The sequence below is a fragment of the Perognathus longimembris genome, chromosome 8, assembly GCF_023159225.1.
Source record: "Perognathus longimembris pacificus isolate PPM17 chromosome 8, ASM2315922v1, whole genome shotgun sequence".
Taxonomy (NCBI): domain Eukaryota; kingdom Metazoa; phylum Chordata; class Mammalia; order Rodentia; family Heteromyidae; genus Perognathus; species Perognathus longimembris.
In genome coordinates this window covers 74,127,656-74,199,744 of record NC_063168.1, presented here as the reverse complement: position 1 = coordinate 74,199,744, position 72,089 = coordinate 74,127,656, and positions in this window count along the sequence as shown.

Genomic DNA, 72,089 nt, shown 5'->3' with positions numbered 1-72,089 from the left:
GAATGGTAGCCATACTGACGGAAGATCTTCACCTCACACCTTACAACAGAGGTTAGTGTATTTTTTGCATTAAATAAATGCTTCCTATATTTCTTCCTCGCCTCCTTTCTTCCTTCTTTCCTCTCCTCCTTCCTTCCTTTCCTCTCCTCCTTCCTTCCTTTCCTCTCCTCCTTCCTTCCTTTCCTCCTTTCTTCTTTTCTTGTTTTGAGTACTGGGATTGATTAGGACCTAGTCCTGGCTAAGCAGGTGCTGTGCCGTTGAGCCATGGCTGCAGTCCACTTTTGCTTTAGTTCTCTTTCAGGCATGATCTCATGCACATGCCTCTTATTTGTATTTCCAGATTCTTTTTGATGGGTTGAGATGAATCTCCCTAGTTCTTTGCCTGGGGTTGCCATGAGCCAGGATTCTCCTCATTTCTGCCTTCAAGAAACTGGATTACAGGCTTGAGCCATCACACCCAGTCGAGAGGGATAAATATTTGCAAATACTACATAAGAAGGAAAATGTCAGTGAGTCTGTCATGGATCTTTCTAGAATGGATGCCCTATGCATTGAAATGATAGACAACAAAACCAAAGCAACTATTGGAAAGTTTGAATGGTGCAACAAATGATATAATACCACATAATAAGGCAGATTACACAAAATCATAATGCATAAAAACTGCTAAACACTTTTCTTAAGGAGATGGGAAAGAGTCGACAGAGAATGCACAGGATCATCACAAATGCTAACACATTTGAAGAGAGGTTCCACCTCCCCGGCAGGGAAGAGGAGGCAGTGTTTTAGCAAGGAGCAGTGTATGATACAAGCAGCACCCATGTGCTTGCCCTCAGGAGAAAATATGGGGGAAATTCATCAAGAATCTTGCAATGGGCCGACTCCTACTCACATACAGATTCCACCTTCGTGATGCCCATACTGAATGAAGTGCCGTCTTCAACACTTATGGCAAGAAACGAGGCATTGCTTAATATTTCTGAGCCTCAATTTCTCAGCTGACAACTAGGATTAAATCATACTTAGTGTATAAATTATATGCAGAGAACATATGTAATAAGACGGAGCACAAAGTACACACTTACTGCAAAGTTGTCTCACACCACCCCCTCCTTACATCTGGAAGATTCTGTGAACAACTTCTCGCTGTTATTTGTGCTGGGCTGCCTGCCGAGAACACCTGCTGTCCATGGGACTTGTATCTACCAGCAACCACCCCAAAGCAACTCTCACTCCAGGGCTGACAACTGCGGACGTTTGAGTGTATGCGCAACATTTCTCCACTTGGGCCTGTTTTCAACATGATTGAGGAAGGCTACTTTTTACCATGGATATTTATGGCCATAATTGCTCATGCCTAGTTCCCAGTACACATGGTAAATAATTTTGTGAATGATATAAGCACAAGAATGAGAAGTGTAAAGATTCAGAATATGTATGTGTATATATGCATAAACATGTAATATATATTTGGTTTCTCCAGTGGAAGAGAAAAAAATGCAATATATTATAGATTATGACAAATGCTCTACCTTTTAAGCCATGTCACCAACTCCTCTCTCTCTCTCTCTCTTTCTCTCGCTTTAGTTATTTTTCAAGTTCTTTTGTTTTTTTGCCAGAGCTAACCTCAAACTACCATCTTTCTCCTCTGCTTCCCAAGTAGCTAAAACCACAGCTGTCCTATCCTAGCCTGCTGATTGGCTGTGATGGAGTCTCACTGACTTTTAGCCCAGGCTGGCCTCCAATTGTGATCCTTTGAATTTCTACCACCCAAGTAGCTGGGAGGTAGAACATGGTTCCTGGACAATAGTACATGCTTTATATTCATTATAAGTTTATAGAGAATTAATATGGCATAACAAATGCATATGAAGAGATAAGGAGATATGAGGAAATAGGGACTCCTTGTAGTTGGATTCTCAACTTCATGATAAGGCATTGCAAAGTATAATTTGCATTGCAGGGGTGCATATATTTCTTCACATGAAGCAAATGTGGAAAATAGTTTGTACTTACCTACATTTGACAATCCTAGTTATTAATGCCTTCTAATCTTCCAATATAAATTCTGAAATATCAGTACACATTGGGAAATGTCTTTGAAAATGTGAACACAAAGAATATGCCCATAGGTAGATTACTATAGGGAAATTCACTTTTTAATTCATTCACTTATTAGAATCTTAAACGTTAAGCATTCACATTTTCAAAGTCCTTAAAAAAACACCAACACAAGAATGACTCAGACAATAGACACACACACAAAAAAAGAAAATGTGACTTTAACGCGCTGGCCACTTACAAAGGAATTTGGAAAGAATTGAAGCAAAGATGTGTAAAATAAAACAAATGATCATCAGCTGACAATGCTTTGCTCAGATCTTTTCTGTGTTTTGTTTTTTTTTTACTTCCCAAACCTCACGTGAACCACTGCATTTTCCCTGATTCCCGGAACCGTTTATCAGTGCATTCACCTAATAGAGGAAATTTCGCTCCCCACGGCAGCATTTTTGTTAACCTTCTCCTGTCCACACAATTGTTCTTTCTTCCAGAAGATTCCTATTTAGAGGAAAGAAATTATCATCCCTGAACATGTCAGCATAACCACAACACTGAATTATCTCACCCCCGATGCCCCTAAAACTCAAGCCAAGATGTCCAAATGGTTCAGTCCAGGTCAACACGTTTGGCCTCTTCCCTCGGAACCTAGTTTAGAGACAGTATTCATCTTGGTTTTCTCCTCAGCCTCTTTTCAACATCCGTCTCCCAGGCTGCTCAGTGATGGGAGGAGGTGAGGTAAGCCACTCCTCTTCCCAATTAGAGACCTGGCTGCAGGGAAGGAAATAAGCTCACTCTAAAATAAGCACGGAGGCAAACACTCTTTGCTCCCAGCGTTGGCCCACAGTAAACACACGCTCTGCGACGTTTCTCCTTTGTAGATTCTGAACAAGTTTCATGAGCCAGTATCTCACAAACATCTGCCTTCATTATAATTATATTTCTATTTCAGCTGCACCAAGCTATTTACAGAGGAGCCTGTTCATAAAGAGCTTTATAATTAAGCAAACAGAAATATCTTTTTATAGGATGCAGATCTAGGGGTGATAATCACACAGAAAATACACAGCAACAGTTGCAAATAGAGTGTTTAACGCTAGTTATATAGTTAGTGATGTGCTCAATAAAGCCTGACATGTCTTTGTTCCTAAATACGAGAAAATATGGTCTTTGCTACATAGCAGTGTAAACTGTCTTCTTCTCTTATTTTTTTAAGCAAAGGCCATATTCTTCAGGATGGGCTCTTAAAACATGTGTATGGGTGTGCTTTGTAGAAAACGGGGTGACTCTGGTTTAATGGGGTTTGAAACCTGCCTGGCATTGGAAGAAGAGAGACCTGACTCTAAATATAAGCACAATGTACGGTGGCACAAATCGTGGCATATTAAATTAGGAAATAGCAGAAGTTTTCTGGCGATGTTTTGGAAGGAGCTTCTAGACAAAGGACATGTAAAATGCTAATGGCGGCAAAAGAAGAACTGTTTGTGTTCCACTTTCAATCTACCCAAGCACTTGGCTTCCTTATGGAGAAAGCCCGTCTTCAATAACCTGCTTGTTTGGGTTTTGTTTTGTTTCGTTTTTGGTCAGATCTGGGGCTTGGACTTAGCCTGAGCACTGTCACTGAGCTTCTTTTACTCAAGGCTAGCACTCTACCACTTGATCCACAGCACCATTCCTGGATTTTTCTGAATAGTCTTTTGGAGATAAGAGTCTCACTGTCTTTCCTGCCTGGGCTGGCTTCAAACCACGATCCTCAGATCTCAGCCTCCTGAGCAGCTAGGATTATAGTGTCAGCCACTGGCGCCTGGCTTAAAGAAGCTCTTTTTCTAAAGTTTCAAGCCGGTTTTATTTTTCTAACTTTTTATCATGTTCCTTATTGTTTCTTTCTTTCTTTTCTTTAAGTCCTTGTACAAAGGGGTTTCAATTCAACATTACCATCTCTGGGTATAATGCATCTTGCCTAGAAGCACCTCCTCCATCACTCCGTCTCTCCCGGTACCTCCCATCACCTCACGTGATCTCTGCACCTCCTGCAAGCCCTCGGCCACCTGTGTACTGTGCTTAGAAGCTGTTACTCTCTGAAACCGTCTGCTTTATCATTTCCCTGAGCTCCTTGGCCATCCAGAACTTGCATGACCCCACAGGCACCAGGTGGAAAAATAACCCTTGTTTGCTGTGAATCTACATCAAACAGCATCTAAAGACATATGGCCAACTCGTAGACTACTTCTGAGAGTGAGCAGTGAGGCAAAGCTTGAGAAAATGATTTCATACATACACACATGCACATATACCCACAGACAGACACACACGCGCACACACTTAGACATACACTCATGCATGTGGGAATGAGAGGAAAGACAATGTGCAAGTCTTAAAATACTAACTCCTGGTAATTCCAATTTTTAGGAATTTATAATGACCAAACCAAAATTCAAGAGTATAATAAAGTATCTTTTACACAAAAAGTTCTTCTATTATTCTTTGTTGTCACAAAATAGAAATGAAATATCCTCAGATATCAGCTGCAGGACAGTAATGAAATAATCTATATCTACACATTCAATGGAATATCTGCAACCATAATTAGTGGCCTCAAAATAGACAACTGCTGGGCTGGGGATATAGCCTAGTGGCAAGAGTGCCTGCCTCGGATACATGAGGCCCTAGGTTCGATTCCCCAGCACCACATATACAGAAAAAACGGCCAGAAGCGGCGCTGTGGCTCACGTGGCAGAGTGCTAGCCTTGAGCGGGAAGAAGCCAGGGACAGTGCTCAGGCCCTGAGTCCAAGGCCCAGGACGGCCAAAAAAAAAAAAAAAAAAAAACAAAATAGACAACTGCTGAAGAGGATGTTCACTATGCACTGTGAAAGGACAAAAGAAGGATAACATACAATATAATCCCAACTATGTACAATGAAAGTATCAACGATGGAAGGAAATACATGTAGATGTTAACAGATATTAAATCAGGGAGATGGGTACAGATGAATCTTATTCCAGTATATTTTCTGTAAGAATATACTCACTTCAGATGCAACTGGCAGCTAATTTTTAAATTACGACCCAAATCGATACCTATAAGAACAATAATGGATGGCTGTTTAGCAGTTTTGGAACACTGAAACATCATTGCAGAGTCCTGACTGGACTGCCCAGGCCCGGTCCTTGGCACTGAGCAATGATCACGATGAAGTCACCTTCTAGAATAGGCACCACCAGGTCTCCCGGGCACACAACCCAGACAGCGATGCTTCTGTTTTGGGGGAATGACACCAGTGTTGACAAAGCCACAGGCCCGGGTTCCCGAATGGCATTTCTCCATGTATCTTGTCTGCTCTCCTTTGCTTGTGTTTCTCTCCTGATTGGTTCTTGTATGTATTTCTTTTATATATACATATATATGTATATATATAATTATTTATTGTCAAAGTGATGTACAGAGAGGTTACAGTTTCATACGTAAGGACATGGGTACATTTCTTGTACTATTTGTTACCTCCTCCTTGCTTTCTTCTACCTGTCCTCAAAACCTCTGCATTTCCTTGATCACCTGAATCTACTCTTCAGATGTTTTCCTCTCCCTTGATCTGACTAGAGGAAGAAGAGGGAGCCTCTACTGAGTTTATACAGTGCATGGTGACATTTGAATTTCATGACGCGCCTTCATTTTTCACCCATCCATGACAAATATCTCTACTTTAGTCCCCATTGCTGGGACTGACGTGCAAATTCGGGTTTCTGTTCTGTCTGCCTGCCTGAAATTGGAATCGTTTTTTTTCTTCCATGTTTCCTTTGCTCTTGCTTTGATTTTGGTGCCCAAATACCTCCTTTGGGGGACCCTGAGAAAGGCTTTCCTAGCTTCCAAGTGTAGAGCTTGAGTCTGTGGAAATCAGTGACAGAGTTCACTCAACAAATTACCCCACCCACCTGGCCTACACCTACCAACAGCTTTGACAACTTGAAAACATCAAGTAGGAACAAATAAAAGGATACCAAAGCAATTTACAAGAATCCATTAATCGATGCTACTTGACATCTGATTGCCCAAGGGTGAGTCTTTCTTAAGACTTCTAGCCACTGTGTGAAGAGGTACTTTGGGTTTTATTGCACTTGTTGGCTTTGATTGGTGAAATGTCTTAACAGCAGCAGGTTTATCTGGAGCTGATGGGTATAACTAAGGATGGATTGATATTAACTTGAGAACGGAACTGTAGGAAAACTTCCGAAAACTATACTGAAATATGGGTCCCACATGAAATGACAGTTCCATTGACCAAAGAAAGAAGTTCAGTGAAGGGGTCAGGCAGGATGGGAAGGCCCATTGAGGTTGCTGTCACACTTGTGAGTTTGAGTTTGTAGGGAGAATTTCAAGTTACAGCAAGCCAGGGCCTGAAATTGAGGGTTGAAGTAGAAGATTGCATCATAGGAAACAGGGGGTTTTTAGTTCAATCGTGTAAAGGATAGAAGGAACTTTAGGAGTCATGTAAACTGTAAAACTAGCTGAACAAAATCAAGGCCGGTACAGAAGCACAAGGATTGCCCATTGTGAGAAGCTAGACAGAGCAAAAAGAAGGCTTGACAGCAGCTGGCCCAGGGGTTAGAGGAGAGGAACAGAAAAGACCAAATGACGGCCAGGAAGCCACCACGGCAAGGACACAGGGAGAGAGAGGTTCCAGCACTTTCAGAAATGCCCAAGAGAGGGTCTCTGGGCAGGAATCATAACTTGCTATCACATAGGTGTTTCGCCCAAAGGCGGGCTTATTACCTTCACAGGGAAGAGATATTCTTGATAGGGGTTACGGCTTCTACTGCCTGGAGTTAGTAAGGGCTCGGAGGCTCTCTCCTCACAATCCAGACCACCTATCATAATGAAGACAAGTCTTGGACAAATTCTGGCACAACATCTACATATGAAGTGGCCCACAAAGCAATGCAACCGTCTGTTGGGCTGAAGTGATGACGTCCAGGGTCCAACACTATTCCGTGTGCACTCGCCCTTGACGCTGGCATGATTGTCCTGTGGCGGAGAATTTCAGCCGACTTTCTTATTCAAGTCAAGTGGCAAAAGCTCGTCGGGCGTGAGCTGAGCGCATCGAGGTTCTAGAATGAGCTGAGCACAGTCAGTCAAGGAGAGCTTGGGAGTCTCTTCCAAAGGCTGCTGGACTTTTTTCTTTATCCACACAAAGGCGAAGTAAAAGGGCTCTCCCTGTCCTGATTCCAATTACCACAAGGTTCAAATAGGTACTAGCTACTGAAACGATTCGTTTTTCACGCCTTTTTTTTTAAAGCTAGGTTCATAAAGATTTGAAGGAATTTTTATGCAGGTCTACATCTCTTAAACACCATCCGTTTCAACAGTGAGGCATTCCCATCTTTTAATATTATCCGTCCTTTTCTTTAGCAATGCACCTGATTATTACAGGCCTTAGGGTAGTAGAAGGGCTCGGGGTAGCCCTCATCAGCACAGTGCCTCCCACGCTCGCCCCCCCAATCGGGGTGTATTGAGTGTTAGAAGGGGCGTGATGTATGTTGACACACCTATGGACGCATGCACACGGACAGGACACACAGTCCCCAACCAAGGCCAGAGACGCACTGGCCTTTTCTTGTGCCGCAGACAGCACCTGCTGCCCTTCGCCAAGGCGCCCACGGAGGTTGCGAGACGAGCTCCTTTCTGCTCCTCACTGCGGCCCTCACGGGGCCCCGGCGTCCCAGCGCAGGGAGGATTCCTTGCCTGGCTTCCAGCCCCCCCCCACCCCCGACCCGCCTGGCCCCCTGCATGCTTGCTCCCACTTTCTCTGGAGCCTCGGGGCCTGACCTCCGGGGCGCCACCTCCACCGGCACCCAGACCTGGCGCTGGGGAGCAGCTGGGGAGCTCGCTCGAGTTCATCGTCCCCTCTGGTGACAGTTCAGTGTCTTCCGTCGCACGAGAGGAGACACAGGGGTGGGTTCAGACACAGGGGTCGGCGTTAGGATGGAGTGAGGTAATGCTTTTGCAACATTCGGATCAATATTTACATAATAACAGGAGAGACGTGGTTATGAAATAATAGCTATTTGTGGCATTCCAGAAATAGATACGTATTTGTGGCTTCACGTGTCTGTGATTGTCACGTTATTATTATACTGCAGCCAGTCTGTGCGTGCCGCTATTCTCCGAGAGAGTGGGGTTCGCTCTCCCACTCGTTCTCAGCATCCCCGTGCAGATGTCCTCCTCGACTGTGCGCGTGATACCATACGCAGCCGTCGGAGCCTCTAAGGTCTTTGCAAACACTTCTTCTTGCTCTTGGGCCTAGCAGTGTCTGATGCAAACACATTTGTATCTCTATTTTTTGTGTACTGTACAGCAATGACTACTACATTAACCAATCCCCCCCCCCCCCACCCCAGGATTCAGGGCCAGGAAGGCTGAGAATAAAGCAGGTGGTCAAGAAAACGTATGCTGTTTGGATATCTTCCTCCTCTATTTTTTTCTTACCCCTTTTTAATTTTTTTTTAAAAAGGGCCATATTAAAATTTCGTGCAGGACAGTTCTTTGTACCTGTAACCCCTCTCAAAACATCACTACGGATGTCCAGTCTAAGAACATTACAGTGCAAAGGAGGAATGCAACCCAAATGATATCTCCCATTGTCTCAAGTGCACAGTTTCCCACAGTTCTCACTGAGTTTCTTTTCCCTCTCACTGTCTAAGCTCCTGAGTATCAGGGACATTTTCATTCTCCTTATCAGTGCCATGCCAGGCGTGGCCTTCCGTCTCACTGGCCCCCGCCAGGAATAGTCGTCTTAGCCTTTGGCTTCCTTCTCCCTCCCCTCCTCAGTACACTGCGACCCTGGCCTCTGTCTTCTACTTGCCCTGGGTGCAGACTCCCTGATTCTGCCTGGGTGCTCTCCTAAGAAGCTGGGAAGGAGACACATTTCAATGCTGTGGTCAAGGTTGGGATGGGGAAGGAAGAGAGGCCCATGACGATGCACTAGCATCCTTTTCTACAGCATCACACATTCAGATGATGCCCGGGGATAGACCATACTCATAGACGCAAACTATTATTAAATCTAAATTTAACTTCGTTAAGTACGACTTTTCCATTATTCCTTTCCCTCCTGAGACAAGTCAAGTGCCACAAGCTGTCATGTTCTGTCTATGTTACTCACAATCCACAGGTTCCGGAGCTGGTTTCATAACTGGAAAGAGTCAGTTCCATGGGCTGTGATTATGTCCTGGGTTCTGGAGCCCACACACACCTGCAGGGGGGGTGTCGTGTTGCGAAGAGCAGAGAGAGGTGCGGGTCTCGGAGGTCCAAGCGCAGGGCTGCATGTACGCGGACATCCCAAAGGACCCATTGTGGAGAGGAAAGAAACCAGACATCATCTATTCCATGTGGAAACTAGTATGTGAAAGAAGGAGGATGGTGGAAAGCTGGTACTATATACTGTGATTGGGTGCCTAATAATCTCCTTAAGCCTATTATTTAAGAGCTCCAGTGTAGTTCTCCTCTGTGATTGTGAAAGGTTACGAAGTGACATAAGGCAGTGTTCCCAAGTCATTAGGACACACACAAAAAAAGTTTCATACAGGGAATTGGGTGCTTAGGAAGTCACCAGAGAGACGAGAGGTGCAGAAACAAAGAACTGCAGCTGAGCTTTCGGCACAGTTAAGGCGGGGTGGGGGGTGGGGGGGAGTGATGCCTGTTACCCCCAGAGTTGCCTTCCAAATCTCACACAAGGCTTTCTGACTGTGGGGAAAAAAAATTTTTTATTCAATATTATAACTGTTCACAAGTAGCGGGGTTGGTAGATTCCAAGATTTGCTTCAGCTACTTACACCGGCCCAGAGGGCCCTCTGCCCCGCTCTCCTCCTCCCCTCACTTCCCGTCGCATCCCAGCAGGGAGTCGCGCTGAGCCATCTGAAATCCCGACAGCGCTCCTGCATTCAGCGCCATTCAGCGCCATGGTCCCTGTCTTGTCACCGTCCCATCTCCTCCTTCTGTGCTTAGGGTTGTCTCTCCTGTGCTTCAAGCTTCTTCCATTCAACTCAAACATCACTTCTTTGGGAAAGCATTCTCAGAGACGCATCAGCACCTGCCTTCTAAGAACCACAGATACTATCCGGGGCCATCCTGAGAGTCCTCCTGACAGATGTGGCCTCCCCTCTAGGAGCAGAAACTATCACTGACCTGCGAGTCTTCAGTGGAGCCCGATCCCTGACACAGTGAACGGCCACCAGATGCCTAGAGAATGAAACACGGGTACGTGAATGATTCGGACAAAGCAAGAGCAACTCCAAACTGAGTAGCAGGCTAGGACAATCTTCTGTAGGTGAGTGTAATTTCTGTGACGTAGACACAGTGATCGGGAGCGATTGCGTCTGGCCTGCATTCCTCTGGGCAGTTTCATCCTCTTCCCTAACTTCCCTCCATCCTCTGGGCCTCCGCCCTCTCACCTCCACATCAGATAGTGACCACCTGAGTTTCGTTCTTGAATATGTGACTTCTTAGTAAGATCTCCACATGGCTGAGACACCTAAAATTCAGAATATGTCACACTCAGGATAACTGTTCTAAAATCCAATTATTTGTGCCCCTCCTCAATGAAAAGAATAATTCCTATAAGTGTAGCTTTTTTGCCAGAGCCTATAGCTCAGGCTTCTCTTAATTTGTGAATCTCACATCTCAGCCTCTAAGGTCTGAGATGAGAGTCACGGGACATGGCTGGCTTATCCATGTAATAATCCTGTCTCCCCTAACTTTCGATGTCTAATCATATCTCAACTATGCTAGCTTCCTCCAATCCCACTGGCACTGTCCTTGGCCAGGAAGTAGCTGTATCTCTCCTGATTTATCCCAATAGTCTCCCGGTCTCCCTGTCTTCATATGCCCCGCTCAGATCTGTTCTCCACACATCACGCAGGATGCTATTTTACAAGCAGATCACACCCATGTGTGATTTTCTCGTGCCTTTGTCTAAACACTTAAAAATGTACAGTTCTGGGCTGGGGATATAGCCTAGTGGCAAGAGCGCCTGCCTCGGATACACGAGGCCCTAGGTTCGATTCCCCAGCACCACATATACAGAAAAACGGCCAGAAGCGGCGCTGTGGCTCAAGAGGCGGAGTGCTAGCCTTGAGCGGGAAGAAGCCAGGGACAGTGCTCAGGCCCTGAGTCCAAGGCCCAGGACTGGCCAAAAAAAAAAAAATGTACAGTTCTCTTCCTTATCCCTCTCCTCTTCAGCTTTCAACAAGACAAAGCTCCTTCCTACCTGTGGAACCTCCAATTCTGTAAAACACGCTACATGGAGCTGCGCGTGTGTCCCGGCCTTGTGTCCATCAGATAACTCCACTCGCATTGCCCTGGAACAGCCTGCAAGACTCCGAGCTCCCGGGAAGAAGTCTTTTCTGGCCTCTGAGCTGGGGCCATTCCTATCTGCCTACCACAACTCACTTCCACCAGACCACAGATCATGGCTTTCTAGCAACAGGAACAATGGCGAGCCACTGGGACAATTCATTCACAGAATATCCACCCGAGTGATGTGTTGCTGGTGTTTCTCCTGACTTGGGAGGTTTGTCCCAACAAAGCCAATGGGCGAAGACTTAGTAAGCACTCCACACCATGAACTCGTGGAGCCTGTCCTACGATCTGCTTCAGTTCTGAAAATGTTTCTACCGTTCTCCTAATATAGAGTTCTTTTTTCCTCCCTTAGAATGTGTAGCTATGGTTTCGTAAGCTAAATCATGCCAGTCAATGCTTTCACATATTGCTAGTAGGAGTATAAAGAGATTCAGCCATCATGGAAAGCAATTTGGAAATATGTATCAGAAAACCTAAAAAAAAAAAAATGTCCCCTTGGTGCCATAATGCAACTTCTTTATTCTGAGAAAATTACCTAAGAGAGATAGAGAGCAAATATCTTTATAGCAGAGCTATTCATCATGGTGCTATTTATAAGAAACATCATAAATGGTCAATAAAAAGTTATACCCAAATGGCAATTTTTATTTTGATGATCGTGTGATGACAAAATCAGGTAACTTGTATACTGGTAAATGAGAAGAAAAGGATATAAAGTTGTACAGATGATGACAGCTGTGAAAAGTAAATGTTCCATGGGGAAGATTTAATTAAACTACATCACAATGTCATTGTGTTGGAATGATATAATTAATAATAGATGTTTTCCATATCCCTAAGGTTAAAATATTTTCAACAATGACCATGTTTGCTTTTGAGAATCAGGAAAAACAAGCTATCCTTGTTGATATTATAGGCAAGAAAGTTGTAGCAATTGGGAGACATTACTTTTTAAATAAGCAAGACAAAGACTTCATAGCATATTTCAAACAAGCATGGATATAAGAAAGCTTAGTAGCATGTAAACAGGGTATGGTCAAACTTTGAAAAAATATAGAACAACTTCCAGACACTCTTGCAGGTGCCGGGAAAGAAGATTCCAGATAGTAAACTAGATAGTAGTCTAGACTCCCACAGAATTTATGAATGGTAATTTCCAAAAGGATGTCTCACAACCAGATCATTTGAATCTTCTGAGGAAAGGGAGAAATGTGACATTCACTGCTCACTTGAAAAATAATGATGTCTAGTAACTCTGTAACCATTGAAATAACCACGAGGGTCTTTAAATCCCGAATAGCTCAGAGCCACAGGAGAATAGGGGGAAGCTTGGCGGCCATGGTTGACGGGTAAATACCCAGTGAGAGGCGGACGAGGGATGATTTGGTAAATCCGTGTTTCACGCATCTTCCTGGGCGCGTCTCCGCACCGTCTGCCCAGTGTGAATTCAGGGCTGCGGGGTGTGCAGAGCTGGGAGTCAGCCCTGCAGACGTGAGCTCCCTCCCGCGTCTGCCGGGGGCCAGGGTGCTGCCACTCCGGGGTGCGCCCAGGGCCCTGGGCAGCCGCAGTGCGGGAGGCAAAAGTCCGAATCTAGCTGCTCACGAATCAGTGAGTAACACTTTTTAAACTGCCGTCCATGTCACAAGCGCGGTCCAAGATCATCAGAGGAAGTGCTAACCCCACCCAGTTCTTAATAAAGCTGAGGCTTCTGTTTCTATATTGAGCCTGGCTACTATTCATGCATTCACCTCAGCTAGCTAGAGACAAGCCAGAGGATTTCATGAGGAAATCATAAATGATACTAGGCAGATGGAGATAAGGGAAAAAAACGAAATCAGATAGTTGGATCAGGTGTTAGAAGATTCTGGCACATTGGAAATATCGGGTCAAAACTGATCAGATGAAAAGGTGCATTATAAAAACTCAGGCTCACATCGGAGCCTGCCAGAGCCATCCCCAAAGATGAAAGCACGTGACAGAGCCGGCGAGCAAGGCTGGCGTGTGCAGCGAGCTCCCTGGAAAGTGGAAGGGTTGAGAGAGGCACGAATTAGAGGGATTATAGGAGTGAACCCTCATACTCAGCTAAACTTGCTACTTCTTAAAGAAAAAGTAACCGCACCATACAGCACCATAACAGCACATGAAGCCAAAGCTCCAAGCAACTTCCCTGAGATCTTAATCTTAGTGTTTAAGCAATTAGGCACTATTTTATTGGAAAATATCCAGTGTGCCAGGTAAGTTTTTAAACATCATTAGAAGCTTGAAAGCAAATCTACATTCAAGTATTTAGATGGCAGTATAAATTACCTGATAAATGATTAATAATAATATCCCCAAATAACCTGCAAATTACACCACCAGGATATCCTGGAGTAAAAACTCTGAGACAAGAAAATGCATCCCTATTCCTCCAGCCACGGAGATTTCCTGCATGAAGAAATACTTATGTATAAGAGTAATAAAACCACCGGGTGCCAGTAATTCACACTTGTAATCCCAGCTACGAAAGAGGCTGAGATCTTAGGATCCCAGTTCAAGGGCAATGGGCAGGAAAGTCCTTGAGGCTCTTACCATCAATTAACCACCAAACAGCTGGAAGTGGAGCTGTAGCTAAAATGGTAGAGTGCCAGCCTTGAGAGAGAAAAAACCCAAAACCCCAAACTCAAGAACAGCACCCAGGCCCCTGAGTTCAAGCCCCAAGACTGGCGCGCGCGTGCGCACACACACACACACACACACACACACACACACACACAGAGTAGGAAAACCAATGGAGGAAAGAGCGCTGCTTCCATTCTCCTCTCCGGGATGACAGGACTGGAGCTAGCTGGGATGGAGGCCTGAACATCAAGCCACACACATTGCAGAGGAAGAGATGGATCTACCGTGAAGCGCTTCCTCCGCGGAGGCAAACTAGCCCCAGAACGGAGCCCAGCTCAGCTCAGACCTCTGCCTCCTCACCGCCCATGGCTCTCAGACCGGCTCAGGCATCGGAGAGACGCACTTGCCAAGCCTGGCTGCAAGGGGGGAATGCAGGCTGTGGCTACCTGGGGTGAGTTGGGAGCCGAGGAATAACAGCAGCCTCACCACTCAGTATTTCCCTGAATTTCCTACGGTTGCCCAGGAGCAAGGGCTCTGTGCAGAGGCCTCCATGCCTGGGGCTGTTGCTTCGTTTCTGTGGGGCACAAACATTTCTCCAGGGCTGTGGGTCCCCCGTGCATGCTGTGCTCGCTGGGCCCCGCATACCACACGGCGTAGCCGGCCTTGTGCGGGCTCCTCTGCCATCTACCCGGCCTCTTCCGTCCTGACTGTGTTTTGAGGGAAGGCTACAAGGCCTCCCAGGAGTCAAAGCCACAGTGAGGAATCCCCTACTCCCCTGTGAAAAGCCCTTGTTCCCCTTACTTTCTGGATCTCCAGCGATCTGCACGCACCATGGACATCATGGAAGGGCCCCTGGCGTGCCCCGGGGCACCTCAACATCTCCCTCGGGGCAAAGGCTCTGGGCCTAGCCCGTAAACATTTCCCGGGCATTGTCTGTGTCCTATGATATGCACACAAGGCACACCAGGGGTCTGGAGCCAGCTCCTGTCTTGTACATGGTAAAGATGTGCGTTGCTTTTTCCCGAAGGCTTTCCATCAGCCTCGAGATTAGGGGTGCTCAGGGTGAGTTTGTGACTGGGCTAGTTCTCAGCATCGGGGGAGCGGGGCCTTCCTAGCCACACCCTGCAATATGGAATGCCTGAGCTCAAGTGCTGAGCACAGTGCTGTCTACCACCAGCTCTGACTCCAGCATGTCGGAACCCCATCCAGCTCTAGGACTCATACAATGGTCACGGCTTTACAAGTAAAGCTCTCAGGTGAGATTGCTGAACAAAAGTGTTAAATTTATGTCCAGAAAGTCAGAACAAGAGTAGGCCAGCTGGCAACCCTAAAAGAATGCCAAAAAGACATGTACTCTTTACCTGACTTATGTAACTGTAACCCCTCTATCCGTCACCTTTATAATAACAATTTTTTTAATTTAAAGAAAGAATTCCTTCTCTGTGGATTCCATTGAACGAGTGTTTGTTTGAAATCTGCTTTATCTCAGGTCAGATTGCGTGCTTCACAAGGACAACATAAAACTGAAGGAAGGGGGTTGGCAGTGTGGTCCAGATGGATGGTGGAACACCTGTATCGAACACCAAGTGTCACGTGACTAGGTCCAGCTCCAGTCTCTGACGGCAGGGGCTCAGGGAGAAAAATGGAGGAAAATGTAATTGAGCCCGCAGTTCAGCAGACAAAACCACACGGTTTCGGGTGGCTGGGTGGGCGTCCTCAGGACTGTACGCACAGAAGCCGGGCCACCTCTCCTGGGAAAGGCTTCACAGAACCGAGGGCATGGGTGCAAATGGGAAATGGAAAACCATTCTTGGTCTTTACCCTGCACTCCCTCAATAGTAATTCAGTAGCTCCCCAAACCAGCGGCCATACGCAGTAAACTCTCAGAACAACCAGGAAGCTCTGGGTTGTGGAAGTGAACATGGTTCCTTCTGTGCAAGGAAACAAGGGGAGATTTTCGAATCTTCTCCTGGTTCTTTCAGGCCTCATAGACTAAAATGTCCATCAAACATGTATGCTCCAGCACTTCATATGTATATATGGAATTAGAATAAGGAGACCCATTAGAGATTGTGCAAAAAGGGAGTAAGAAAATGCAATAGAAGTAGATTTGATCAAAGTAAATTATCTGCATGGTTAAAACCATTACAATGAATCTTCTTTGTGCAATTTTTAACCACTAATAAAGAAAGAGGAGGCAAAAGGAAAGAAGATATATAATACCCTCTTACTTATTCACATAATATTTCCAGAATTTATTAAATCTTGAACACATTCTCAGCTAAATTATCAGTAGCTCTGCTTTTGAGAATAGAGATAGTCTCTTTTATTAAGTTTTCAATTATAATTGCTTATGAGTTGAAAGTCGTATTGATTTTATTGATCATGTCCCTGGACACCTTGTTATAGACCCATTATTGGTTTCAATAGTTGTTTGATTCTTGTGTTGTTTTTCTAAGTCTACAACACACCAACTACAATGACACTTTCCTAATGGGTCTTTTTCCTCACCTAATACCATGGGCTACCACCTCGAGTGATAAGCCACAGAGACAAGAAATACATCCCTTGTGTTCTTTCATTTGTGTGGGGGGGGAGACAGAGAGAGAGAGAGAGAGAGAGACAGACAGACAGAGAGACAGAGAGACAGAGAGACAGAGAGAGACAGAGACAGAGAGAGACAGAGAGATAAAGAGAGAGAGAATCCCTCACGTTCGTATTTCCTATTTAGTTCTATAGTTTACTCCAAATTGACATTTAAGGAAGTTGCCAGACGCCTATTGGGCACAAGAACTTGACGCCTCCCCTTGCTCTTTGATTCTTTACATAGACCTCTTTCCAGCTTTTGCAAGTTCCCGTTCATTAACTGCATGCTGGGTTTCTTCTTTAGCTTCCAGAACTCATCTTAAGGGCCACACCCTTCTAGAAGCCTTCCCTGCCAGCTGCATGCCACATTTAGCTCTCTCCAGCACACGGTGCTCCTGCAGAGCAGTTGTATTCGCTTCAATTTGGTGATCATCATTTCAGAGCAAATTAAGATTAAATTAACTAGTATTAATAATAATTCAATGATTTTTTTTTCCTACTAGGTTGTAAGTTCCTTGAAAGTGGGAGTAGGTTCCACTTCAGCTCACATATACTTAGCTTTTAGCAGATTGGTGTACATATGGTAGACAATAAAAGTTTATTAAATGCGAAAATAAAACAGTGATTTAACAGAAAATAGAATTTATAACCTTAAAACTTTTCACAATTACACTAGTTTGTTCTTCAATACACTAGTTCACATCACTGACTTCCCTTAGATCATTTAGATTATTTTCAGTCTTTAATTGTTTTGTTATAAGTACATACTAATCTACTCTGTCAATTTGCAAATGGCAAAGATGATACTACGCCTAACTTACGTACACACACCTGCATGCTTCAAACTTGCTCATTTATTTCCTTTTGAGACGTTATGAGATTTGCTTTCTTAGCTGAAAGAACACCCATTACTTGTTGACAACATCTTTGGTATTCTTTTCTATATTATAGAGAGCATCACTCTCGGTTTCAAGGCCCTAAAATAAGTGAAAACTTGGCCAGAATATACTCTTAGATTTGACCAGTGTCCTCCTTGGAGACAATGCCACTATGGAAAGACCTTGGCAGGCAAACAATTCACGTAGGCCACTAGTTCCTGTGTAGGCCTCCGGTTCTTTCCTGTGGTTTTAGCCATGTGTGCGGCTGTTTTCTGTCATACATCCCTGAGCGGGGGCTTCATCACTGCCCGGGTCCTGCCTGCCAGCCCTGGTGGGTGGCAGCTCACTTGGTGGGAGCTCCAGGGAATCACACGGGGGTTCTCCCGTGTTTCCTTGTTTACTCTTCCCTGTGACCTGTTTTGCTCTTGCAAAAAGCAATGTAGATTGCTTTAAGTAGCTTTCCTGAGAATCTGCACTCCTGATCAGTATTATAAACTGTCCTCATTAAACAAGGTTCTCTCAAAACCTCAAATACTCGTTCTTGGATCTCTTGAACTCAGGGCCTGGACACTGTCTCTTAGCTTTTTCACTCAAGGCTGGTGCTCTACCACTTGAGCCACAGCTGGCTTCCAGGATTTTTGGTAGTTACTTGGAGTTCGTTCAAGTACTTTCCTACACAGGCTGGCTTCAAACTGTGATCCTCAGATCTCAGGCGACTAAGTAGTTAGGATTGTGAGTCACCACTGCCATTTGTTAAAATAACAAATCATCTAAACGTTTGGAGGAACGCATAGGCAGATTGTATGGATGTTACGTGCATACCCTTTACTAGTTTGTAAAGCATTTTCCCTAGTGTTTCTCAAAACGCATACAGCCTAGCATGTAAAACAAAGTTTCTGTTGTTTTCATACTAAAAAAAAAAAAAATGTGCTTTAGTCACACAATCAGTAGGGGAGTTGAAGAATAAATTTTAGATGTAATCCACTAAGCTTTGGTCAGCAAGAAATTTTGTCCAACTTGCTCAATAAATGAAGGCCTGATTCAGCAGCCAATAATGTTGGGAGAGAGTGAGCTGATTCAAAGGCCCCACTGTGGGCCCAATGGTTCCCTCCATTTATATCTTCCACTCAGCCCTCATTGCCAAAGAGTAAACTCTGTAGGTAAATTGAGAATAGTATCAAGTCTGGTTAAGGTACAAGACTTGGACCAGGGAGAGTGGCTCAGCCCTACAGTTTCAAGCAGGAAGTTGGGGCAGAAGAACGAGTCTAGGCAACACAGACACATACTGTCTTAACCCCCCCCCCCAAAAAAAAAAACTTCCGCCAAAGGAAAAAGCTTTGATTTCAAGACACGCAAAGATACTAAACTGGTAGACCATGAGTGTGCTTGTTCTTTTGTTGTTGTTTTTTGTTGTTGTTGTTTTTTGGCCAGTCCTGGGCCTTGGACTCAGGGCCTGAGCACTGTCCCTGGCTTCTTCCCGCTCAAGGCTAGCACTCCGCCACCTGAGCCACAGCGCCACTTCTGGCCGTTTTCTGTATATGTGGTGCTGGGGTATCGAACCTAGGGCCTCGTATATCCGAGGCAGGCACTCTTGCCACTAGGCTATATCCCCAGCCCTGTGCTTGTTCTTTTGATAAAATAGTTACATGCAAATTTAAGTCTGCCCCATTTAATTTTGAAGCCAATAAAACATAGAATAAAATATTGTTTGTTTCTTGGCTTTCTTCACCTAATTAGAAAGATATGTAGGTAACACATTTACTGAGAACTAAACTTAATCACTTATATGTATCCCCTAGGAGTTTACATCAAAGCCACCTCTGTGTAAACAATTTGTCAAACTTGACACTTATCCAGGTACACAGAGCGTGGAGAGGCTGTTCACGTTTCTCTGTGGAGAACTCTCGCCAGCGTCTCACTATGCGCTCTGGGGTGGATGTATTAAGCTAGAAGCCCATTGTCTGCACAGCACGCACAATGGCTGTTTAATCTTTAAATTAGCAAGGGCTCTGCCGTTCGTCCTAGCTCACATGCCCACAGGCGCACAGACTAGATTGCAGAAGGGGTCAGCAGCAAGGGGACGTGGCAGGAATTCACTACAGCTGGACAGCATTTGCCTGATGCTGTAACATTCCTAAAGATTTCTTTTCCTATTTCTGTATCGGGTTTCAGCTTTACTGAGTACAATTCTTTGTACCTTCATTTCCCTTTCATTAATTATTCCTAAAAGGATTTTGATATTTCAAACTCAGTAACAAACCTAGGGAGCAAAATCTCCCATCAACATAGTCCAAGCTCTTGGCAAACCTTCCTCAGGAGCAAATAATAACCCCAGATAGTGTTTATTAGTATTTATAAAATAATCACTATATTAACGCCATGTAATTGCTAGAGGTAAATGCTGATGTTGACAAGAATTAATCAATTTGAGCTGCTTAACAGAATGTGTAGATAAGAAATTATTTGTGTGTGAGAAAGTGTGTTTCTGAATAGAACGTGTATAAAAGAAGCTATACATTTTTAAATAACAGCATGTTTTCCCTCTGATTTTGCTTTGGGCTTGTGGAGTGACTTCAGGAAAAAAGCACTTTATCCTGTTTATGTACTCAACCCAAGAACATGGTGAAGGGAATTCTGTGATAAAGCACAGGTAACGACTTGGGGAAAAGATCATAACTGAGCAGTTTACTCCCCGGCTCTAGAACTGGCTTAAATGTTTTGCAGGTATTTCTAATTATCTTTCAGTAGTGGTGGAAAGGGGTTTTAATTCACCATGTCCATCAGTGAGCACAATGATCTTAATCAATATCACCACCCCCCTCCCTCATAATTCTTCCCCATCTCTCCCAACCCTACCCTTCCTTCACATTACCTACTTTAATTTTCACAGGTATACATTGACTATTGTGGCCTAACATGTGCACATTGAAATGCATCTTCAGTACTTTCCTTGCTGTTTAGAAGTATATCCTGATGCAAAACACCTGCTCTCTACACAGCCATCCGGTGACCTGAGAGGAAGGGCAGAGGTGCGGTGGGAATGTTCTGAAGCGAACCTCCAGCAGCACAGGCTTCCCGGGAAAGAAGAACGCCAACAAGCATTCCTAATGAGCAGTTGCCAGGCAAGCAGAGGGGCTGGCTCTTTTTAAGCAAGATGGCTACTGGAGAACCGTGGACTGACATGGGGTGAGAGACGGATTCTACCAACAGACCATGGCCAGAGTAGATGCAAAGATATAGTCCTGGCCCCCAGCCTGCGGCCAGCAGTTCGGGAAGCCAATGTCTTATCCACGGGAGCCTAGCCAATGGAAGTCAGAGGGAGGAAGCCAGATTCTATTCCAAGTGACAAGCCAAGCGGCTCAGCAATGGCGGCAACAACTGGCACCCAAATAACTGAGAGCTTCTCTGACTTCTGTCCTTTCTTCCACATGAGGACCAATCAAGGGAAGAAGCTGTGTTCCTCTAAGCACCCACACAGGATACGGGGCCTCTAGTTCCCAGCCTCCTCCTGCTCTGTCCTGCAGGGCAGTGGCCTCCGGCTGGGCCCACCTGAAGCCATTTCCTGAGGCAAATCTAAATCCTTGTTAGAGAAGTTCACCCCAGCAACCAGTGACTCAAACAGATGTTATCAAGGTATATTTACCTGTAAAGTTTTAAACTGAAATCCCTTTGTACATTTACATAGAGACAACAACAAAGTGGGAAAAAAGTGATAAATTAAAATATTTTAAAAAATAAATTTAAATTAAATAATAAAATAAAGCGTCATAATCTTTACTGTAAGACCAAAAAAAAAAAAACACCACTCCCCCACCACTGTTGGTAGAAAGCAAAATAAAAATTGTTGCCCAATAAAAATATTTTTTGTTGAGTATTCAGGCAAAAATATAGGACTAAAAACATCATCGAGATATAATGTATCAAGAGTTAATTAACACAAATATTATGCTTTTAAAGTTTTTGTGGTATTTGTGCTTCTTTAGTGTCTCAAAATTTGATTTCTCTTCTTAGCCTAAATGCATATTCACATGTTGAATTTTGCGTCTCTATTTTTCTCTTAAAGAGAACTCCCTCACAAATTACATACACTTCAGTACACAAAATCTGGTCTTGCCCTGTTCTCCGTGGTGTTCGTTCTCAAGATTCCATCGGATCCAAGCTGCAAAGACACAGTTGAAGACTGACAGAATATTGTTCCGGGCATCACCAATTTCTGTGGTAAGCCGTTCCTGGAAGGCCCTGGGGTAATTCCCTCGCACCAGTCTAGACGGAGCAGGAGACTGTGGAGGGATGACATCCCCACCATCACGGAAGAGGCACCAGCCGGGGGCATGGCCGTCTCCCTCCCCCAGCCTCCTCAAAGAACTGGAGATGCTGAAGGTGGGGCCAATGATGGGAGGCTGCGTGTAGTCCTCACACACACAGCACTTCCATCCCCGGCAGACACACGGAGGCCCCTTGCCCAGCTCCTTCTCTGGGCACTGCCTCTGCTGGATCAGAAGGAAGGAGGAGGAAAGGGGACAAAGCTCTCCCTTCCCAATTCTAGCCTTACTCTGTGTCTTACGGACCGCTTGACAGTCAGCATTCACCAAAGAAAGGGAAGCCATGGGGTGTAGGCATGTAGATAGAGGAATCAAGAGAGTCATTAGCAGGAATTGGCTTGCGTGACTAGGGAAACTGAGAGCTGCCATCAGCAAACTGGAGACCCAGGAGAACTGACAGTTCCAGCCCACATACAAATGAAAGCCAGAGAACCAGGAGAGCGGACTCCTGTGAACTGTATATTTGTGTACCCCAAATTCATGTGTTGAAACCCCGGTCCCAAAAAGGATTAAGATCAAGGTCAAGCCCCAGGATAGGATTAGTGTTCTCCTAAGAAGAGAGAGAGACTGAGGATGCCCTGGCACAAAATGCTGGTCCTCTCTGAGCTTTCATTCATGCCTTAGATCAAACTGTCTCCAAGGAGCTGAAGGTATGGCTCAGAGGTAGACCAGTTGCCTACCATGCGTAATGCCTCCTCCCTGACACTGTGTGGAGCCAGCAACTCCAGCAAGTAGGAGGCAGGGCTGTGGAATCTGTGCCCCCTTCAGGAGCTGGGAGGTGAGCTGAGCTGGCTCTAGGTTTGAGATTTCCACAGGGGAAGCCTGATAGAGAGTGCGCACGGTAGTTGAGGTCGTGGAGCTGGAAGGACCCTAGGGATGATTAAAACTCCTTGGGCTCAGAAGCTATTTTAACTTCACTTCTTTAAAATAATTTGCCCTCAGGGTTCAAATTATAGGGTCCTCATCACCCACTACGCTAGTTGTCATTCTACTAATTCCCTTTATGTTAACCCTGCACCACAGAGGAGGTGGTATAAAACTAGGCCAAGTTCACCGTGTGTAATTTATATGGTGTCAAGAAAATGAATCATCACCTAGCAGAATTTATACAAAGTGTATGATTCATACCTGCAAACTTGTGCTTTTTAATAGGAAATATGCTGTTCGCAAAGCAGAATATGGGCACCTTGCAGAACTGCTTTCGACCCTAGGCTGGAAGGTAGAATAACACCATGAAGTGCAAAGCATGCAGTGATGTGCTCCGGGCCTTGGGGCTCTGATCACATGTGGTGTTCAAATCCCCTAGTGCAGGAAAAGTAAACACAAAGTTCTGGAACTCTCGGTCCCTTTCTGACCCATTCTCCAGAAGTGGGGCCTCTCATCCTGGTGATGTTAGCCATTGAGTTCATGATGCTAGTAAATCAGAGCACTGGACCCTTCTGGAAACCCCAAGGAGGGAATCTCAGAAGGAAAACTACAGGTAGGGCTGGCAAGTCTGCGGCAAATACCCTTAAAGATAGTGGAGGACATGGAGAGGATAGAACCAGCGTCTCCTTTTATGCAGGCTCTGGCCTCTCCCGGTATCCTCTTCCTAACGCAGACAAAAGTCAGTGACACCCTGAGACCCCACGTGGGTCTGTAAGGCATGCTGCAGTGAACTTTAGGTGTGAACTATGTCATCCAGCTTGTTCCTCACAAGCTCCTGGGGTACGGGAAGAGCCCTGGCACTGTTGTCCACAACGAGGACCCAAGATTCCAAAGCAGCAAAGTGGTTCAAATGCAGGTAAGTGCCGGAAGGAGAACTAGAACCGGAGCTGCTGGGGCCCAAGCCCGGTGCTCCTTTGGTGGGACTGGGCTGCCCATGTCCTGGTCCCGACCCACCCGTGGGAAGCCCCTGCTTTCACAGTCAGTTCTGGCTCTGCGTTTGAAGGCTTGGTGCACACGGTGACCTCTCCACAGCCCCCTCCTTCTGCGAGGCATTTCTAGAGCTCGGCTCAGCTCCAGGAGAACGTTGGTATCCCAATAGGACAGGGAGTGAGGGCTTATACACCAAGGCACGGCTCTCCAGTTCTGCTTCAGCTGGCCCTGTCTTACGAGGATGAAGAAACACAAAGGAAGTAAGCCGCGCTGGTCCCGCATGCGGATGGTGTGGGGTAAATTCTGGCAACCCTACACCCCATCACTCTCCAATTCTCCCATCAAAACAGTTTTCTCACGGCAATCTGTTTGGGAAAAAAAAAATGATACTTGGTAACAAAACTGTGGAGAGGTCATTGTGTGCACCAAGCCTTCAAACGCAGAACCAGAACTGACCAGGGCCATGCCAGCAAACAAAGCCACAGCCCTGTTTTCGTGTGCCTGGGACTTTACAAAGGACACGTTGAGGAGCCTGCGGTAAAGGAGAGCCCCGAGACTTTCCCCGCATTGTGCTTTACTCGCCAACTTAGGTAGACAAACTTGACATGAGACTTTTTGTTTGTTTGTTTGTTTGGCCAGTCCTGGGCCTTGGACTCAGGGCCTGAGCACTGTCCCTGGCTTCTTTTTGCTCAAGGCTAGCACTCTGTCACTTGAGCCACAGCGCCCCTTCTGGCCGTTTTCTGTATATGTGGTGCTGGGGAATCCAACTCAGGGCCTCATGTATACGAGGCAAGCTCTCTTGCCACTAGGCCATATTCCCAGCCCCGACATGAGACTTTTAAATATATATTTTCTTGTTACTGTCGAGGTGATGTACAGAGGGGTTACAGTTCCACAATTCGGGTAGAGTCCATTTCTCTTTGAACCACGCCACCGCTTCCCATACCCGCTCCATTTCCCCCTCCCATCCCCACTCCCAAGTTGTATAGTTCATGCTCCCCAGCATTTGGAGTTTCCACTGCTGCATTTGTTCATACATGCCCACCTTTTCTGTGCCCCGCCCCAAAGACAAATAAGCTAACAAACAAGACAAAAGGGAAAGACAACAAAAATTGCAGCAACAAAAAAAATCTCCTGTTTCCATTTCTTGGAGTTCATTTCAAAAAACACGTTATATGATTATCTGCTCCTATCCATATCCTTCTTTGGTCTCACTGTGTGAATGTCTACAGACCTGTACAATTCTTCATGTCCCAGTGTATTTATTTTTTAGCTATCATGTATGCTTATGTGTAGATTTATAGGCATATTGTACTTACCACAAATAAGGGAAACCATGCCACCTGTGTTTCTCTGGGTCTGGCTTACTTTGCTTAATATATATTTTTTCCCAAGTCTTCCCATTTTCTTACAAATGACATAAAACATACACACAAGTCTTATTCTACCCTTTGATAACTAGGCTGCGAGTTTGGAACTTAGCCCTGGTTTCCAGGAAACCAACACCGTGGGGTGAAGACATGTCCAAGCTTATGGAATTGCTGGACTGCCGTGGTGTGTTGGGCCCTGCGCTGAGCTGGGCTCCTCTCTGCCAGTGTCTACCCTGTCGCTGTGCACAGCTCATTTCCCTCTCTGTGAGTAGCTGACCAGTGCTGAAGATTTCTCTCCAAAGCAGCCATAAATTCCTTCCTCTCACCACCAGCCGCCTGAAAGAGGCACCCACACATCCAACTCAGAGCCAACAGCCAAGGCAGAGCCAAGTTCTACCTCAGCACCTTGGCCTCAACAGGGCTCTGACAGTCTGCAAGTTTCCCTGTTAGCCCAACCAGCTGCAGCCAGGACTCCTGAGTTGGTGCTCAAGCCTCAATGGAAATGGAGCCTTCTAGAAGGATATTCTGAATAGCTCTTCCTTGGACCTCCTTCCCTACGATGTACCGTGGATAGGAAGATGATACAATGAAAAACAGGACTTACATCTAAAGGTGCTAAAAGGTTTTCACTTCTCCCCAGATTTGTCTATTTTTATTTTCACACCTCTCCCAGAAGAGGAGAGCTTGGTTCCTTGTTCCCAAATCCCTGCTTTCTCAAATCTGTGTCAAGTCATTTGGGTGACCTGAAAAGAATAGAAGAAAGCTGAAAAATACTCCCTTTATCTTGATTCGGGGAATTTAGAATTGTTTTCACCCTGCCCTGCTGGGGATTGAACCCAGGACTTCACACACACACACACACACACACACACACACACACACACACACACACACACACACACACACACACGGCAATGGAGATTCCTTTCCCTGATAAGAACGACATTGTTTGGCTACCCTCATATTGATTGAAAACACTTTGCCCAGATTAGCTATACAGATTTCAACACCAACTGCATCGTCTGTCAAGGATGAGAATCACAAGCCAGCCCTGAAAAATCGATCGGCCGGCGCGGAATTGAACTTTCGCTAAACAAAGGGAAAGTCACGGGGTTGCCTGAACCCCAGACTACAGGGCCATTGTCCGCTTAGCACAGCCTCCTGGTGGCCTGAAGACTGGCGCTCCCTCTCCTGCCCAGGAACTTGACGAGCTCCACAACTGTGACTAATTGTTTTCAGTTCCCATTGATTATCAAGACTCCTGACAGAAATTCTCAGAAATAGAAACTGAAATCGCTGCATATGCAAGACTTTCTCAGCGTGCATGAGCCCAGCCCCGGTGCGCCCCCTTCCCATCTGCTCAGAGAACTCCTCTGAGAGAAGGCGCAATCTGCACCAAGCACCGGAATAACAGCAAGAACCAGCTCCTCCAGGATTGGAGCTCTCCGTGGCCAAGGCCAGGGAGAAACGCATGCTCCTAGGAGACCAGGCGAGGAAATCTGGAGTTAACCAGGTAAATCTGGTTTTCTGAATGAATCTACCCCCTCCCAATCCAGCCGCAGAACAGATGAAACGAGGTCACTGCCCCATCCCTAGACACTGAGACCAATAAAGGCACGCTGGCATACTTCTCCTTCTCACCAAGGAAGAAAAGTGAGCCAAGCTTTCAACCATTACAGTTCATCACGTTAAAAGGCGCGCAGGGGGTGGTGGAAGTGGGCGTGTGTGTTCAGGTAGAAACATCTCTCTCTGGTGCTTTGTGGAAATTAGTTTCCCCTTTCCAGGGTCAAACAATAACGCAAGGACCCTCCATCCCCAGAGCTGAAGTTAAGAGTGTTCTAAGAGCAGTTCAGGTCAGAAGTCAGGATCACGAACAACACGGAAGCTTTTGATTCACAGCCAAGCTGTGAAAGCAACTGGAGCCCCAGGTTATCAACAGAGGAAACTTGTGTGCGCGCAGGTGCGTGTGCACACACGCACACACACATAAGCCCATGTTCAGAGGGTCTTCCTTGAACTCACCATGGAATGCTGACTTCGGTCACTCGCCCTCTTCTGCCAGGAGGGAAGGGCCGACAGATTCATAGTTGACTTGCCTTTCTGCTGATTAGAATGTGAGTGATTCGTAATTATTTGGGAATTTTCATGTGTGTACTAGGGGCGGGGTTTGCAAAACTGTGTGTTGGAATTCTCTGAGGAGGCTTGCCGAGCTTAAGTTTTCCTAAAACCCTCGGTGCTACCTACGTATCCCAGCGTTCAGGACCTTCATTCCCATGCAAGCAGCCATGGACGGGGGTCCCACGACGGGGGTGCTGTTGAATTGCTCCTGCTGAGCCCTGCGTGAGCTCCTTCAGGGAGCTCCCTACCCACAGGGCCCAGCTCCCAGCCTAACCCTGAGGGGTCCCTGAGGAGTAGGGACCCACCAGGTAACTGGGAAGGGGAGACAGTTGGGAACCAGAGTCTCTAGCCTTCCTGGAGCAGCTACTCCACACGGACTCTCAAAGCAGGTTGATACGTCACTAACGGGGTCAGCTTGTGGAGTCTTGGGCTGGCTGATGGTATAAGCACTGACACTTGAATCACTTAAATGCCTGCTCCCGAGTCCACCTTAATGTTTACCTCTAGGCAATCTGGCTTTGATTAAAAAAGCATTGTTATTAGAAAAGTGATGTACAGAGGGGTTACAGTTCCATAAGTCAGGTAAAGAGTACATTTCTTCTGGGACCATGTCACCCCTTCCCTCTGTCCTAGTTTTCTCCTCCCAGCCCCACCTACAAATTGTCTAGTTCATTTTCAACATAGCGTCTAGTGAGCGCCACTGCTGCTTTTGTTCACCCTTTCTCCTCCATTTCTGTGTGGCTTTGACTTTCTTAAAGTATCTTACTTTAAAATGGGCCTGTTGGAGAATTGCTAAACACTAAGGAGATATAGATAGATAGATAGACAGACAGACAGGCAGACAGATATAGATATATAGATATAGACATAGATGTATCAATGTCCCTTGGGATATAAAGTCCCTCACCGACATTGAATGGTGCCATCAAAAACTGTGCTTATCAGAAAGTTCTCAAATGAATCATTAGTTTAGTCACTAAGGTCTATCTTTTTCTCTCCAGGCTTCAATGCCTTCTCAAAGGACATTTTGATAGAACGTCTACATACGGTTATTCTATAGTTTATGAAATATATTCACTGATTGTTAAGTATTATCTCATTTTAAGATTCATGTCACAAAAGGAAATATCAGTCACATTTACCATTCCGCCCCCAATATTTTCACCTCAAGCGCGAAAAAAATTAAGTACAGGGTAAGGAAAATTTGCTGAAACAGATTTTTTTCACTTCTTTCCATTGCAAATTCTCTTCCTCACCAGGCTGTCTGGGCACGGCTCCAGCCAGACCAGAGGCTGTCTTTCACGACGTGGCTTTTCACAGAGGCCTTGCTGGGTTGCACTGCGTGCACAGTGGTCAGCTCCCACTCGGAGATGTCCACCAGGGCGGAAAGGATACCCGCGGCCGATGTGACGCTTTGTTAAAGACCAATGTTTGCACCATGCGCCTTAAAAGCTTCCGCGGAGAACAAGGGAAATTCAGAATGATCCTGGCACCGGCTGCCGTCCAGCGCGCGCGTCACGAACCCACCACCAGGGCCTGAGTGGGTGCAGGCCGTGGGCGTGGCCCGGGCGGCATCCCCCTCAGCCCACAGAGCAGCTCCTTCCCAGAACACCGCTCAAGGTGACTCGGGCCACAGCCGGGCCTCGTCAATCTGAGCAGCCAGGGAACCCACAACCTTTCACCACCAAGCTCTCCATCATTTCTGCTCGGCAGCTACTGTTTCTGGGACGTTCTCGTTGGCACCCACGGGCAAAACGGGGCTCCTGGCAGCTCACCCCCCCCCCCCGGGAGGCAAGGAGCCCCGAAGGAGCCTGGAGGTGACTTGGTACAGCAGCACGAGTCACCAATGATAATAGTCCTTGTAATTGACGGCATGCAGTCGATTGCCACACACTGGCTTGTTTCTTTTCCTACCCACTGGCTATCGGACTTGACATCGCTTTGAGAAAGATACCATCTTTGTATTTCAAAGATTAAAAAAAATAAATAAAAAGGAATTGACCGAGATTCCTAAGACCCCTCACACTCTGAACTACAGGACTCCAAACCGGCATCACAGCCAGCCCCGGCCAGGCCCCCGGGGGCCCCTGGTGGGGGTCAGGGTGACTCGAGGGTCGGCATATAGACCTGGAGGAGGCCCATCAACTCAGCGTGGAAGCAGAGCAGGCTTTAGACCTCGTGAAGGACGGGAGAGACAAAGAGAGAGAAAACCCTCCTGTCCACCGGTTTTGTCACTGTTGAATTAACGTTGTATTTGCTTCCCTTGTTGTTGTTTTTCAAGTACATCTTTGTACGGGCACTGCTCACAAAGGGACTCTTCACGTTGCATCGCTGGTTCCTGAAGAGCCCTGGCTTCCCGCCCTGGAGGGAGGCAGAAGCGAGCTCAGGACAGGCAGGGAGAGAAGCGAGGTGACGAGGCCCTCCGTAGTCCTCATCCTCATCTAAGGGGCCACCTGATCCCCCAGAGGGGGCTAAGTGCTTCCTCCGCGTCGGATTGTGTGTCACGATGTGACGATGCCTGTTCCGGAAGCCCTAGCTTCCATGTTCCCTTCCTTACAAAGCACCCCACAACGCCAAAGGAGCGCTTTGCCACAGTGGCAAGCCAAGCCAAGATCACGCCTTCCACGTCCCGCCTGTGGAGGCCAGAGGTCGGGTCTCCCCCAGGGGACATGGGCAGTGTCCCTCCCCCCCACCCCCCAGAACCGCTCAGACCAGAAGTGCTAAGGTGAAGCAAGCCTCCCCCATGGTCGCCGCCCATGGACTTCACACACGTTTTGCTGTACGATGCGTGCACGTGCTTACTTCAAACGACAACATTCTAAATACGTTCTCCTTCTAGGCCGAACTCTAAAACACAAATGACAAGTGTTGTTTTAGAACGTACACATTCAAAATGAAATAGCGCACACTCAGGTCCCTTTCCAGAAGAAAGATCTTCGTGCAAGGCCTCTGGGGTGACAGGCGACGGAGCCATGGCTGCCCACCCACTCGGGGGGCCGGGAGCGGGGGTGGGGGGCTCCTCTCCCGGTCAGTGCCGGCCCGGCCTCCTGGCAGGGATGCTGGCGAATGCAGTGCTCTGCTGGGCTTGGCTCTCCCAGCAAGGGCTCAGCAAGTGCCAGCCCGGAGCAGCAACTTCTTTTTGCGGCTGAATTTTCACAACAAGACCACGCCAAGAGTCAGGGCTCTGTGGTGGAAAGATCCAATCACCTCGTCCCACTGTGCCCACGCTCTGGCCTTGGCCAGGCGACTTCGTCTGCCATAATCATCCATTTATTCATTAGTAACTTGATTGTAAGAATGCTGAACCTTTGGGAGTTTCTGAAATAAGTCACGCGATACAGCAACACACACACACGCACACACACACACACACACGTGTAATTAAAAAAGGAAAAAAGCTCTCTCCATGATAGAGCGCTTTCAAAGACATTTAGTGGCCCCAGAAATGCGCAGACCTGGGCACTTCCTCCTGCCCCACTTCGCCGAAGGCTTTTTACAGAACAGCCATCGGGTGTTCAGTCTTCAAAGAAACGAGCACCTTTCACAGAGTACTTGGTAAGAGGGACTGAGAGCCATCCACAATCACCCATCAAGTGTTCCTAACTCCAAGATGAGGCTTTGGCCCAAGGATCAATTCCATCAGTAGTCTCTTCCCTGTACATTTTGTGAAGACAAGTCTTCATTTTGAGGAGAAGCCCCGATGGGGTCCCTGTGGTGTAGAACAGACTGAACACTGGGGAATTGCGTGGACTGACTTCCCACGCGCAGGCGTGGACGGCAGGGGCACTGCTCCACGGAAAGGGCCCCGTCTGGACATTCCGGCCTGAGCCCTTAGCAGGCATGCACACCTGTGAGGAGCCAGCCTTCCGCAGGGCTGGCTACTGTCCATGCATTTGGGTTGGGACTTTTCTCTGCAGGCTTGGTCCTGTTTTTCAGAGTACTCCAATTTGAATTTATGTCCTTCAGCTTGCAGGTGCCAGGTAGGGCCTCTGCCCCTTGATTCATGCCTCCAGCTCTTTACTGTCCTGGTTATTTGAGAAAAGGCCTCATTTTTTCTTCTTCTAGGCAGGCCTGGACAGTAATCCTATTTATGTTTCCCTGAGCCGCTGGGATGACAGGCCAATCCCACCGCACCCGGGTTTACGTTGGATAATATGGGATTCACGGGTTATTTTTTTCTTACGTGGACTGGGTTTGAATTGGGATCTTTCCATCTCAAACTCCTGCACAGCTAGTGTTCTAGGCACAAGCCAGCAAGCCTGTTTTGTTCAAGCACTGGCATCTTTTGAAATGGTCTCTACAAACACAGTATAAGAAACCAACCCCTCGGCGTGCTTTCAGCCCTTTACCCAGCCTCACAGTCCTGGACTCGCTCCCCCGTCTCTAAGCTAGTGTTGCTTGGCTCTTTTCTTTCCAGATTTTTTTAATCATCATCTTTACGTAATTGTACTAAGGAGTTGCCGTGTATCCAAGCAGTTTATGAATACAACCTATCTTGATCAATGTTGCCCCTCTGAACATTCTCACCAATTCTTCCCCTTTCTCTTCTCTTTCCTTCTCTCAATCTTCTTCATTCTGTAGGATGAATGGCAGCTCCTTTGTATAACTACTTCAAGATAGTATTTTTTAAAACAGCATCTATTGACAGTCATGTTTCTAAATATTCTTCCACTTGCGAAGACCACACACCTGCCAACTTCATCCCAGGCTAAGCAATGATCACTATGGGCTCCTTTGAGCTTCGTGAACTTTCTCACCAATGCCACACCGCACTGTGACTTGCGGTCCACGTGTCCCTCTCCTCCCTTGAGCTGTGACCTCCGCGAGGGCAGGGGCGAGGTTCGCTTTGCTCGGCACTCTGGCACCAGGACTTAGCATCTCTACCCGCACCCACCTGCTCCACGCGTGTGCTGCTCCGCTCAACTCTGAGCTTCGGAAGGGACAGGTCAGCTGGATCGATCGTGTTTCCCTGCAGAGCCTACTTCTTAGCTAATAAATATTTATCAATGCTTACGGTAAACTATGAGTTTCTAGAAGACACACACATTTCTCGGTCATTATGAACACCCCAAACACAATGCTTTAGCACAGTACTTAGCCCACGCTAGGCACCAGGAAAGTCTGAATTAACAGGCTGAAGGGGGGTTGATCCCGGCTACAATCAACCCTGCTGGACCTTGTGTACGTTGACCAGACCTGGCATCTCAAGAGTTCCTCACTAAATAATTAATTGAGGCTTGCTGGAAGTTTCAGAGTGCAACCAACAGTTCCGCTTGGCTGGACTTATGCTGAGGTCTGTGAAGAATTTCTTCTGTACAAACAGCACATGTCCTAAGATGAACCCGAGGACTGCCAAGGAGATGAGCCTGACTGTCTGGCCTTCTAACGCCAGTCATGACTGTGAAAAACGGCCCATAGAATAACACAACTCTCCAGTCTTCTGTAGTCACCCTTAGGCAGAATTAAGAGGCCTTTCACCGTTAGCAACATTAAAGATGGTCCCACAGGAGACACGGGTGAGCTGGGCCGTCCCGAGATCCCTGCCCTTGCTCCATCAATCCTCTCAGAGACAACATCTACGGGTTATGATGTCTGCCTATTCTTTTCCTGTCTAGAATTTGACCGGCAGAAATACCTGTGATTTCTTTATTTTTACATTTTTAGACACATAGCACATTCAGACAAATAGTATCTATTTATGGGATACATGACAGTAACCTAACACATTTTTATAACACATAATGATCACATCGAGTAATTGGCATCTTCCGGAATATTAAACATCTTCATGTGCTAGCCGGCTTCAGACTCCTGCAGTTATTCTGAAATGTGTGGTAAATTGGTACCGATCATAAACAGCCTCCGGTGCCACCCCGCACCGGAACGGATCCCTCTGCCTGTCTGTACCCCACTCTCTAGCCGTGCGAGCCGGCCGCTCTTCCTCGCCCGTCTCCAGGGAGCCTCGCGGCCCTCTCCTCGGGCATTCTCATGCACGTATTTCTCGGCGTAGCTGTTGGGCGCCTGTCCTCCAGCAGCTCCACGGAGGTCCGAGTCCCGCCTCAGCCCACGGTGGGGACTGAGAGGCTCCGGGGACCGCGCAGGAATGCTCTCTGTGCACATTGTTACCCAGCTTCTCCCAGGCCGGTGGGGACACCTGGTTCTCTTGCCTCCTGGATCTATGGGAGGAACCAAGGGGGCCAGGAGCTCAGATCCCCAGAGAGAGCCCACTACGTCTCATGGTGAAGAATCAGATCGGGAAGGCCAGGCTTGGGGGGATGCAGCGGGACTGTGACCCGCATACTCTTTTACTTTATGTTAAGGGGTCTGGTTGTTCCATTCACTCCTTGGTTTCATTTAAACACTTTAAAGATGTCAGGGCCATCCTCAGTTTACAGTTTGTACAGAAGTAGCCAAGAGCTGCATTTGGCCACAGACAGAAGCAGTTTGCCCATCCTTGCTCTAGCATATTCCTCCCTAGGAATCAGCCTCCAGACTGGAATGAGCCCAGCAGGAGCCTACTCATTCCAGCTTCATTTATGTTTTTATTTATTTTATACTTGTGTTGTCTTTCAGTAGGTGTACGAACGGATTGCAGTTCCTGAGTACAATGCGTCTCGGTCACGCCGCCCCTGTCATTCCCCTCCCCCATCTGCCTGAACCCCACCCTCCCCTCGAGTCACCGGGCTCCATTTACACACGTGCACACCGAACGCTAGGACTGTGTTGCCCTCTCTTTCCACTCATCTGCTCCTCTGCTCTTGACTTCCCTGCCTTCACAAAGCAGATGTCAGTTTCTGGGCACCCGCTTAGTAAAACCGTAAGTCCGTGGTTAAGAGAGTGACTCCAACTTTAAATAGCCTTGATCATTGTTCCCAGTACTCATTTCGTAAAAATGTAAGTTATTCGAAGGAATAGCTCCAACGTTAAACACCCTTGATAATTATTCCCTTTTGGAAGCCATGACATAAGTCCAGGCAGATGCTAAATGATAACGAGCATTCTCGTGAGATGCTACGTGATGTTTGGGCCACTTCCGGTGCACCCAACCCTGGTATGTTCACTGCCACCACAGGGCCAACACCACAGGGCCAAGAGGAATGTCAGGAGAACGACACTCAAACCACTGTTCCGTCCTGGCACAAGGAACACCTGGCTGTTTGAGGGCTGTTGCCGGTCAGCGAATAGTCAGGGCCATGCACAGGACTTGTGAGCTCAAAGTCCCCCCCACCCCCTACCCCCACCCCCACCCCCACCCACTACCCCCACCCAGGGTGCTGGCCAGCCTGCCTCACTCACAGGCTTTGCTGTGGGATTTTTCCTCTGAGCAGAGTCCAGCCAAGGCCTATAGAGTCGAAACCATCTAGGTGTCTCTGGTTTCTGTCATAACTCTATTCAGCGCGTGGGATCCTCAGCAGGTCAGTGAATCTATTTAAACCTCAGGTTGCTTTCTTCTTTAACCCGAATGTGGTCTTATCACCGTGGCACAGGTCTGGCCCCCTGGCTCCCCTTCAAGGGCACACACCGAGGCAGAGTTCAGAGTCCCAACGTGGTGTCCCAAGATGGTCGCAGCTTTTCACAAGGAAGCAGAAGGAAGAGCAAGATGGAGGCTGAGTTTGTTCTCTGCTACGAAGCCATCGGTTTCTTTGAGCCGGCGATGCCCACTGCAGATCACGTCCCACTTCCCGGGTCCCTGGGGAGACGGGGGTCCCCGGGGAGTCCTTGTTCCCAGCAACGTCTCTGGAAGTCGTGTGTTGTTACATTTTTCCAATTAAAAGACAACTTCCAGGTCCATGACAGACTTCAGTGTCCCGAACCGCTCCGCGGCTGACCTTGCTTTTGCCCAAGAATCTTTCACCGAAGTTCCTGTGTACACATGCTTTAAGAAAAGAACCTGCCCAGAAAGGACCTTATCTGGAAAGAGAGAGAGAGCGCAGCTGGGGGTCCCCGAGAGACACAGCCATCCCTGGGCCCGGGGTGTTAACAGCAGTGCTCTGGGGTCTCCTGGCCTGTAATAAATGCCCCCTCGTCTGTTTACCAAAGCGAGGCAGCAACCACGACGAACATGCAGATAAATGAAGTTGGCGCCTGTAAGATTTATGATGCACTTCTGTGCTCAGCAGTGTTTAATCAGGAAGTTAGCGTAGTACGGTGTAAAACCCTTTACAAGCATGTGCAAACAGAGAGAGCTGCCATTAGCTCTTTGGCAGGCTGGGGGGTGGGGAGGGGGGCCTGTCAAACAGCACCCAGCTTCTCCAGAGCTCCTAAAGGAACCACAGGCAGCGAACAGAACAGTATTAGCAAACATCAGGTTGTTTTTCACCCTTTTTCTTTCCTTTTTTTTTTTTCTTTTCCAATTCTTTTCTATTAACCTTCCCTGCTGCTCCTTGAAGTTTCTCATTTGAGATAGGCGGAATAATAAGCAAACAACAAGAGATGGGGTCCTGTCTCGGACCCCCGGAGAGCAAGGGATTAGGGGAAGGTAAATTGGGGTCGTGGAAGGTGGCGGGGGTTTACTGTGTTTGGACAAGGCCTGGGAGCATGTGGGGAACAGCATGAGGCGGCCTCCTGGAGGAGGAGGCCGGCTCCAGCCCCGGTGCCATAAGCCTGGCTCCACGAAGTCTAGCCAACATCTGGATTGGATATCAGGGGACACAGGAGGCCTCCCTGGCGCGCCAGGCTACCTTTGTACTTTTCGTTGCAAATTGAAAAGCAAAACAGACATCAAGGATATATTTATATAACTGTCTTCAAGTTGCATTTTTTACTCCCATCTGCTGCCCATGATAAGTTTCAAGTGTTTTCTAATAAAAAAAAAAAAAAAAAAAAAAACCCTAAGGGGCGGGTGAAGTGGAAGGAGGCTGGGTGTGCAGGAGTGTTCCTGAATGCGTGCTCCTTATTTGGTGTGGAGACTGATCTTGTTCAGGCTTCTTTTAAAGAAGAAACGAAGCCTGCGGTATTGGACGATCCCATTGCTTGAAATCACTCTGGTATTTTGCATGTCATGTTTATTCAAGAACTTGTGTTGCATTCCGTTACAGGGCAGGACCACCTCTTTCTCAGCTCCTCAAACTCTCTCTTTGGTGGAGATGGCGGGAGGGGAGAAAGCAGCACATCTTTTTGCTGTTAAGGCTTTGGAGAGCAATGTGAGCGCCGGAGATGGCAGAGGGAGATAGGGAGAAAACACCGCGCACGGCCGACCTGTACCCGGCAGGCCGAGCTCATCTCAGTCTGTCTACGCCGAGGTGAGTGTGTGAATTCAGACGTGACGCCGTTCACGACTCGGGAACGAAACGGAACCACGCCCGGCCACGTTGGCCGCGGAGTCAGACAGCTCAGTTACCAGCCACGGCTGACGCCGAGTGTGTTCTTTTCTATTTTGGTTAACAGGTAAAAGGAAGGAAGCGCTCAGGTAGAAGGAATTCTGAGATTCCTCTGTGCTTTCTCTTTAGCCTGAAAAACAAAGTAATGAATCCCAAGACAACGATCCAGATAAGTCAGGATTTGGTAGAACCAGTGAGTCACTGATGCTGCCTATCTGGATAGAACTGTAGTAAGAAGGAAGGTATCTCCATGGCTCGGTGGGATGGGCGCTTTGGTTTGTTTGTTTCTCTTTATTGTGTGGAGGGCAGCCTGTATCCAACACGGTGAGCCAAGAGGCAAAGTGCGGGGCCCTCTATGGATTGCCCCTGAATCCACGTCTCTTCTGACGGTCTTCTCTTTGTCCACAGGCTGAGGAGCTCCGGCTGATCCAGAGGCATGCTGGTCCTCGAGCAGGACGGACGGACAGACCGTCAGACGGGACGCCTACCTGGAGCTCTCAGACCGTCCATGGCAGCCCTAGGAAGCAGCGGGAGGAGCAAGGCCCTGAAATGAAATTGCTTGTAGTAAGACTCGATGTGCAATACACAGTTCCACTCGACGTGCAATATGCAGTTCCACTGGCCTGCACGCCTACTCACGGAAGTGGTGCAGGAACTTCTCGTCAGCCCCTGCTGACCCCAGGAACAGGCCCTCACCCCGCGGGGCGGGGTAGCGGCCTCAGAGCTCTGCCCATCAGAGCTCTCCTTACACAGACCACCATTGTCGGTCTCCTCACCCTGCATTCGCCTGCGTGCTATTGGGATAGGAGCTGGGCCAGGCCCTCGTGCTGGCAGGAGGAGACAGCCCTGTGTGTGTGTGTGTGGGGGGGGGGGGGGGAGGGACTGTCATCTTCAAGCCACATAGAATAATTCCACGGAAGTAAGGCGTGCATCGCATTAAACATACGACCTCATTCCTTTGAGGTAGAGTATGGAATTATTCATCCACTCTTCTCACTGCAGAGAAAGAAAAATCACCCCGGGTCATACAATTCCTTGTCATCCTTCCCTTTCTCTGCAACGCGCATACCACGAGCATACGGAAGGCTGTGACCGCTCAGCGTTCACTGAAGCCTTGAGGACTTCTGAAGGCCAGTCTCCCACGTCGTCCCCACAGAGGCAAGGAAGCCACCGTGACGGGAGGCAGCCGGGGAGATGGAAACCTAGGCCTCGGTCTCTCTCTGGAGACCACACAGCTCAGCCAGCAGGAGCCCATCCATGTTCTGTGCCTTTATCTCATTAGAAGAAAGCCGAATGGTTGAGAGAGGGCCACCTGTAATCCCAGCACGCAGGAGGATCGTGGGTCTGATGTCCATCTGAGCTAGATGCTATGATAGGACCCTGCTTGAGAAGAATTAAGAGGGAAATAAGGAAGGAGGGAGGAAGGAGGGAGGGAGGAGGGAGGGAGGGAGGGAGGGAGGGAGGGGAGAGAAAACTAGAGAAAGGAAAGAAAAAGGGAAAGCAAAAGCAGAATGTGTGAGACAGCTCAGTCCGGGGCCGGGGACAGAGCAGGCCTCGGGCCCCAGAGCAGACTGCAGCGCGGTGCACCAGACGCCTCCCCTTGCTCTTCTGTATAATGGGGGCCATGGCCGCACCAACTTCACGGACTGCCGAGCACCGGAGGAGATGAATCGTGTTAGGCGCCTGGACAGCGCCTGAGCTCACCTACGGGCAGGGGCCTCCGGCAGGAAGCTGCTGTGTGACCCAGGGCAAGGCCCACGGACCGCTCACTTCAGGAGCAAACACAGAGCAAACACGGCGCCGGTGTTGGATGAGTCCATGCACTGTGTCTAAAACTATTTTTTTTTTGTTTTCTGAAGGAAAAATGGTTAATTTGGATAAATTGGTAAAAAATAAAAATTCTCCTAGGATTATAAAACTTAGAAAAAAAGCATTTCTTATAAGAAGCCTACATAGATATTTACAGAAAACATTAAAATATATTCAACATATTTCCCAGTAGGCACTGTTGGATAAAATGTAAGAGGCCATTTGTTTGACTAGAGCTCTTGGACTAGGTCCAACAGACTGGACCCCAGAGACCAGTTTACATACACCCCATGACAGGAAAGTCCCTTCTGCTCTGGTCTAGAAGAAAAGTAATTTTGTGACAAAGAGTCTGCTTTGTGTTTCCCAATCCAAAAGATGCAAATAATAGCCAATTCAGATCTTTAAGCTAAGTTTGTTGTCATTTTTGTTTTGCTCTCTCTCTGTTTCTCTCTCTCTCTCACACACACACACACACACTTTTTTTATTTCCAAACCTGATCTTAGCATATTCTCTGGTATCTTTTTAGTTGGGAGAATAGTTACAGTTACCTCATTTTATAACTTAAAAAAAATCCTTTGTCTCTAAGGCTCAGAAACGCATTGCTCTTGGGCCATGAACTTTGATTGTTTCTCACTGACAAAATTTCCAGTTTTGCTCAAAGTCCAAAAGAACTTTGGGAAGAGTTTAGACTCTTACCTCAACTGTGTTTGTCCAAAGAGGTCAGAATCAACTCTAAAAGATGTTTTTCGATCCAGAAAAGAACAGCCCTGTCTTTGGTCATTCTGAGGTAGTCATGGAAAATTACACCACAGATGTTGGTACCAGCCCAGGCTGGAAAGTCTCTGTGAGACTCTTACCTCCAATTAGCCAGCAGAAAACCAGAAGGGGAGGTGTGGCCCATGAGGTGAAGTGCTGCCAGCAAGAAAGCTAAGGGAGAGCATGAGGGGCTGATTCCACTGCCCCGTCCCCAGCACCAGCGCACACACACACACACACACACACACACGGCTCCTTTGTAGTGCTTCTGGGAGAAAGAAATGAAGTGAGATATCTATCTATCTATCTATCTATCTATCTATATCTCACTTCATTATATATATATATATATACATATATATATATATATATATATATAAAATGCTTAGAACAGTGCCCGGCTCAGAGCATATTTAATATAGTCCTTAAAAAATGAGACAACATAAAACAAAAACTTGAATTATAAATAACTGAAATCAACCGCCTCCAGCACTTCCCTTGTAGGTAAAATGGTAGCAATGTATAGAACCAAGGTAGAAGTGAGCTTTGAATAACGTTGTGAAGGTACTAAATGCCAATAGATTGTCCACTTTGAAAATGATTAAGTTAATTTGAATTCCTTCTTTTTTGGAAGAAGGAAAGGAGATGAAGGGAGGAGAAAGGGAAGAGAGGAGGAGGAAGGAAGGAAAGAAAAGGGAAGGAGGGAGGATGAGATTAGGAGGGCGGTGGAAAGGAAGGAGGCAGGAAGGGGGAGGGAGTAGGGAGAGAGGAAGAGGGAGGGAGGGAGAAAGGGAGGGAGGGAGGGAGGTAATATTGGTCATGCTAGGACAGTGGATGTAGGAAACACAATGCTTTTGAGAGGACTCCCTGCCCTTCTTTTTTTTTTTTTCTTTTTTTTTTTGGCCAGTCCTGCGCCTTGGACTCAGGGCCTGAGCACTGTCCCTGGCTTCTTTTTGCTCAAGGCTAGCACTCTGCCACTTGAGCCACAGCGCCACTTCTGACCATTTTCTGTATATGTGGTGCTGGGGAATCAAACCCAGGGCCTCATGTATATGAGGCAGGCACTCTTGCCACTAGGCCATATCCCCAGCCCCTCCCTGCCCTTCTTGATTGGTCTGCAGCTCCATAAAGCAGCCTGCCCGCCACTCTGGGTTCTTCTTCGCTGACACCTATAGCTGGCCTAGGCCATGCTAGACCCCACCAAGGTCTTCTTGCTGCCACCCCTGAGTCCACTGTGATGGTATATCGTCAACTGCAGGAGACCCCCACTGGCCACAGGGAAGACATACGGAAGAACAAGTAGCCGGTTTAGGTTCCCATGGAAAGCAAAGCCAGCAGGACAGAACTCCTGTGGGTTCTTTCCTCCAGGGAGGTATTCATGCCCCACGTCAATAATCCAGGCATGGTGGGCACATCTGGGCTCTTCTGAACAGACAAGCCGCCGGCCGGCCGGCCAGCTTTGGCTCCAAGAGGTGCCACAGTCAGCCCCTGCCCGCCCTCTGCCCACCTTCCCCTCACCCCAACGCCTTTCCCCAAACATCAGGACACCCACAGATGCCCCCACATCTGGAGGCAAGAGGGGGAGCCCTCGGGTCTGGGAAGCGTGGCACGCATCCAACAGGCCAGCCAGGGAGCCCTTCCCAGATCCGCTTTACAGTTCTGAGCCCTACAACGGAGCCCTTTGAAGGGCTCCCACACAGCGCGCGCCCTCCCCTGACACCCTGAATCTCACACCTCAGGCGCGGCCTGCAGAGCAGGCTCCGGCTTCGGCTCCTCCAGCCCAAGCCCCAGCCAAGCACAAGGAGCAGGAAGATGCCTTCAGAGCCCAGGCAGCCACCCAAGCAGCCTTTCCTAACGCGGCCCGGCGTGGCTCCCTTTGTTTCGATGCTATTACCATATCCTTGTTCATCTATTCAGTGAATATTGACCACGTGCCCGCCCATGCACTGGTCAAATGGCATACCGGGACTTAAGAATGTGAGGATGAATAGAAGGCGGTCATTAGCCAGTTCAAGAGGGTGGCCGCTATGGGGGAAGTACTTGCAGTTCGGGGTCAAGGGTGCCTGTCTGGGCTAGCGGGATCACAAACAAGGCTGCTCCTAAGATCACCTGAGCCAGGGGTGAGGAAAAGCGGGGTTCTCCTGAATCTTAAGATGTGGGAGAAAAGCAGGAGATGGGCAAGGGATTTGCTAAAGGGACTGCCAACAGAGGCGACCATAAAAAAAATGGTATGACTTGAAAAAATGTGGATTTTAAGATCTGGGAGGTGAGGGTGGGGATAGACTTCAGGGCCTCTCCCATTCATCATCTCCCGGGGAGATCCATTCCCAGCCCTTATTTGTTTGCTTTGGACAGGATCACAGGACTGTAGAGTCAAGGTCACAATTCTCTGGCCTCCATCTCCCAAGGGGCGGGACCACCCTGCCCAGCTCCGTAGGCACGTGTTAAGTGGACTTAAATACAAGTGTGAAAGAGAGCGGGAGAAGGAAGAGAGGAGAGAGAAAATAAAGACAAAAAAAAAAAACCAGAATAACCTATGTATGGCTTTGTTGTACTCTCACATACAGAGGGGTCCTCACCACACACAGACAAAGGGAAATAGCCCTGCTTTAAGTGTAAATAAGGAAAACAGAGACAAGAAAATTAACGTTCAGAATTCAAGCAAGTAGTGCCAGGTTAGTTAATGGCTAAGTCACTAAGATTGCTTGTGTGCATGCATGTGCATTTATAAACAGGTTTGACTCTGATTCGTAATGATTTCTTTCCAAAACATGTCATGTTTTCATCTGTTTTACAGCTACATAAGGTTCTAGAAAGTATTGTGTGAACACAACGAAGCTTTAGAATGACAAGGAAGCTAACAATGACAAGAAGGTCACGATGAGTTAAATGAGAGAATCCGTGTGTGTAGGATCAAGAGAAATAAAACCAGGGCATGTTCAATGGCCACCTACTACCATCAGCCCAAAGAGGAAAAGAAAAGTCTAATCGACGGATATTTTATATACTGTTGCCACATCCCACCCCCAGAAGATATCATGGGACTGTCGTCTTCCTCCAAGACCAGGCTTCACGTTCATCTGAAGATGGTCAAAAAGCAGTGGGGGAGAGGAGGGGGATGCTACGGAAAGTGGAACTCCAGCTTTTAGGGGCGTGTTGAACTCTGAACTCCGTAATCTGGGGAGTCATTCTAATGTTACAGCCTCCAGTTTCGTCGGCAATCAAAGGCAAGAGGCAGGCACTGTTTCCAGGTGACGTTTGTTCATTCGCTTCTGCAAATCGGCCTGGAGAGCCTTCGTCCCGTGACGGGTCCATCCAGAGCTCACAGACGTACTGCCAGCTACGCCAGGAAAATCCCTTTAAGGTCTGGAAATCCTTAAAATGCATTAGTTGAGCTGACAGCCTGTTTTGCTTCCACATATTTTTGTGTATGTGTATGCCACTTCTGGGGCTTGAACTCTTGGCCTGAACACTGTCCCTGAGCTTTACTCTACTCAAGGCTGGTGCTTTTCCTCTTGAGCCACAACTCCTCTTCCAGGAATTTTTTTTTTGGGGGGGGGGCGATTCATGAAGATAAAAGTCTCATAGACTTTGCTGCCCGAGCTGCCCCAGATCCCAGCCTCCCGAGAGGTTGATCCGTAACCCAAACAGAAATCTCCCTCCTGCCATTCACACAGGCCCCTCAGATCAAACTCCAAGCTAGGTCAAAAATGCCATACCGACTGCACCGTGGAAAAAGTTCCCGCTTCAGAACAATCGTTGCTGCCGAAAGAAAGTAATGTCATTCCTATGAAAACTATAAACTCAAAACAGGGCCGCAGAACTAGAGGTTGCCAATAACTTTAACTTCATTTATCTATATTTGGCAAAAATTGTGCTGCAGCTGGAGATGAAATGCTGAGCTAGATAACTGCAGAGACGTGCGCTCCAAAACAGCAATTACTAAGCCGCGCTGCCTTCTGTAAGAGTTCACTTTTATTTATTACATTTAAAGCAGCGTTCGCGCTCCGTACAGAGCGGACGGCACTGTCCCCTGAGGCAGGATCTGCTCCCGGGAACGTCTCTACCTCGCCATGCGTCCAGGAAGGGGTCCACAGAACCCCAAGGGCCTCCCGTCCGCTGCATTTCCACGAGCCACCGAGTGCACCTCTCTTTTGTCCATAATTGGAAGCAACTCTTTTCACTTTCCAACTCAAACTTGGCTTATCACACACGCTGCACAAACTCTGACGATGCCTCCTCTCTTTCTTTTATCAGTAGAGATATCGATAATTATAATTGGCAGGCTGGAGAAGAGGGCTATAAATATCCCATCAGCTGCCACCAAGGGGAGAAGTGGGGGGAGAGGAAGAGGTGGCGGCTGAGCCTCCCAAGGAACACAGATCCTCGCAGCCATTGTCTTCCCAGCCAACATCTGTTTCTTATGGCGAGGGACGATTTTCCACGAATTGTAGAAATTAGAGATAGAGAAGACCTATTAGGTCATCCGGCACAGCGCTCTGCCAGCAGAGAGGGATTCTTGACAAAGAAGACGGAGCCTTTGTCTGTGTTCTCTTCAGAAGTGGGCTGATGTGCTCCAGAAGGACTTCCCGACAGGGAATGGCGGTCGAGGCGCTCCGGAGGTCTCCGGAGGTCTCCGGAGGTGTGCGCACTCCGGGGCTGACACGTCAGTAAAACCCTACCCGACGACAACCATCGCGTCCTCTGGGTGTGCAAGACGCGGCAAGGCGGAACGCCCGCCATTTACAAAGCTGAGGACAAAGGCCCCTAGGAACCTTCAAACTCGATTCAGGTTTAAAAATAAAATAAAAATGAAGAGGACGAGAGGGCTGGCCGGGAAGCTATTGAAGTTATTTTTTTTAATCCAGTTCTAGAATTGCTTCCAAACGTTGAATTCTCCGGGACTTAGGACACATATTCGTGTGTATGTGTGTACGGCCATCACTGAGCTTTCTATAATGATGACAGGAGAACTCATCTTTCGACAAAATTAATTTTTGTCTCTCAAGCAAATCTGTATCTCGTGTGTCGTGTTTAATGCTGCTTTTTCTCTCTGAACCTTTGCCCAACTTTGCTATCCATCCCCTTATCTGTCTTGGTCCAGACATGCCATAAGAAATCCATCTGCCTTGGACTGAGTTGGTTTCTTTTTTTAACTATTTTTTTTATATTTTTATTTATTTGGCCAGTCATGGGGCTTGAACTCAGGGCCTGAGCACTGTCCCTGGCTTCTTTTTGCTCAAGGCTAGCACTCTGCCACTTGAGCCACAGCGCCACTTCTGGCCGTTTTCTGTATATGTGGTGCTGGGGAATCGAACCCAGGGCCTCATGTATACGAGGAGAGCGGCTCTTGCCACTAGGCCAGATCCTCAGCCCCTGAGTTGGTTTCTAACGGATGCACGTTATTTTCTTTAGTGGGAGTAAGTGTGAGTGTGCATGTGCGTGTGTACGTGTGTGTGTGTGTGTATACTCCTTCTGAGGCTTGAACTCAGGGCCTCGGTGTTGTTCTTTAGCTTTTCACTCAAGGGGAGCACTGGGCCACTTGGGCCATACCTCCACTCCTGGCTTTCTGCTGGTTTGCTGGAGACAAGACTCCGCAGCAGTCTTTGATAGAACGTTTTGATTGTTATTGTAACGGTGACGCACGGCGAGGCTCCAGCTACCTAAGTCAGATAAGCAGTGCGTTCTTGGTAGAGTTTTTCAGGAACGCGCTCCAATATTGAGCCTACAACTCACATAGGAACGAGATCCGGTCTGTTCTCTTTGGAAGCCAATGCCTTCGCTCTCTAAGGTTAGGCAATAGCTCACGCCGCCCCGGCCTCCTGCTCCTCAGACGGTGCTCGGCAGACAAAGGCGGGTTCCGTCGGCACGGGGAGCAAGGTCAGTTCTCTCTGAATCTGGTCGGCAGCCAAGTGTGAGTGCCAGTTCCACGTCTCCTCTCCACGCACTGTGTCCTCTCCTCACACAGCCTCTTACCCAAGGCCGGCTCTGTGACACAGGGGCAGTCCACACTTGACGTTCCCCAAGGAAAACCTTTTGCCATACGGTTGCGTGAATCTTCTATTTGAAGGCATTTTAAAAAAAATAGCCCAAGAACTGTTGGTGATATTATTTTGTTGTTATTGATGGCATTATTACCACCACCAAGATATTTAATTGAAATATGTTTTATGGGTTCTGATTATTCTACTTAGATTCTATTTAGATCCTTCTATATAGTAGTCATAGCTACTCTGCAATAAATAACATCTGAGTATTAATTATCCCCAAGGGCCGAGCTTCACGCCAACACTGGAAGTCGAATAGGAGACGAACTCTGTCTTTGAGAAGATCGTAGTCTGATGAGAGAGATGAGAAAGCAGGCCTATTGTCCAGGTGAGTTTAGAAAGGAAAGGCCCAGTAAAAGAAGGAAGAACTTACTCTTTCCTTCCAACACTCACACATCAGCATGGGTTCAAATTCTCCCTCCGGCTGCCCCCTTATTGCTAACGCCCTTGCATGTGGCACTCAGGCAACTTTCACTCCTTTCATTCAGTGCGGCGATGGTCCCCATGGGAACTCGGAAGACTTATGCATGTAGGAAACACAACTCCTTCCAGGGGAAGATGCTCAGTTGCTATCAGCCATTATTGTCAATGACAACCAGTGCTGTACTTTCAGTATCGACTTAGCAAAAAGAGGAGGAAAAAGTCGTCACCAAAGCAGTCTCCAAAGAGAGTTTGTAGGTGCGGTGTGGGCGCCCAAAGAGGCCTTCCTGGCTCGTTCCACTGCGAGATTTTCATAAACACCTCACCCCGGGCCACCGCCCCAAGGTCAAGCCATTCTAGCTCCTCTCCATCACTGGCCATTCGCCCGCACGCATCCTTCTCTCTCCGCGGGAAACCAGGGCCCCAGATGGAGTCAGAGCTAGGGCATCCGCCAGGCCCTGTCAAAACTCGCCACTCCTCTGATCTTGGTATGAACAACTGGATTCGCATTTGTTCCAAGAGGAAAACGTTGCAAGTGATCCACCACCGGGCACCAGCTTCCCTCCCGTCCTCTGTGGATTAAGTGCTTTGGTCTCTGGGACTCTGGCATCATTTCAAATGCATGATCCCCTCCCCCTTCCCTTCCCCCCCCCCACTTAACACAAAACACGCATGCGCCAGACGACAGCAATTTCCCTGCGGGCCACGTTGTTTTCCAGTCTCCGAGTGAAAGACCCCGTGCCTCTCACCTTGCAGCCCTCTCAGAAAACAGGAGGGGCTGCCCGGCTCCTCCCTCCCGGACACGGCGCCCATTCCCCACGATCCACACATCCCACCGGGAACGGGGAGCCCAGCGCGCTCACGTTGCCTGGGGTTGGACCCCACCCCCCTCCACCCCGCTCCCAGGCACATATCAATTTCATCGAATACCGGCCGGCCAGAAGGAAATCCGCTCCTGCGCCTGCTTTGCACTGGGCTGCAGAGGTGCTCGGGTGGCAGCACCCAGGGCCCTAAGCGTTTCCTGGGGTGTGCAACTCGCCTCGGTGAGAATGCCAGCCGGGCTGCACGAAGCAAGGAGCAGGGAGACCTGGGAGCAGCCGGGCTCCACGGGCCCCGCCCACCGTGGTGAGGAGGAGGCGTGGTTCCCTCCCTCCCAGACAAGGGGAGCGGCCACGTGATCCCAAGCAAGGCGGTGGGAATGCGAGGCTCGGGTCTCGATCATTTCAGCCGTGTGGAGAATGAGCAAGCGGGGTGCAGGGGAACGCGAGGTTCAGACGCGTGCGCCCTTGTTCACCACGGCAAACACCCGCCGGCGGACGGGGGCCGGGGGCAAATAAACAAAACACCGGTGCAGACGAGAGGAGAAAGGCGCTGCGGACGGCGCCGACCCCAGTGAGAAGGCCGGACTGCTGCGGGGCAGATCGGGAGCGATCCCAAGCAGACCCCTCAGCCCCCGCCGAGAGAGATCTCCACGCCCACCTGGGATGACACCAACGGTGGCACACGCGCACCACCCAGAGCACTCGGCACCTGGGATTGGCTCGCGTGTGCCGGGCACACGTGCGCTCACAGACGAGGGAGAAGAAAGCACCACCAACCCCGCAGGTCCTCGGGGCACGCCCCATAGCCGCCGCCAAGGGCAGGCTGGGCAGCAACGGGATGGGTGTCATTTGTAGGCCTCCGGGGCGGGGACCTGTTTGGCAGAGGGTTGTCAAGGGGCACACGAGACAGGCTGTCAGGACGCCCTCTGACCCAAGACCCGACTGGAGTCCCCCGAGGCTCCACGCTGTCGGGGCAGGCACTTCACATGCCAGGCCTTTCCACTGTCCTCTCAGAACCAGCTGCTCACAACCTCACCTCCTGGTGGAACGGGCTGCCCGGGTCAGCCTCCTTCCGTTCCGTCCACCAAGCCAGCAGCCCGGCCCCACCGTCCGCTGCCCGCCCGGGCCTGGCCTGCGTCGCGTGAGCCACAGCCCCGGCGTGCGGAAATCTCCCATCTCCCTCCCCTGGCTCCATTTGACCTCCAGTCGCCTCCCTGGGTAGCCACATCTGGGGAGCGGAAGCCCTCGTGGAACGCGCGCGGTTCTGCACGTCTGCGGAGTCGGTCCCCACCCCTCCCTGCGCTTCTACTCGCTCATCCATCAAGGGCGTGACTCACTCCGTCTCACCGATGAGAAAATGGAGTGCAGAGAGGTTAATTAACTTGCTTAAGATCCAACTGTGAGCAAACATCACATCAGGGCGTGCCATTCAAGCCTCTGGCCACGAGTAGTGTTGTTTCCTCAGTCCCAGCACCTCCGTCCTAGAAACACAGATCTGCACATCTCAGCCCCAGCCTCGCCCCTGGGACCCGGCAGCCAGGGGTACCGAAACCCAGCTCCAAAATACTCCTGAAAAGCTGCTCTCGCACCAGACAACAGCTCCCCTAGCATTCATTTGATCAGACCTCTATGTGGATTCTTCATTGGGAAATGCCGGGCTCTAGCCGAGCCATTTAATTTCCTTCCTAAGGTCTCCAAGCCAGGAAAGCAAATCTTCTTGACTTCAGGAGCCCTAAGAAGTTGGGTGCACCTATATGTACACACGTGTGAGAGCGTGTGCATGCGTGTGTTCTGGATGCTTCTACCCTGACAGTATCTGTCGTATGGATTGACACAGCACAGGCTTACGTAAAAAAAAAAAAACAAATGCTTGGTGAAGTGAAAACAAAAGTACTATGAAACCGCGCACGTGTCACAAGCATCCCTTCGTTAGGCCCTTCCTGCTCCGGGGAGCCAAGCAGCTCCCTCCACAGACACGGTGCTGGCGGCCACTGGCCGCAGAAATGTCTCCTTCAAGAGCTTTCCCTTCCCCGCCACCCCAGTCCACCCTGAGGATGCGTGTGCTGCGCTTGCTCCCGGGGCTCTACCCAGTGCACCTGCGCTCACAGGGGAAGGGTGCGTTCGCCGGGCCTGTGACCACCCCCTCCCCAAACCCACTCACGTTCTGAGGTCACGCCGCCCACACGTGTCGACCGTGAAGGGGCACAACTTAGTCCACAGCAGCTACCTCACCGTGTGGCTTAGACGTAGCCAGCAAATCCTAATGAAGTCTGAGCTACGGTGGGAACAAATGATACAGCATGGAACTTGATTTCCTCCTGCCCTCTCTAAACACACTGCTGTGGTCCCTTGGCTCCTGGGCTCCTGCAAGGCCCCTGGTCTGGGGCTCCACAGCAGGACAGGGGGGAGCAATGGCCCCTGCTACCATTGTTGTGAAGGCAGCATTCACAAGCTCAGCGATGCTTTGTCACGCCAAGGCCTGGTCCCTCCCAGGACCCCAGTGATTCCCAATGAGCCATGGGGCCTCCTGCAACACATTCATAGAACCGAAAATCCGTGGTTACCATGGTTCATATTTCTGACATGATTGGCACCATTGGTAATTGAACCGCAGTCTCTGGAGGACAACACGCTCTATTCATTAGCTCCTATTGTGTTGGGCCATTCCATCAACCCACATTATTTTTCTGCTTACCAAAATGAGAAATTAAAAAAAAAAAAGGAAGAAGAAAGAAAGTAAAAGAAAGGCAGAAAGGAAAGGCAGTCATGAATACAAGGCTCTGTTGCCATACGAGATGTTACAGTTTTGCTTCTAGGGTGAAATCGTTCTAGGCGGACTGTAATGTTGTAGCAGCTCTGGCCCCATCGAGAATGGTGAGATGTAAAGTGAGAAATCTTAATTTTGGTGGCACAGTCGCACAGAATCAGAGCTGGAAATCAAAACCAGCCGCGTCCCAGTGTTTGTGTCACGAAGGCAACTGCTCGTGTGTTTACCACATTGCCACGGTGCTCGGAGCTATCTCGGCCTCCAAGTCGGTCGGCCCCTGGGTCTGTTCATACCCGCACCCCCTCCTGAGCACTTTGGAACCCTTTCCTAAGCTTGCACAAGTTTTCAGCTGAGGAATTAATAAAAACTCATGCATTTGTAAAAAAAAAAAAAAAAAAAGCTTGGATTTTTTTCTCAGGTTTCTATTTTTAATAATCATGACAAATGTTTTGTTATTAAGGCATGCGTTGGATTTACGCATTCCAATTCTTCTGCTTCCTCTCCTACCCTTTTCTTTCTCACCTCACCCACAATCCCTGGAGATATTAGACTATGTTTTTGCAAACAACATTTAAAAAATAAAAAAACAAAGCAATGCAAACCTAAGAAAAGGGATTTTGTTTGGGCTTCATTAGTAGTCCAGAGTTTAGTTGTGGAACTCTGCGGGTTTGTTTGTTCCAGAGTGAACGGATGGAGAAGAGGGGGACTTCCAAAGTTCCGTGTGCCCATCCTTGGCTATCATCTGCGCCCGGGGCCACACCGACCTGGCCTGCCGACCAGACCCGCAGCCCCACGAGGGAGACGTGCTCGCGCTTCCGGCCTCCAGGGTCCCTGCTTCTCCACATCCCGTCTCCCGCGAACCCTGCCCATGCTCTCTCTCTCGGACATTATTTTGCCGTTGAATCACTTTTTGGTCGAGCATGCTGGCTCTCTCCACCCAGATCGGAAGCATCGGCCCAGAAGCGAGACTCTGTTCCCTCGAGGACTTGCCCCTCTGCTGGCTTTCTCGACTCCGTCTCAGATGGACTTCCGACCACGACCGACATTCCTTCTGCTGAGGAAAAAACACAAAACAGACCAGAGAAATCCAAAGTCGAGTGGCCACAAATACCCTCAGCGTGTGGCTTACCCCGCCTGATGTCAACACCTGCGGGGCTCGTCTTTCTAGGTCACCCACACCCAGCCATGGTGCCTGGCTCTGGCACATTTGTAACTGGTGCCAGTGTAGCCAGATTTCAGTGTTCTGCCATTTCCCAATTGCACCTCGCTCCCGGCCAGGCGACCCTTGACTGCTTTCTATTCCGGTAACGCCAATCCCCAGTTTCACAACTTCATACCTGCTGCCCCTCCTGGGCTGACACCGCTTCTCCCCTTCACCATGGATGCTCAGCCCTGTGTGGGGGCATGGAGATTCCCCGGTGCCTCCCTTCTGAGCAAGCCTGTGGAGGCAGCCACCGAGTCCCTGGGCTGGTTGCCTCAAGCTGGAGTCAAGTTCCGGGAGAACCAGGCTATAGGCTACCTCCAGGCTCCATCTCCCCCACATCTTATCGCAGCCTAACACCTCGAATCTGGACCTCTAAGCCCTTTCCTCTCAGACGCCCTTTGGTAGAACACCTTATTACCAGGACCGGGTACCAGGCCCAACTCAGGTGATGCTTCTGGGAAGGTTTTCCATGTCTCCTTCCCCAAGTGGAGTGTGACGATGCCTGGCTCTTGCTGGGCCCCTCTTGCTACCTCTCTCTCTCTCTCTCTCTCTCTCTCTCTCTCTCTCTCACTGAGGCTGAGTCATCGCTTTGCCTTCTTCTTCTATCACGTGCGTTGTCCCTTTGCCCTTTAGTTTTGCACATACTCAACCCCAATCTTCTTGGAATGAATATAAGAGCAAGTCAGAGCCAACAGAATGAGTCCTAAGTCCACTAATCTGTTCCCTGATACAAAAGGTGGCATGCACAAAATCACTGAACACAAATCTGGCAAGCAGAGGCTGCTTGGGAGGGTCACTGGCTGACATTCTTCCCTCTCGTGACCATGTGTCGAGCATTGCAAACGCGGGTAACATGCTTTGATCTCAGGTAAATACGTCAATGTGTTAGGTTCCGAAATGGATTTTCCTAAGACTTTAGGAAAATCACCGTAACAGGTCTGTAGGTCTTTCTCTGTATTTTCCACCTCACTGAGCCTCCAGTTGGGTACACCCTTGATTTCTTCACCTCACACAAACACTGCCCAGCCAGGTGCTCCACCGAGGACCGGGCCTCGCCCAGTACTCTGCACTCACGTTACAAAGCAACAACAGTCCTGCTCAGTTCCTGCTCTGTGCTGGACCAGCCGTAGACCACCAGCCCATCTGGTGGACATTGTCCTCTCCCCCTCATAGCGGAGGGGCAGGGAGGGTGTAGTGAGGGGGGAGAGAATAGAACTCAGGGAAGCGCTTGCCCACCTCCGGGAGGAACCTAGGAACCGGGGCGAACATATCTGCTGTGCCCCCAGCCCCTCCCCACCACCACGCCGGTCCGGCACTCTTGGCACTGGTGGGGGGACTTGGGAGGCTTGTCCCTTCTGGAGTCTCCCAGAATTCTGGGGCAGCATGCTCCGTAGGAACACATGCTCCTTCTGAAACGTCACCGTAGCCCAGGGCGGTACCTGCACACACGCATGTACATGCACACATATGCACACATATAACCTATCCTCTGTCTCAGCACTGATACCCTTGACGACTTTGGGGGAGGTTGACAGGAAATTGCCCAGGAAAATAGACTCAAATATAAATAGTCTCTATACATACATAGCTATCATTGCCAAACTTACTTTCGCAAATAATTGTAACTGCGATGGACCAGCAGGCCACCCACGCCCAGGTAAACCCTGATTCTCACGTCTTACCTAAGTGTCATCGCTAAGTAATATTCTGTGGCAAGTCAGACTATGCCGCACTCCGTTTTCCTGCGGTCAACCCCTGGTAAGGAGCATTTCACCCACACGGAGAGCTCTACCTTCAGATTCACATTTTGGGCACACTCAGTAGCTTCTCATGCACGCACGCACACCAAGGAAGTGAATTCGTTACACATTCTTTTGTTCTTTTATTATCTTTAAGTAGTTGTACAAAGAAGTTACCGTTTGACAGAGCAGTTCATGAATACACTTCATCTTGATTTATGTCACCCCTTTCTAAGATAAAATCTAATTAATGCTAGGTTCAAAATTAAGACTATGTGTGCGTGTCATTTATAGTGCATTATAAAGAGAGTTATTTCTGGGATTTATTATTTTAGTGCCATTTTTTGGTCAGTTGTAGGGCTTGAACTCCAGAGCCCGAGGGCTGTCCCTGAGCTTGACGGTGGTCGAGGCTAGCGCTCTACCACTTGAGCTACAGTGCCACTTTCAGTTTTTGAGTGGTTAATTGGAGATAAGAGTCATAGAGACTTTTCTGCCTGGGCTGGCTTCCAACCGTGATCCTCCGATCTCAGCTTCCTGGGTAGCTAGGATGACAGGTGTGAGCCACTGGCACCCAGCTTTTATCTTATATGGTAGTACAGCCGTCCCCCCTAAAGATGAACTGTGATCCCCTAATGTACAAGACAGTAAGGTTTTCTAGTCGTAAGAGAGAGACCACATTAATGTATCTTATATGATAACAAGCTTATATAATAACATTATTGTCGACTTTTTACTGTGCCTGATCTTTAAAAAACTTTACCATATATGAATGTTTGAGGAAAAAAAAACCATAGTATATGTAAGCCTGGGTCCTCTGCATGATTCCAAGTGTGCTCTGTGGGCCTTGGAAACTAACGTTCCCCCCGTGAGTAGGGGGCGGCTGACTTCATTTGACGCGGTGGGCGCGTTGCACTCTCAGAAGGAAAGTTAACATCACCAAGGGCTAGCAGGTTCCAGTCTCTGAGCAAACCTTCTGTACCTTGCCCGGAGTCTTGCCCTCCTGCGAGCTGGTTGTACTTACAAAGCAGCCCAGGACTCACAAGAATCTATGTGCCTTTACCGGAACTAGGGAAGGGGAACCCCAAAATGGACAGACAAGGGGTAAAAAGGCAAACCCATGCAACCGCAATACTTACAAAACAGCATGCTGTAAACCAACTGTACAACTTGGGGGTTGGGGAGGGAAGCAGGGAGTGGGGTGGGGGGGGTGAAATGAAGGAGGATGTAAAAAGCTTGATAAGAAATGTACACACTGCCTTAAGTATGTAACTGTAACCCTTCTGTACATTATATTGACAATAAAAAAACAAAAGCAAAGAATCTGAGTATTCCACTTGTGCCCAAGTCTCCTCCAGCGATGTGTTGGTGTCAGTGCCGCCCAAACGTTCAGTGAGAGGCACAGGAGACGGTTGGCTGCAGCAAAGAACGGAGTGGCCGGGCTTTTCTACGTAAGGGAATCCCGGAGCACGTGCCCTAAATCATCCTGTCCTCCGTGCTGCACGCACACACGGGACCGTGAGCCTGCCCTCCAGCATGGGGCTGGAGGCCCTGACCTCAGGGCTCACGGGCCACCTTCCACAGACAGCCACAAGAAGACAGGGCGCACCACCCGCACAATGTGGCCGCGTCTGGTCGCTTCCACCTGGCCAGTGGGCAGCACTAGCATGCTGAGGTCTTTATTTGGATTTTGCTTTAATAAATGCATAATCACAGTTTCCAGGGTGGCAAGTTTTACCTAACCAATTAACCAACCACCATCCACCAACACTCATGTGCTCCGCATATCCCTTCCTTTCATCCTTAGTAAGAATGTCACTATTTTTCTAGAAAGAATGATTATACACATAATTTTGAAGTAGACCCGGTCCTTTGCTCACCTGGTCCAGTTTCCTCAGGAGCCCTACGTGTGGGAAGAGGGGTCGGTGACCATGCCACTAAGCCACAAAGCAGGCCCCTGGGTCTGTGGCCCACACAGCTGCTGGGGAGAGGGGGGCACAGGAGCCCCTGCATTCAGCCAGCACCGCCCCCTCAGGAGCAGCCCCCCGAGTGGCCCCCTGCCTTCCTGACCTTCCCTTTCCTTCTCCTTGGCTAATATTCCCAGCGCATACAGAATCACGGTGGATGAACAGTGCAGGATTCTCATCCTCGGTTTGACACACCGCGCTGCTGGCAAAGACATTCTCAAGGCAGCGTGTAAAAGCCGCCTGCAAGCACACGGAGACTGAAGGCGCGTCCCGGGACCAGGGGGCTGGGCTTTCTCGCCGTCTCAAGGCCAAGAAAGCCACAGCTTGGGCCAGGAACTACGTCTAGCCAGTGACGGTTCTAACTCCGGAAGCCCAGGCCATCCAATGAGCCTGTGTGTGTGCATTAGTGTGCACACGTGTGAGTGCGACAGGCTTATGAACTCAAGGCTGCTCGCTCATTCTTTAACATCAGCATTAAAATATCCAAACCAGAACTATTTATGTGGTGTCTCCTTTCAGCTTCTAATGTTTACCCTAATGTATGTGAATGAAGTGTAATTTACAAAGTGAGTTCAATTCCTCTGGGCTTAATTAGGACCTTACAACAATATTGTTGTTGTTGTTGTTGGTTGTTGTGCAGTGGTATTCATAGAGACCCAGACCTCCCCCAACTTGAGTGTTCTTCCTCCAGCAATGGCTGTGTTCAGTAGGATTTAGACATGCTTCTTTCTTTGTCTGACATTCACTCCTAGCTGCGTGAAGGGTGTGAGTCTTAAACGGAGCCGGTTAGCTAGGAGAATGGCTGTCTTCCCACTCCCTGCTTCTGGTGGTGGTGCATCTGTTAACTCTTTCCAGTTTGGGATGAGCGTGGGTGGAAATGATGCTGATTGCTGGCCAAATTTTGTCGATTTTTTTTTAGCCTAACGAGGTGATCTAACAAATATCTTGTTAGGGTTCCACAACGCTTTCTTAGGTAGAAAAACTATCGTTTTATACTCAAAGATAATTTTTACATGAAAAAATTACCATCATGAAGATGGAATAAAATACCACACACCAAAACAATGAGGTTCATGAAATGAGGTGTACAGATATATGTTTAAATTAATAGGAATCAGCCAGGTGCTCACACCTGTAAATCCTAGCTACCCAGAAGGCTGACATATGAGGACCATGTGTCAAAGCCTGCCCAGGCAAGGAAGTCCTTGAGACTTTTTTTTTTTTTTTTTTTTTTTGCCAGTCCTGGGGCTTGGACTCAGGGCCTGAGCACCATCCCTGGCTTCTTTGTGCTCAAGGTTAGCACTCTGCCACCTGAGCCACAGCACCACCTCTGGCTGTTTTCTGTATATGTGGTGCTGGGGAATCAAACCCAGAGGCTTCATGTATAGGAGGCAAGCACTCTTGCCAGTAGCCCTTCTTTGAGACTTTTATTTTCAATAAATCACTCAGAAAAAAAGCTGGAAGGGATACTGTGGATCAAGTGGTAGAGCTCTACCCTTGAGTCCAAAGAGGCTCAGACCCTGAGTTCAAGCCCCAAGGCTGGCAAAAAAAAATGAAAATAATAATAATAGGACTCATTCTTATAGTAATAAACATACAAACTAGTCTAGAAATAGAGTTAGGGCTACTTTGCATGAATAGAATTGTATAATATTTGCATGATATTTGCATACGGGACTACATATACACGATCAGCCTCCCTACCTGGGTATGTAAACAGTGGTTACATCTAGTGGAGAGATCAGAGTGACTTTTACTTTTTGTAAATGGACAGCCTGAGCTTTTGTGCTCCAGGCTAGCACCCCACTACTTGAGGCACAGCTCTGCTTCTGGCTCTTGGTGATTAAGTTGGAGATGAAAGTCTCATGGACTTTGCTGCTCCAACTGGCTTCAAACCAGGATCCTCAGATCTCAGCCTCTTGAGTGCTAGGAATAGAGGCGTGAGCCACTGGGGCAGGAAACGTTTACTTTTAAAAATATGCTCTCATAGTTTCTGAATTGGTGCAAGGTTATCTTACTTTTCAAAACAAATACTTGCTAAAAACCTAACTCCTCGTGTGTTTAATCAGGGACACAGTTTGGTCTCCCTGAGCGTCCGTCATTAGTTGGTGATGTTGGTCGGAAACCGCCAGTTAGAACCAGTGTATTTTTGTAGCATCCTGGGAAATGAAATTTTGCCTTGTAGTATTTCACAAAAGTAGCCAGTTCCAGTGTTGGAGACCAAACTCCCAACATGGCTTCCCCATCGGCCTTGGGACTCTCTCTGAACCTTAGTTTTCTAATCACTGCAAATAGAGATGGTAATATTCATTTTGATTAGAATCAGTGTTCCTCTGTGTGTGTATTTCATATATATTACATATTACATATATATCCCATATATACATATATTATATATATACACATATATATTTAAAGGTGGAAGAAATATTTAAGGTAATTAGATTACTAATGGGGAAAGGCAATGGTAGGTAAGGATAATTACACTTTTTTCAAACTGGTAAAACATTGATTGCACATACGTATGCACATACACACATATCTTTAGACCTACTACCATGGGGGGGCGGGGCAGTGAAGGTTAGCAAGGATGCAGATGAACTCAACACAAACACCAGCAAACAGAATCCAACTGACATCTTTAAATACTCACCCTTGCCCTCCAAGCAGCACTTACACGCTTTTCAAACTCCTACATGACATAAACCAAGACAAATTATGAGTTAGGGCATTGAAGGAAAAAAAAAACGCAATGCACTTTAAAAGTAAAGTCTTATATAGTCTCCTCCATCCACAGTAGAATCAAATCAGAAACCAGTAACAAATAGCTATGAGTGAAGTCTCAATACATTTAGTAAACAATATAATTCTACATAATATGTGAGTCAAAGAGGAAGTCTCAGAGGAAATCATAAAACTCTATTGAAATGAAAGTGATCTGACAAAAATTATGCAAAGGGATAGCTGAGGGGGAAAAGCCTATCACTGGATGTTTGCTTTAAAAGAGAGAAATGTCTTAATTCGATCAATCTAAGCTACCACCTGAAACCAGACATAGAAGAGTAATCTATACTTAAAGCAAGTGAAAAAGAAGGAAATATTAGATGTAAGAGCAAAGTACAACAAGGAAATTCAATGAAGCCAAAGCAATTGGTTCTTTGAAAACAGTAACCTCTAGTAATCCTGACAGACAAAAAGGACAAGGCATAAATTATAAAATATTAGGAATAAATAATACCCTCCCTGTACAGAAATAACAGATTCCAAAAAGGAGAGTAAATGAATATTACAAACAACACTTTATATGTCAATTTGAAAATTCAGACGAAATAAAACAATATTTTAAAGCACTAACGACCACAGCTGAACCAAAATTAAATGCGACATTTGTATAACAGTATAATAAGGAAGTTTAAAGAGTAATTTAATACAACCAGAAAAAAACCAGACAAAGAAACAAACATAGGATAGAATCATTTATATGTTATTTCATAAATGTCAATATTCTGTGATGCTCTAGTTTGTTTAAAAGAAACGAGTTTTAAGAAAACCACTATTTCCCCCAATTGTATGTGAAACTATAGTTATTTCTAAATAAAGCTCTTCATTAAAAAACTAAATGGAAATGAAATTTCAGAAACATTTTGAGATAAATTTAAATGAATGATACCCTCAAAAGGACTAAGCGATCAAGAAAATACAGATACAGATATATAGATGGAGACAGATAATAGAAATATATATCTATCATTATTACATATATTACATACACTCATACATATTATCTATCAGGAAAAATGATGTTATATCATTCGAAGGAAAATGGGTGGACCTGGCAAAAATTATGTTAAGTGAATAAAGTGAAATCAGGCTCAAAGAGACAAAGGGTACATGTGTTCATTCATATGTGGTAGATCTAAATTGATAAACACATACGCAAATACACGCACATACACACAGGGTTGTATGCATGGACACACAAATATGTTAAATTGTTAAATAAAGTGTGTTGTATGCATGAAATGCTTCCAGTGGGGTAACCCCTTTTAATAGCCAACATACAGTATTAACAAAACCAATGCCAGAATGCCGAAACATACATCTTGGGCAGGTGTGGTTAGGAGGGGAGTAAGACAAATAAGAGCACACATGTAACCATAATATTCAATTTGCATATGTGAAAGTAGCACTGGGTAAACTGAGGGGATGTGTTGAGGGTGTTTGGAGTGGCAGGGGAGAAAACCCAAAGGTGACACCATCAAGGTGCACTGCAGATAGACACTGACTCGCTGAACTGAAACTCCTTTGTGCTACTACTCACAGGTAAGAAACAAATAAACAGTCTACTCGTTCCGTGTTTACATCTGTACTATTTTTCTCACGTTTGGCACATTAACATTTATGACTAATCTCCATATTGGATATTGATTGTTATCTTCCTTTACTACTTATCTTTATGCAGTATTTTTATCTTCCTTAAGACCTAGTCATTGCTCTTACAACTTTGCTCCATTTTTATTTTCATTATCTCCACATATGACCATTTCTTCTATGAGCTATGTTTTTGGTGTCTATATATCTGGATGTATTTCTTAAATGTCTCTATCCTCTCTCCCCATCCAAGCCCAATGTTCTTTATGTTTGTCATTGTCATGTTGTATGAGGCTTGTGTTTTCTTCTCCCATGACACTGCCGGAGTCATTTCACCTCCTGTCCTCTTCCAATGAATCAAAGACTCCCCCTGTCTTTCCCTTCCATCCTTACTTCCATCACCCCTCTTTGTTTCTCTTTCATTCTCTTCCATTTCTTCCCTTTCTTCGCTCCTCTCTTTTCCTCCTCTTTCTCACGCTTCGTTCTTCCCTTCTCATTTTAAGATCTCTGGTCAGCTCTAGTAGCTTGTGGTTTCTTATAGCTCTGTTTTGACTTTGTGTTTGGCTGGTTAGCTGCTTGGTTTTGCTTTCTTTCTGTTTTTCTGGAAAGCCGATTGCAGAGCAGACACCCTGAGTTCCTGAGGAATCCAGGGGACCTATCTGTCCTGCTACACTGAATGCAGGCGAGGCTGGAAATAAATATGCTGATTTATGTTTTCACCAGCTTGTAAACACCCTTCTACTGTCTTCCCTACATCTGCGTTCTACCAAGGCCGTTCTTCCTGTTCGGATAATCCTCATTTTCCATGTGCCATGAAATGGTCCCCATTTACTCCGTTTCATTCTGGGTTGGTCTATTCTGAAGCAAGACGGACTTTTTCAATCAACAACTTAAAAATGTAAGTTAAGATTGTGATCTTCCATGTTTTCCTTTCTCTTCCCCAGACACAGTGAGGAAGGTGGGAGCTGCTCTTGATCAGCTCGATGGCCAGCGGCCTCTCCGCGGCCCCGGGTGAGCAGCCTCTTCCCGGCCCCAGGAGAGCAGCCTCTCCGCGGCCCCGGGTGAGCAGCCTCTTCCCGGCCCCAGGAGAGCAGCCTCTCCGCGGCCCCGGGTGAGCAGCCTCTTCCCGGCCCCAGGAGAGCAGCCTCTCCGCGGCCCCGGGTGAGCAGCCTCTTCCCGGCCCCAGGAGAGCAGCCTCTCCGCGGCCCCGGGTGAGCAGCCTCTTCCCGGCCCCGGGAGAGCAGCCTCTCCGCGGCCCTGGGTGAGCAGCCTCTCCACGGCCCCGGGTGAGCGGCCTCTCCGCGGCCCTGGGTGAGCAGCCTCTCCGCGGCCCTGGGTGAGCAGCCTCTCCACGGCCCTGGGTGAGCAGCCTCTCCACGGCCCTGGGTGAGCAGCCTCTCCATGACCCTGGGTGAGCAGCCTCTCTGCGGCCCTGGGTGAGCAGCCTCTCCGCAGCCCTGGGTGAGCAGCCTCTCCGCAGCCCTGGGTGAGCAGCCTCTCCGCGGCCCTGGGTGAGCAGCCTCTCCACGGCCCCGGGTGAGCGGCCTCTCCGCGGCCCTGGGTGAGCAGCCTCTCCACGGCCCTGGGTGAGCAGCCTCTCCGCGGCCCTGGGTGAGCAGCCTCTCCGCGGCCCTGGGTGAGCAGCCTCTCCGCGGCCCTGGGTGAGCAGCCTCTCCATGACCCTGGGTGAGCAGCCTCTCCATGACCCTGGGTGAGCAGCCTCTCCATGACCCTGGGTGAGCAGCCTCTCCGCGGCCCTGGGTGAGCAGCCTCTCTGCAGCCCTGGGTGAGCAGCCTCTCCGCAGCCCTGGGTGCGCGGCCTCTCCGCGGCCCCGCGTGAGCTGGGCGGCCGGCGACCTCTCCACGGCCCCAGGTGGACCGTCTCTCGCCTCGCTCTGCCTTTGCCTTACACGCGCCTCCCTCCGTGTCCACATGGCTTTTCGTCTACTCACTCATTTTAGCTTCTTGTAGCAAAGTTCTCATTCTGCAGTGGCTTGGATTTTCCTCCTACATTTAATTTCTTTGCCTCTGCATTGTTCTTCTTTGAGTTCTTAGCTCTCTCCTTTGACATGTCTTCTCAAGAAGGTCCGGTTCTCACTGAAGTATCTGGGGGAAAGCGCCATAGCTTGAGCGCAGTGCCTTGAGCTAGCTCGGCAGCTGCTCTGCCACTCGAGCCCCGCCCTGACCCGTTCGGCTTGCATTGGTTTCCCAGGAGGGTCTCACCTTCAGCCTCGCGTGGCCTGGGCCACAGTCCTCCCATTTGTACCTCCCAAGAAGCCCAGAAAAGAGACAGACAACACCTGGCCCACCTTTCACATGCTTGGAAACTATTTTTTATCTCTTTCCTAAACTTGGTGCCAGCATTTTTTTCTGGTACATATTTTTCTGTACTTTTTCTTTTTGCCAGTCCTGGGGCTTGAACTCAGGGCCTGGGCACTGTCCCTGGCTTCTTTTTGCTCAAGGCTAGCACTCTACCACTTGCGCCACAGCGCCACTTCTGGCTTTTTCTGTGTATGTGTGCTGGGGAATCGAACCCAGCGCTTCGTGCATGGTAGGCGAGCACTCTCCCGCTGAGCCCCATTCCCAGCCCTTTCTGTGCTTTTTAATGTTCTAATTTTCCATTTGTGCTTCAAGTCCCTGGCCTGAGGGGGACTGTGCAGTTCTGCATGAGTCAGGGGGTGGCAGGAGAGGGATTTGAACCTGTGTAGTTTCGAGCCTGACTCTGTGCCTTGCTCTACCTGTGTCCTCTCACCCGTCCTCCCTCACAGGCAGAACCTTCCCACGGCCCACAATCCACAGCATCCGCTTCCATCTCCTCCGCTGTCAGAACCGGCAGCCACGCCCCTTCCACCCCCATCACCAGCTCCTTCCAGAGACAGGCGCTCGGGCCCCACCCCACTCATTCCTTCCACCTCCCAGCTCACGTCACGGCCAGGACACCCGAACCCCGTCCCTCCGCGTCCTCCCCTGCCTTGCCTGAAGAGACTGGCCCTCTTCCTCCTCTCCCCCGTGACCTCTCCAATGTGATTGTTCCTCGTTAGACAGAACAGGGCATCTATTTCCAGAGAGCAGAACTCAGCCGGAGGCACTGCCATGGCCTCCTTTCAAAGCTCAGCCGCCTCTCCCCACCCTTCCTGCGCTCCCCGGGGGAGCAGGCACCGCTCAAGGGGCCAGAGAACGGCGGGGAACGCAAACGCAGTGAACAGCAGCCCTCCCGGAGCAAGTCCCCGTGCAGCTTCTCCGTCGGGAGACTGCGCACACAAAGAAACTGGAGCAATTGGGGAAGTGAAATCATTGTCCAATATTTACTCAAACTAACTAAACCTGCATTGTCCTAATGGAAAATACACTAAGACGGGCTTGGGACAAATCTGACAGGAAGACAAGGTTTACCCTGCGGCAAGGAAGCCTTCCTTCAGGAGGAATGTTCCAGAAACGGGAGGACCCACTGGCCCCCACGCGAGGGGACGGGAGCAGGACAACTAGAGGCCCCCGTGTTCCCAGATCAGAGCGCGTGCGTGCAGGTCTTCACAGAGTGTTCTCAGGAGTGACGGCCAGCGCGTGCCTTGCGCCCAGATGTCAACCACAGCAGCACCAACCCCGCTCACTCCAGCACATCAACCCACAGGTGCCCCTTCAACTCACACGGCCACCGGGTCACGGAAGGGGACCCCGGGCAAAACCAAAACCAAACAAAGTGTCACCTCTAAGTGATCTCCATACGTCTCCCCGAAGGCCCGATTATGAAAAAGAGACTGAACGTTTTTAAGATGACGGTAGATAGTCAAAATTCCAACTGAGGGATCACTTCCTGAATTTTCTGTGCCAGCAAAAAAAAAAAAAGAAAATCAAATTCTAAAATAAGAACTACTGTTTATGGATGGAAAAAAAAAAAAAAACCTCTGTGAATGCACCTCGTGTCATTAGATTAATTTGCTCTCCACCTCGGGCAATTATATTAGTGTTGAAGCTGTTCTTCCAGACCTTGCCCCTCGTAGGCACTGTAATTAGAGGAAGCCTCCGTCCCCACAGACAAAACCTCCGCAGACTGGAAGGCTGAGCCCATCAGGTCGGCCCGGAGCACCTCTGACTCTCTGTGTGTGGGGACGACCGGGCGAGTGTGCGCTCTGCAAATTAACCCAGCCAGAGAGGGGACGTCCCACGGGGCGAATCAATACCCAAGGCAGGATAATGGGATTCCAGTCCGGGCAGCTGCGGCCTGCCCCGCCCCTCGGCACCTGTCAGCCCGAGCCGTCAATGGACAACTGTCTCGCAGCTCCGTCCTCAGGCTGATCATTAGCTCCAGCCGGCCCCCCGGCCCCCCACACGGCCAAATAGTGTCCTTCCCTCCTCGAATGCAGATCAACAATGACTTCCCCTCGAAGAGCTGGCACGGGCCTTGTTAATCCTTCTTGTTTCACTCCTGTGGGGCCCTTTGCACAGTGTGTAAGAAGGGTATCAAGTGGAGGGTGGAAATTAGCTTCGTCGTGTTCATTTCACCACTGGTTCTGCTTTGTGGAGGCCGAGGACACCAACACTGGCCCGGGCCGCTGGGAAGGACTCGCAGGATGGAAATGAGCCTCTTGAGGGCAACAGCTTGTGAATGATCAAGAATCTCTCCCTTGGGGAGCTTTTAGAAACCACTTGCCAAAACGAGGGCTGGCTGGTTTCACAGCATTTGAAATCTCCTCTTCCCCTTTCCATCCATCCTTCCTTCATCCTCTCTCTCCTCCCTCCTTCCTTCCCTTCCTTCCTCAGAAGTGAATGAGCAATGAGAGAAAAACTGAGGACTTCAAATATCAATATCATCCTAGAAAGTGAAAAGATTCGCTCACTAATAATGCTTCTCGCCAGGCGCAAGTGGCTCAGGCCTGTAAAACCCTAGCTACTCAGGAGGCTGAGATCTGAGGATCACAGTTCAAAGCCAGCCCAGGTAGGAAAGTCTATGAGACTCTTATCTCCAATTAACTACCCCCAAATCCAGAAGTGGAGGTATGATTCAAGTGGTAGAGTGATAGCTCTGAAGAGAAAAGCTCAGAAACAGGGCGCAGCCCCTGAATTCAAGCCCCAGAACTGGCACACATAACAAAAGGAGTACTTCCATTCACAGGTAAAGTCTGTGTTTTCAAGTGCACAAAGGACTCAGAACTGGACTGTAGGGCCAACGTGCTTGACCTACAGGAGTCAGTAAAGGTCAGGAATTCTGTCTTTCAGAAAGTCATAGTGTCGCACTGAAAAGTTGTCCCCAAGTCTGTTCACAGAATGATGCGATGAAATTTGGCCAAAAGCTACCTCCATACATATTGAACTGTGACTGAATAAATAATATGTAAACAAACTGCAACCTAACTTTAAAAGTGAAATGCGTCTAACAGAGCGCCGAGTCCTAGCCGATCACAGCAAATTGAGCTTCAGCCAATCATAGCCTGCCAACAGGTCCTCCTATGGCCATAGAAGATGAATGCCAGCACCAGCCAATCAGGTTGTTTCTGTAGCTCACTTCCTCTTCTCTAACGTCACATGTGGAGTGAGGAACTCTCTTTTGTCCTAAAGGCTGCCTACTCTAGAACCTTTGTAAATTTGTTCACTTTAACTCATCTCAGATTTTTCTTTAATTTTCTACCTGGTATTATGGTTTGAATATGAACTGTCAAAATGACATATGTTTTAAATTTCTGTACTCACCACCCAGAACTTTTGGTAAGTATGTTTTGCATGTCTCTGTAGGTGTGGGGACATGTATGTGTTCTCTTGTTCATATAGAAGTTGAGCCCTTGGAGCCACATGAAATTGCTGATCTTCATGTATATCAATTCTGAGATGTCCCGTAGCAACTTCTTATAACTCTACCTCATATTGACAGATTTATTAAAGTGAGACTAGAGGATACATATTTGTATTTTTTTCATTTAACCGTTAAGCATAAACCTTTCTGACATTTAAACCTGAACAGATTTAAATTAAACTAATAAAAAGTAATTTCTCGTGACTCATCATTTTCCATTACATACACTGTAAAATAAATTAATTGTAGTGACTACTTACAGAAAATCGTGACTCTTCTTGCCTTTTTACTTTGCTATGAAGAAGCCCACATTCAAAGCTTTTTCTTGCCTTTGATGCTTTGAAGTCAAATATGGAATATGTCCTATGCAAGGCCAGGCGAACATCGCCGCTTAGCATTCTGTAAAGTAAGTCCCAGTTTTGAACAGTGCCTGTAAATCACAGAATATGCTGTGCTCACTTGACCCTGATCTCCCACGGAATTAGTCCTTATAACAAACAGCTCATACAGCCTTAATATTTGCCTTTTGCCATCACGGAGATAGGTGCTACAATCTATTTGTGACACGTGCTTTGTGATTTAGTCACGTCCTTTTGCTTGGGGATACTGCACCCCAGAGCCTCTGCTCTGTCCCCCCGTAGCACGCCTGAGCTGTCCCCACAGCCTGGAGAACAACAAAACACTGGAGCGAAGACAAAACACTCAATTTGAAAGCATTTCTGGGATTGATCACTCACTGGAAAACCTGAAATAAAGAAAACACTTCCTTTCCCATAAGACAGAAGCTGCTGCTGGTTGCAAAGGAGGAATTCTGTGAACTGAGCACAGCTCAGCTTTGCCTGGGAAATCTCTTCTGGAGACAAATCGCCAGCCCTCCAGAGCCTTGGCCACATTTCACTAGACACATTCCAGAAAGCAGCTCAGAAAGCCTCCCTAGCAGCAATATCTACTTTGAACAACGTGGACATGGGAATTCTAATGGTACATTTGTGCAGGATGGTGTGTTTTTAAATTATTGAAGAATAAAACACAAGTCAGGTCCTAGGGCTCATGCCTATTATTCCAGCTACTGGAGAGGCTGGGAATGAGATGTTATCATTCACAATTCCCGGCCATCCCCGCCACCTTTTCTCAACCAATAGCTAGGTGCACTGAGGCACACCTGTCATTCTACCTGTACGGGAGGCTGAGGTTCAGAGCATCAGAGTTCTAGGCCAGTCGGCCAGAAAAGTCTTCCAGAATCCATTCCGCAGGGGGAAAAAAGCTGTTTATGGTGGCACATACTTCTCATCCTAGCTACATGAGAGAATCAAATAATGGGAGGACTCTGGTCTAGGCACACATTTAGTTAGAAAATAAGTCCTTATCTAAAATAACCAGTGCTCAAAAGGGCTAGATGTATAGCTCAAATAATAGGTCTTCTGTCAACAAAAAAAAGGAGATTCCCCCCCCAAGTTCCAAAATAAAATCTTTTTTAAAAAAAAATCTTTTTAAAAACTTTTTTAAAAATTTAAATTCCAAGAAACTACAGAAAATAAAGATTCTAAACAATCCATTCGCCTTAGATGATTTTTAGGTGCACGTTTGAATTTTGGCTGCTGATTGGTTGAGTTCAGTTCAAGCTCTGCATTCTCGATAGATGGAGGAATTTTAGCCAACTAGCCCGAAATGTCGGCAGCAGGTAGAATCGTGATTTCCCACTCTCTGAACATCACACTCCGGAGTTGCCACGCGGCAGGCAGCCACTCGCGTTTCCCTCTCAGCGCTTGGGTGCCGTTTCTGCGTCTCTCCTGGAAGTGAGAGTAAGAAGTCAGCTGTGAGTAAACAGAAGGCCCTCGGCTAGGAGAGGCGTGCCGTTCTTCTCACGCTCCCGCGTTTGAAATCTCAGGGAGCTTTGCAAGCGTGCCAGCATTACCGCTTCTGAGGAAGAACCCAGGCCCAGCGCCCTGGGCCAAGCCGGTCATAAAGGCAACACCGGAGCCGCCATTTCTAGGTCTTCTTTGCAGGCCATGGGACCAGGCAGGCTCCCTTTAAGTCATGCCAAGTAGGCAGATGACGGCGAGGGCTGTTGGAACAGCAGGAGGAGCAGGACGGCCTTGAGATCCCAGGGCAGACATTGCTGGTCCTGGGGCGGGGAGGGGGGGGGCGGGGGAAGGGAAAGGGGGGGCTCTGTTGGGTAGCAGATGATCGACCCGCGTATTTACAGCTGGAGACTGAACAGACCTGAACCTGCAGCCATTGCCATTTTTTGATGCAATTCCAGAGAAGAAAGGAGAAAGTCAGCTTCCATCTACCCTCAACCAAATGCTCAGGACTAATTAGATTTTAAATGATCAGATGCTATTTATTTTGGCATTAAAAAATGCCTTTTGAGAGACAAAACAGTGTCTTGAAGATGAACCACCTAAACAGTAAATTTACAGCTTTCAGTCAACATCAATCTCCCCCTTGCCCGGTGGGTAAGTTTTAAAGTCTTACGTGAGAACCGGCAGCCACACTGAGCCTTAGGGGTGATAGTTTGATACATTAATTAAAATTGAAAGTGGCCCTCACAGAACCCTAGATCTGTCTAGAACTTGAGGAAAAGCTTGCAAATACGCAGCATGGTCATTTCAGGCATGTAAACCCATCCGAGAAAATCAATGCATGCTTCCTGCAGTTTCTGTCCAGCCGAGGGGTCAAAGGAAACAATGCCAGTTTGCTTCACGGAACAGCTTTCTCTCTTGGCCCTGCCTTCCGCCTGGTTTGTGTGTGCATGTTTGCTGGCAGTCCTGGGGTTTGAATTCGGGGCCTCCTCCTTTCTAGGAACCTCTACCACTCTAACCACTCCACCAGTCCCTTTGTTGCTCGATGCTGGAAGTTTTTGCTAGGGGTTAAAGGGTTTTCCCAGACCTGGCTCAGATCATGACCCTTCTACTTAGGCCTCCCGCATAGCTGGGATGACAGGCTCAGACCACCACATCAGGCTTATGATGGGATGGGGTCTCATCTGTAGGAGTTGAGATGGGGTCTTGTGAGTTTTTGCCCAGGATGGTCTGCCTCCAAAATAGCTGGGATTACAAGGGCAGCCACCATGCCCATCCCCCTGGGTGGTGGTTTCGAAAATGGAATTTTGTTGATGCCATCACTACAACCGTTCCGTCACAGAGCTGCTTCCTGACACACCGTGGCTGGCAGTGGAGACAGAGACTTTGGGCTCTGTCCAAGCTGAAAAAAATTAAATCTGGCCCTTGGGAGAAAAACAAAATGACAGCCCATGGTTTAATCTACAAATTGATTTAGTCATAGAACATTCTAGAACTTTACAAAGAAAAACACAAACAGTCACCTCTTCGGAGGCAACATTAGCCAAAGTGTCTATCCATCACGGTGTCATACGTGGCCCTACGCGAGTCCCCTACAGCCGGGAAAAGGGGCGTGAAATGAACACAGAGAGCTGTTCAGTGTGTGAACACACACCCAATGATGTAACCACTAACCAAAGGGGAAAGGCAGGACACTGAATCCCTCCACGGAACTGGGAGCAGCAGGGCAAACCCAGGCTGATCTTCCCCAGGCCCCACCGCCCCCAACTCCATTCCCACTGCTACCTGTCAAACCAGGGCCTTCCCCGGGCTCCCAGCTGCCCATCCTCATCGTCAGAGGCCAGCCAAGGCAAGAAGGGGAGGATAAAAGTGTCCCCGTTTGAAACCTCAGAAAACAGTGGCTCCGTGAATAACAGCAGGTCAGGGAGGCAACCAGGTGGAAGGCCAAAGTGAGAGGGTACTGAGAATGAGAACATAATCCATTTAGAAAGGCTGTAAGGGAAGGAAGCTGGGCACCCGGTGGCTGGCGCCTGTCATCCTAGCTACTCAGGAGGCTGAGATCTGAGGATCACGGTTCAAAGCCAACCCAGGCAGGAAACTCCATGAGACTCTTATCTCCAATTAACCACCAGAAAACCAGAAGTGGCACTGTGGCTCAACTGGTAGAGCACTAGCCTTGAGCTGAAGAGCACAGGGACAGCGCCCCTCCCAGAGTTGGAGTCCTATGACAGGAAGGAAGGAAGGAAGGAAGGAAGGAAGGAAGGAAGGAAGGAAGGAAGGAAGGAAGGGAGAGAGAGAAAGGGAGGGAGGGAAGGAGGGAGGGAAGGAGGGAGGGAGGGAGGGAGGGAGGGAGGGAGGGAGGGAGGGAGGGAGGGAGGGAGGGAGGGAGGGTACAAAGGTTTGTACATGAAAGAGAGACCAGGGTTCTACTTTGAGGAGGATGCGTACAAAAACAGAGTTTTATTTTGTTCTAAGGATAGTATATCTTTAAATGCATTTTCAGCCTGACATGAAGAATCTAAATAAAATCAAGGAGTGGGGCCAGACACCTGTGGCCCATGTCTATTTTGCATTAATGAAATACCTGAGGCAGGCAGCTTCATAATAATAATATTTTTATGAAGGTATTTGTTTTGCTCACAGATCTGCAGGCTCAACGGCCCATATTTAGTGATGGCCTTTTTTTTCTGGCCGAGTCCCAAGTTTACATAAGGCATCTCACGGGAAAGGACAGGGTACACACATGGGTCTCCATCTTTCTCTTCTTTCTTTCTCTTAAATCCGCTGTATTTGCCCGGCACTAGTGGCTTGTGCCTGCAATCCTAGCTACTCGGGAGGCCGAGATGGGCAGGTGCCAGCCTGAGCTGGACAGGCTGTGCTGTGTGACTTTCCTTTCCAATTAACCAGAACAAACCTAGAAGTGGAGCTGTAGCTCACGTGGTAAAGCCTTGAACAGAAAAGCTGGCCTTCAGTTCAAGCTCTGGTCCCAGCACAAAAACATAAATAAATAAAATAAAACAGAACACAACATGAGGTAGGAATCAAGAGATGTGAAATACGTACAGGTGGTGGAAGTCTAGGCTGTGGACAAGACATAGACCATCAGTGGCTCTGCAAACACAAGACCCTCGGGCTCATTAGGAGCCATACAGCCAGCTAGTGGAGTGGAGAGGAACCCTACCCACCCCCAGGGGCAGCTGGGGACTCTTTGGTCAGGGGGCCAACAAGAGTCACCATTGGGAATGGCTTCACGTGCCCGGGTCCACTTTGAGTCATCCCAGAGACACCTGCAGCTCCTCCCTGTTCTGCACCATCTGCTTCCTGGAGTCAAGGTCAAGATTCTCAGGACCACCTGAGAAACGTCCAGAACGCTTAGACAAAACTGTATGCATGGGTGCGAAAGTCACAGTCCCCTCTTCAAGAGCCTAGTGCTGGAGCTTATAAACCAGTCCTTCGTTTCCCTGCCTGCATTTTCCTGAAAGGTGAGAGCTGACACCGACTCGCTGATAACAGAGCTCCTTCAGGAAGCCTTCGATGATTGGTTCAGAACCCGAAATGGAGAGATTACTTTGTCAAAACGTGCAGACTTAACCCCCAGGGACGTGGGGAGGGGAGGCAGGAACCGTTCCGTAATTACAAGTCGCATAGAACTACTTCATTCTTGGCAGGATGGAGACACACAAATTGAAAAGTATGTGGTGACAGTTGGTGGCAGAAATCCTAGAGACAGCTGAGCCTGCCAGGTGCCCATCCGTGCATGACCCCCCGTTTCCCCCTACAATTCAGTGTTGGTCCCATAATGGGGGATGATTGGGTTTTTTTTAGATTTTCACGGTCACACCTGATATCATAGCTGCTCTTTTTATATCCCACTCCCTTTTCTCCTAGCAAAGACCCACACAGGTTGTTGTTGTTTTTTTAATGGAAGATAAAAATACCAGAGAACTGAACTCTTCTGGCTTGAAATTAACAATGAGAAATAAATGCTTAAAAAGATTAGCAGGGAGCAAAGTAAGCATCCTATCTGCAAGAAACGTCAACGGAGAATCCTGATTCCCCATGAAAGCAGAGGCTGGGCAGCTCCGTCCTTCCTTTCTTCCTCTCCATAGCCAATAAGCAGTTACTTTTCCTAACATTTGTTTGTTTCAGTTGCTAAAACAAAGGCCCACGGGCTAGGTGGCTTGACTAGCAGAAATGTGTGCTCTCCTGAGACCCAGGCATGGAGAGGGTCATTTCCAGACCTCTCTCCACGTCTCCGGTGGCTTGCTGGACATCTCTAGAGGTCGTTGGCTTGTGGAAGCAACGTGTCGACCTCCGCCTCCATATTCCCATGGCCTCTTCCCATGGGCTGCCTGTCTCTCCACTGTAAACGAAACTGGACTAGACTGGATTGGGTTGGGGCCCATCTTCACGCCCTCATCCTAACTTGATGACCTCTGCCGCAGCCCTGTGTCTAAGTAAGGTCGGTCTACTCGGCCAAGATTTAGGACTTCTGCCTATCTGTGTTCCAGCCATTTCTTTCTTGCCTGTTTACGTGGTTTCGGGTGAAGGACACAGCCTCATCCCTGGCCAGCACTTGCTTTGCCCTGAAATTCTTGGTGTGGGGTGGACAGTGCTGAACCACAGGAGACAAGCCTGGCCGCCTTCACCAAGCTCAGAATCAGGGGAAAGCAGCCGTCCTTAGCGACACCTTACCAATAATCAGCTCATTACAGAGCCAGGAAGGAAAACAGCAGATTCCATCATTGTGTTATGGAGGGCCCGAACACTGGGAAGGGTCAGACACAAGAGGGAGGCAAGGACAAGAAGCCAGGCGGAGGGCCGAGGGTTGGCAGAGCAGCCGCCTGGAGGCCTGAGGTGAGGGGCGGAGCTTGGCAAGGGGAAGGAGAGAAGCCGCTGGAACATATGTCTCCTGCGCACAGTCATAAAGAGTGAGGCGAGCTCGCCCTTCCACTGACTGCTCGCTTACCTCCCACGGCCCCGTTTCCTGGATACTCACACCCACTCCCTCCCTCCCTTCTTTTTATAACATGGAGACATGTTCAGTGCAGTAATGTCTGATTTTTCCAGGAATGTGTTCACAAACTATCCAAGGCCAATGGCCTGTTTAGCATGGTGGGGTCCCCATTACAGGGTTTCTAGACACCGCTGGCCAAGACGCCCACTTTCACAGCCCTACACCCCTTCTGATAAATGGGGTCCTTCTTCATTTTGTTCCAGAATCTTCTATGGCGCCAGCTCTACGAGTCCAGGTTCTGGGTTCAAGGGAACTCTATCTCTGTGGCGAGTTACTTTCCAAGAATCTCACCTCTTCTGCTATAAAATAGGAACAGTCAGGACAGTGCCCTGCTCACACTACCACACAATGCCTGGTAAGGACTGGTGAGTTCTCACCCATGCAGCACGTGGAATAAACACCAGTGAACACTGACCATGGCAGCACTTGACATAGGCACTGCCCACGTGACATCTCTTTCACTTGATCTTAAAACTTTTAAGGAACAGGTTGTCCAGTGCCCAGCACAGCACATCCAATAAAGTGTTGTGCACAATACTCATGAAACAAATGGAAGGGTGGATGGACGACATCATGATGGAAACGTGAAGTGTTTCCCACAGGCGTGTTGTGAAGGCTTGGTCTTGGGCCAAGCAGCACAGTTTAGGAGGTTCCAGAAACCTTAAGCGGTAGGGCTAGAACAGAGTAGACCCCTGGGCCATCTCCTGACACCCTGCTCCTCCTCCTTGCTCTCTGCCTCACGGCCACTAGGAGATGAGTAACTTCTGTCAATGCACCTGCAGCCATGATAGTTTGCCTTGCCACAGGACCCAAGCAATGGAGCCAGCCAAGGACTGAAACTGCAAAACATAAGCCAAAATAAACCTTCTCTCCCTGTAAGGTATTTATTTATGTCAGATATATTATCGTGGAGACTAACAATAAACTGACCAAACCAGACACAACTATTCCTAAAACGCCACAGATTCATATTTTGCTTCAAGTTCAAAATGACATAGAAGACTAAGACCACTTCCTAAATTTCAGGATGTTATGTGTTCTTCAAGAATTACTTTACTCTCATTCTATCATTATAGACCGAAAAAAAACCAACCCACAAATTAATAAGCTATTGAAAACT